This window comes from Triticum aestivum, chromosome 2D (assembly GCF_018294505.1).
Source record: "Triticum aestivum cultivar Chinese Spring chromosome 2D, IWGSC CS RefSeq v2.1, whole genome shotgun sequence".
Taxonomy (NCBI): domain Eukaryota; kingdom Viridiplantae; phylum Streptophyta; class Magnoliopsida; order Poales; family Poaceae; genus Triticum; species Triticum aestivum.
In genome coordinates this window covers 653552207-653624295 of record NC_057799.1, presented here as the reverse complement: position 1 = coordinate 653624295, position 72089 = coordinate 653552207, and the positions used below count along the sequence as shown (strand labels likewise).

Below are 72089 nucleotides of genomic sequence, written 5' to 3'. Positions count from 1 at the left end.
TTTGGTATGATTTGATTAGAACTAACCCAGTCTGACGCTGTTTTCAGTAGAACTACCGTGGTGTTGTTTTTGTGCAGAAATAAATGTGCTCGGAATGCGCTGAAAATCAACGGAGAATTTTTCTAGAGAATATAAAAAATACTGGAACAAAGAGTTACTAGAGGGGAGTCTCGTGGGCCCCACGAGGGTGGAGGGCGCCCCCCTAGGGCGCGCCCCTGTGCCTCGCGGACTCTCCGTGTGGCCCCCTGTCTTGTTCTCGATGCCAATCTCTCCTATAAATACCCAAACCTCCAGAACATAACCTAGATCGGAGGTTCCGCCGCCGCAAGCCTCTGTAGCCACGAGAAATCAATCTAGGCCCTCTCTGGCACCCTGGCGGAGGAGGCCATCATCACCGGAGGCTATGGGGGAGGATCCCGGAGGGGCCATCATCGCCATGGAGGCCAAGGACCAGAGGGAGAACCTCTCCCCATCCAGGGGGAGGCCATGGAGGAGGAAGCACAAGGGGGAGAACCTCTCCTCCTCTCTCTCGGTGGCGCCGGAGTGCCATCGGGAGGGGAATCATCGCCGCGGTGATCGTCTTCATCAACATCACCATCATCATCATCCTCATCATCTCTTTTACACGGTCCACTCTCCCGCACCCCGCTGTAAGCCCTACTTGAACATGGTGCTTTATGCCAGATATTATGATCCAGTGATGTGTTGCCCTCCTATGATGTTTCGAGTAGATATCCTTTGTCTTTGGGTTGATTGATGATCTAGATTGGTATGAGCTGTATGTTTTATTTTGGTGCTGTCCTATTGTGCCCTCCGTGTCGCGCAAGCATGAGGGATTCCCGCTGTAGGGTGTTGCAATACGTTCATGATTCGCTTATAGTGGGTTGCTTGAGTGACAGAAGTATACACCCGAGTAAGGGGGTTGTTGCATATGGGATAAAGGGGACTTGATGCTTTAATGCTATGGTTGGGCTTTACCTTAATGATCTTTAGTAGTTCCAGATGCTTGCTAAAGTTCCAATCGTAAGTGCATATGATCCAAGAAGAGAAAGTATGTTAGCTTATGCCTCTCCCTCATATGAAGTTACAATAGTGATTAACGGTCATGGTAACAATTGCCTAGGACAATTCCGGACACCGACCCATCATCATTCCACACACTCGCTATTTATAATACTTAAGTAATATATTCTAACTCTATGATAATAGCACCTACTTTTATATTTTAGCTCTCCGATATCATGCAAAGTTATCCTCTTCATACCCACAACGTAGTTTTATTTCTCGTTTCTAGTTGGAAGCAAACGTTCGGTGTACTAGAGTCGTATCAGTGGCAGATAGGACATGAGAGAATATTGATCTTTCCTTTAGCTCCTTGTGGGTTCGACACTCCATACTTATCACTTCCACCTTTGGGAATTGCTACGATGATTCCCTGCACTTGGGGATTATCAAGATCAAAGTTTTCAGGTTTGGGAGCAATAACACGGGAGAGAGAGAGAGAGAGAGAGAGAGAGAGAGAGAGAGAGAGAGAGAGAGAAAGAGAGAGAGTGCTAGGAAAAATTTTCTGGAGGTGAGTGACGAAGTAGGCTGAAGGAAAAAGCGAGTGGGTCCCTATGGGGCCCACAAGCCACCAGGGCGCACCCTAGGGGGTCGCGCCCTGGCGCCTCGTGGGTACCTGGGGCATCCCCATGAGGTGTTCTCAGTTCCAAAAATTCTTAAATATTAAATGAAAATTCGTGTTAAAATTTCACGTCATTCTGAGTACTTTCATTTTTGGGCCATTTTTTATTGAACGGGTAATTCAGAAAACAGGATAATCATGGCATTTCATTTCACTTAACTAAAATTAACAGCGAACAAAAGGTAGGTACAGAAAGTTGTGCTTACTATATTCATTGACGAGAGGCCCCTCAAAAGTAATCAATTAATAAGGTTGATCAAGTCTTATTAAGAAACTACTTCCGAGTAACATGAAACCAAATAATCTTCGTGTAACATCATGTTACCTCAACAGGGATATGCATGTCCCCAACAATATGAATTTCATATTTCTTCTTGGCAGTAGGAAGAGGGTGTTGAAAACTCCCAATTATTGTCGGAGCCTTTTCAATAACATTAATACCATTCACTTGAAATTGTTTCTTTGGAAAGTGCACCGTATGTTCAGTACCGTTGACATGAAAAGTGACTTTGCTTTTGTTGCAAGCAATAACAGCCCCTGTAGTATTCAGAAAGGGTCTACCTAGGATAATTGACATTTTGTCGTCCTCGGGCATATCAAGTATAACAAAGTCTGTTAAGATAGTAACATTTGCAACTACAATGGGCACATCCTCACAAATACCGATAGGTATGACAGTTGATTTGTCAGCCATTTGCAATGACATTTCAGTAGGTGTGAGCTTATTCAAATCAAGTTTTTTATATAAAGAGAAAGACATAACACTAACATCGGCTCCTAAATCACATAAAGCAGTTTTAACATAATTCCTTTTAACGGAGCATGGTATAGTTGCTATTCCTGGATCTCCTAGTTTCTTAGGTACGCTATAAGAGTAATTTGCAAGCCTGGTGGAGATTTCAGCTTCAGGTATCTTTCTTTTATTAGTGACATGATCTTTCATATATTTAGCATAAGGGGCCATCTTCAAAATATCAGTTAAACGAGTACGCAAAAGGCTGGCTAAGCATTTCAGCAAAATTTTCAAATTCTTCATCATCATTACTCTTAGATGGTTTAGGTGGAAAGGGCATGGGTTTCTAAATCCATGGTTCTCTTTCTTTACCATGTTTCCTAGCAACAAAGCCTCTTTTATCATAACGTTTATTTTTAGGAGATGGGTTATCAAGATCAATAGCAGGTTTCTATTTCAACAGCATTATCCGTTTCTTTAACTTTTCTGGTTGAGCATTAACATGTACATCATCATTATCATTGTCATTATCATTATCACTAGGTGAATGTTCATTACCAGATTGTGTCCCAGCATCAGAAATAGAAACATTATTTTCAGAAGGTTTTTCTACCTCACCTTCACTAGACGTATGCAAAGTCCTATCATTTTTCTTTTTCTTTTTCTTTCTGACAGGACTAGGTGCATCTACGTTAGTTCTTTGTGAGTCTTGTTCAATTCTCTTAGGGTGTCCCTTAGCATAAAGTGGGTGCTGAGTCATTGTACCTCCTCTAGTCATTACCCTAGCAGCATGATCTTTCATATTGTTATTCATTTCATTGAGCAAATCATGTTGATATTTAGCAACTTGTACCAACTGGGTTTGTACCATAGAAGCATGCTTACCTACACCCTTAACATCATTAGTGATTCTAAACAGCAAGTCACTCAAGCGATAAATCAGGTAGGCGTTATGTTTCCACTATTTCATAACATAAGTATTGAAATGATCTTGCTTACTAATGTGTTTGTCAAATGCCTACAAGCATTGACTAGGAGGTTTATTGTAAGGAATATCACTTTAATCAAATTTTAAAAGAGAATTTACCTCTATTACCTATGTAAGTGTGGCAAGACCGTGTATTTCTTCAATAGGTGGTAAGTTCTTAACATCTTCAACTTTAATACCTTTTTCTCTCATAGATTTCTTTTCCTCTTGTATATATTCAGGACTAAGAAACAGAATACCTCTCTTCCTCGGAGTTGATTTGGGTGGTGGTTCAGCGAGTGTCTAATCATTATCATTCTTCAATACTTTATTCAATAGTTCTCCAGCTTCTTCAACAGTTCGTTCCCTGAAAATACAACCAGCACAACTATTTAGTACATTATAAAAGATATCAATAATTTCATTCTTATTGAGCGGATGATCAGGCAAAGCATGAAGTAATTGGAGAAGCCTCCCCCAAGCTTGAGGGAGATTCTCTTCTTTAACTTGCACAAAGTTAAATATTTCCTGTAATGCGGCTTGTTTCTTATGAGCAGGAAAATATTTTTTAGAGCAGTAATATATCATATCCAGGGGACTATGCACACAACCATGATCAAGAGTATTAAACCATGTCTTAGCATCACTAGTTAACGAGAAAGGAAAAAACATAAGGATATAGTAATAACGATTTTTTTCCTCATGAGCAAACAGGGTGGCTGTATCATTTAATTTAGTAAGATGTGCCCCAATAGCTTTAGATTCATAGCCATGAAAAAGATTAGATTCAACCAAAGCAATTAACTTAGGATCAACAGATAATTCATAATCCTTGTCGGTAACAATGATAGGTGAAGTAGCAAACTTAGATCATACTTCATTCTAGCATTCAGAGATTTTTCTTTCAACTTACATAGTAATTTCTTAAGATCATCTCTACCATTCCAAGCAAAAAAATCTCAAGATATCTCTCCATCCATAACATAACCCTCATGTATATTAGGAAATTCATATCTAGGTGTTTCATAATCCTCAGTTTCAATAAATTCATCAGTTTCAGCATTCTCAGTTTCTTTAGCCTTAGCCAGTTGTTCATAAAACAATTCACCTAGTGGCTCAGTTTTATCAAGCATAGTACTAGCATCATCAATGACATAATTCATTACAGAAGTAATATCATCAATAACTTGTGACATATCGGATTGCAAAATAGGTGGTGGTGTTGCAAGTCTACTTAAAAGAGAAGGTGAATCAAGTGCAGAGGTAGATGACAGTTCCTTACCCCCCCCTCATCTTAGAGGGAATGATCTTGGTTCTATCATCCTTGAAATCCCTCATAGTGATAATCAGATATAAATCCCAAGTAACTCAGCAAATAGAGCTATGCTTCCCGGCAACGGCGCCAGAAAAGGTCTTGATAACCCACAAGTATAAGGGGTCGCAACATTTTTTGAGGGTAGATTATTCAACCCAAATTTATTGATTCGACACAAGGGGAACCAAAGAATATTTTGAGGTATTAGCAGTTGAGTTGTCAATTGAACCACACCTAGAGACTAAATATCTGCAACAAGTGATCAGTAGCACAATGGTGTGATAGTTTTGATAGTAGTGCTAACAAAAGCAGTAGTAACAGTAACAATTTTTAGAGATAGTAACAGTAGCAACAACAGTAGTAACTTAGCAATGATCAATATGTGAAAAGCTCGTAAGCATTGGATCGGTGATGTATAACTATGTTGGATGACATTCATCATGTCACAGTTGTAACCTAGGGCCACACAGAACTAGCTCCTATTCATCAATCTAATGTAGGCATGTATTCCGTTATAGTCATACGTGCTTATGGAAAAGAACTTACATGACATCTTTTGTCCTACCCTCCCGTGGTTGCGGGTTCCTATTGGAAACTAAGGGATATTAAGGCCTCCTTTTAATAGAGAACCGGAACAAAGCATCCGCACTTAGTGAATACATCAACTCCTTATTACGGTAATCACCGGAAAGAATCCCTATTATTGTCACCTTGGGGTATGCGGATCATGACACATAATAGGTGCATACAACTTGCAAGATTGGATCAAGAACACAATATATTCATGAAAACATAAACGGTTCAGATCTAAAATCATGGCACTCGGGTCCTAGTGACAAGCATTAAGGATAGCAAAGTCATAGGAACATAAATCTCATAACATAGTGGATACTACGGATCAAGCCCTAACAAAACTAACTCAATTAGATGATAAATCTCATCCAACCGATCACAGCACGTCGAGCAAGCCTACGAAGGAATTAATCTCTATCCCAGTGGTGAGTATCATGAAATTGGCGATGAAGAATGATTGGTGATGACGATGGCAACGAATCCCCCTCTTCGGAGGCCCAAACAAACTCCCGATCTGCCCTCCCGATGAAGAACCAGAGGTGGCAGCGGCTTCGTATTGTAAAATGTGATGAAACTTCCTCCCCTATTTTTTCTCCATGAATATGAATTTATATTGTTGAGAATAGAGTCAGCGGAGCCTCGTGGGCCCCACAAGCCACCAGGGCACACACTAGGGGGGTCGCGGCCTGGTGCCTCGTGGGCGGCAGATGGCCCCTCTCCGGTAGATCTTGGTTCCAGTACATTTTATATGTTCCATAAGAAATGTCCAAAATGTTTCGTCCAATTCCGAGAACTTTTGTTTCTGCACAAAAACAACACCATGGTAGTTCTGCTGAAAATAGTGCCAGTCCAGATTAGTTTCATTCAAATAATGCAAATTAGAGTCCAAAACAAGAGCAAAAGTGTTTCGAAAAGTGGATGCGACGGAGACGTATCACACACCCACATAGTATTCAGTTTTAGCTTTCATACACTTATAGCGCTTAGTGTATCCGTTGCATGGCAATCCCTACTCTTTGCATTGACATAAATTGATGGGCATCTCCATAGCCCATTGATTAGCCACATCGATGTGAGACTATATTTGTTTTTTGTCTTCCCCTCATTGATCCCTACCAACGCATTCTATTCCACCCATAGTGCTATATCAACAGCTCACACATGTATTGTGTGGGGGTTGAATAGGTGAAGCACGTTAAAAAGTATGATCCAATTTCTCGGCTGACATCAGGGTTGTAGATGATTAATACTTTGTGTTAAGAAGATGGATCAAGACAAGATTATATGATTTCTTAGGGATAACTTTCCTTAGCATTTTTATTTTGAAAGGTATTATTGCTTGTTGTTATGCCTGAGTATTGATGTCTGTATATCAAATTATAGACTATTGCTTTGAATCACTCGTGTCTTAATATTCATGCCATGATTATATTACATGATCAAGATTATGCTAGGTAGAATTCCACATCAAAAATTATCTTTTTTATCAATTACCTACTCGAGGAAGAGTAGGAATTAAGCTTGGGGATCCTTATACATCTCCGTCGTATCTATAATTTATGATTGTTTTATGCCAATATTCTACAACTTTGACATACTTTTGGCAACATTTTATATTATTTTTGGGACTAACATATTGATCCAGTGCCCAGTGCCAGTTCTTGTTTTTTCATTTTTTTTCTTTTGCAGAATACCTTTATCAAACGAAGTCCGAACACGATAAAAATCTACGGAGATTTATTTTGTAATATATGTGATTTTCGGGAAGAAGAATCAATGATGGACGGTGCTTGAGGCGGCCACAAGGCAACAGGGCGCGACCAGGTGGTGGCCCGCCGTGTTGTCTTGTGACTCCCTCATAAGTCGGTTGGAGCCTTTCCTTTTCCGAAAAAGGTAATTTACCGAGAAAAATCCCTACAAAAGTTCAGCCCAATCGGACTACAGATCTCCAGGAATATAAGGAACGGTTTTTGGCCAAAAAACTGGAACGAGAAACAGAAGAGAACAAAGAGAGATATTGAATCTCGGAGGGGCTCCTACCCTCTGGGAGACACGATCGCCATGGACTAGAGGGGAAACTTTCCTCCATCTAGGGGGGGGGGGGAGATCAAGGAAGAAGAAGGAGGAGGGCTCTCCCCCCAATCTCCCAGTGCGCCAGATTGCCACCAAGGCAACCATCGTGACACCGATCTACACCAACAACTTCCCCGCCGTCAACACCAGCTCTCTCCCCCTCTATGCAGCGGTGTAACCTTTCTATTCCCGCTATAATCCCTACTTAAACATGGTGCTTCATGATATATATTATTACCCAATGGTGCGTGGCTATCATATGATGTTTGAGTAGATCCGTTTGTCCTATGAGTTGCTTCACGATCGTGATTCGTTTGAGTTGTATGTCTTATTTTTGTGATGTCCTATGGTGCCTTGGATGCGGCGCACACATGGGGAAATCCAGTTTTAGGTTGTTGCAATACATTCATGATTCACATATATTGGTGACGAGATTGAAGAAAGTTTATACCCGAGTAAGGGGGTTGTTGTCTATCGGAGTAAAGAGGGCTTGTTACTTAATGCTATGGTTTGGTTTTACCTTAATGATCTTTAGTAGTTGCGGATGCTTGCTAGATTTCGAATCATAAGTGTATATGATCCAAGTACGGAAAGTATCTTATCTCATGCCTTTCCCTCATATAAAATTGCAATAATGATTACCAGTCTAGTTATTAATTGCCTAGGGACAAATCCTTCTCTTGTATTACAAAAAGCTCTCTACTAAACAACTAAATTTATTATCTTGCAAATTACTCGTACATTTATTCTTGCTAAGTACTTCTAGTTTTATTATTGCAAACTTATCCTTACAAGTAGTTTTATTCTTGTTCTAGGAAAAGGGGACGTTAAGTCTGCGTAGAGTTGTATCGGTGGTCGATAGTACTTGAAGAGAATATAAATTCTACCTTTAGGTCCTTGTTGGGTACGACACTCTTACTTTGATGAAAGGCTACAATTGATCCCCCATACTTGTGGGTTATCAGTTGCACATGGCGCACCAGTCAGGAAGCTTCTCATGCTTCACATTATAAATATGCTACTTTGAGTCCCATATAATTGAGAGCACATTCTTCAAGGGCTTGAAAACATTGATCTTAATCCGTACACATTTTCTGTATCAGGCGTCGCAGGAACCCTTAATGCCCTCTCGTGAGCCAAAAGTTTGATCAGGGTCATGTAGGGATGTTGGCATCTCCCAGTGATCAACCTGAAAAGAGGCAGAGGTCGGATCAAGGTAGGGAAGATAAACCTCGACGGTGGTGACAGATGGCCCGATAGAACCTGCAACCCTACCGAGAGGGGAAACGTTTATGGCAGTTGTACTACTACAGTCAAAACTCGTACATTACCACAGTGCTTCTGGGCTGGCCCAATCAGGCACACCCTAAGCGAAGGGCGTGCATTTGCCAAGATTTTTTATACACGGTCTGGGCGGACGAAAATCTGCGCTACAGTGCAAGTTGAGGCCAGGCCCAAAAAACTAAGTGGACAAACGCACAAAATTTAAGTACCACCTTGCATATAAATAACATATGAAGACGGTGGATGGACAAACAAAAAATCAAAGAAACACACCTCCCTTTATTATTATGTATAGATTCAAGTCACATATACGTCGCCCCTTTTGCCAAGTGTGTGCAACTTTCGTTTGTATTCCGATGCAAGTTTGTACACTACTTGGTCTGGGATGTAGCAACAACACATCCAACTTTGCTTAGGCTGGAAACTACAACTATTAATTACTTGCACCTAGAGTACACAACCATGCACTCTAGAAACCTCTATCGCCTCTACATCTCTAAGCCTTGATATTTAAGAAAACTAAAATATATATACAAGCCCATACATATACTTTTAAATTCATCTAGATGGAATAAATTAATCTACAAAGACATGCAACTTTCTTCCTCTTTTGCTATATACAAACACTAAAGTGCTATCGAATGATTTTGAAGAGGGATTATATAAAAAAATTAATGTCCTTTTGTACAATGTATAGTTTATATTTAGGGATCCCATAGATTTATTATATGTTTATTTCATCATATATATGATAAAATTACATAGTTAAAATATTGTATCTTAATATTTATATATATTAATATGTGTTAAGTTTTGCTATCAATTAGAAAATAATTTTGCTGAACATAATAGAAAACTGTACCAGTTGAAACTATTCGTGGAGAAAATGAGTTTTAACAACAAAGGTAGAAATGTTTTGTATAAATTTAATCATCCATATTATGATATATCTTCAGATTTAATAATGGGTTGTAACCACAATGATATTATTATAATTATGATATATCTTCCCTCGTTAATGATATCCCACACACAGAAAAGAAAGTAGAACTAGATACGAGTAACACACCTTCATGTCATCATCAATATAATAAGTGACTGGAGTACCATCATGCTTAATTTCCGGTGTAATTTCCCCATTATGCACAAACTCATCTCTAGCGTTGCACTTTCTAGAGACCTTCTGCGAGTGAGGAGAAAGAGAGGTTGCCAAGTTGCTCTTTACTGGCTTTTATAGAAAGCCAGTTCTATGAAAGATGCTCTCGAATGAACTATTCACGATCGAATCCTTCTAGACTTGTAACCCAATAAGGAGGTATCACCCTTTCTTCGTACCCGTAGGGAAATACTGGTATGTCCGGAGCATGGGTAAGCTTAATAAGGTCAGGAATTTTCAAAACCATAACAAAAGGACACCATCTAAATTTTAGCATACCTCATATGATGACTGGACCAAACGCTCCACTCTTGCCCTAGCCAAGTTGTTGGCCGCTTCCTTTGCCTTCTATGCATTTAGTTTCAGATAATGTGAACTGTCAGGGATATACCCCGCGGTATGACCCGGCCGGAGTTATAACCCGGCTGGGGGCTTGGTAAACCGGCAGGTGATAAACCGGCTGACAGTTAAGACAGATGGCTAAGACAGACGGTAAACCGGCAGGAGTTAAGTCAGATGATAACCCGGCAGGAGTTAAGTCAGATGATAACCCGACAGGTGTTAAGTCAATCATAACCCGACAGACAATCATAAACCGGCAGACAATCATAAACCGGCACCAGTCATAACCTGGCAGACAGTGATAACTCGGTTGCCAGGGGTTATGAAGCCCGAGACGTTATGAAGCCCAAGACGTTCAGAAGCCCATGAAGAGAAGTCAGAATAGTTTAAGTCTTAATCCGAGTTGGACTCTACATGTAACCCGCCCCTTTGACATATATAAGGAGGGGCAGGGCACCCCAAGGGGGGAGAGAGGAAGAACCTTAGGGTTAGACATAACTGGGAGATCCAGACATAACTGGGAGAGCCAGTTTACGGCGAATCCCTCGTGATGATAATGAGACCTAGCCTCAAACAGCATGTAGGGTTGTTACCGGATGATGTTTCCTGGGGCCCGAAGCTGTCTAAACCCTTGTCTTGTGTTGCGTTTTTTCGATTCCGCTCAACCCCTCTCAAGCTACCACATAGATGTGTTGGCCTCACGACTAAGTCCTCATACTAGGACATCTGTCGTGCCAATTCCACGACATGAACCAAATATACAATGCAGATAAGCAGGTTTTACACACACACACACACACACACACACACTTGAAAGAATAGAAAATATGAATTAGGAACGAAGCTATATCTGGTAGCCTGGGATTCTTTTTTGACCCGACCCATTTCAAGCTACCATCCTCGCAAGTTACTAACTAGAACATAAAAAGATGCATTATGTTAGCATACATCTAAAGTGTGGAAATCTCGAAAAACAAGTGAGTGTAAGTATAGCTTGAGCAAAACGCTGATTCAACATGGTCTAAGTACCCCAACATACATACAAACACACATACATACAGAGAAAAACTAATCACCTTGAGAGAAGAAGGGTGATACGTCTGCAATGTATCTATAATTTTTTATTGTTTCATGCTATTATATAATCAATCTTGTGTGCTTTATATGAAATTTAATATCATTTTTGGGAACTAACCTATTAACACAGTGCCCAATGTTAGTATTTTTTCTGATTTTATTATTTCATGGAAAAACTATACCAAACAAAGTCCAAACACGATGGAACAGTGATTTTATCTAGACCAGGAGAGACGCTAGGAACCTCGGGAGGTGGCCAGAAGATGTACGAGTGGGCCACCAGCTCACACAGCGCATCCATAGCGGCGACACCTGAGCTTATCACTACTGCATGAATGCCTAGTTGTGGCAGGCGCCAAATGGCTAGGCGTGGCAGGCCAGACTCACAGGGGCACCCGCCTCTGACCTTCTGCCACTGCTATAATGCCATCAGTGGCGGGCGGGCGCCCGCCACTGTTAGAGCCTATTCAATGGCAGGTAGTTCTACTTGCCCACCATTGGTATATGTTATTAATTGTGGTGGGCGGTACATGTCACCCGCCACATCTACCTCTTCGGTCTCCAGCCACAGCCACTACTAGGAAAATGCTTACCAGTAGCGCTGGTTTTTTTTGCTACCAGTAGCACTGGCAGACGCGCTACTACTACGGCGCTACAGCTACTACGCTACAGCTATTTTTTAGCAGTAGCGCTTGTTTGTCCCAGCGCTACTAGTAACTGAAGATAGCAGTAGCGCTTTTTTGTAACCCACGCTACTACTATCCTAAGTACTAGTAGCGTGCACTTTTCCCCCATGCTACTACTAGCTAATTAGTACTAGTAGCGTGCACCTTTTTCCCCATGCTACTACTAGCTAATTAGGAATTAAAAAACTAAAAATTAGATGCCGTATTCATGGATGGAAATCAGAGACACATCCAGTGCAAAATAAACTTAGGTCACATAACCATCTCAACTGGAAGAGATCACAAGAATACATTTAACATCAAACGAATACAACCATAATCGAAACGTGCGTACCTTCCCTAGTGTTCACCACCAACCTAAACAAACCACTTCTCTAGATGTATCTACCAGGGCTCGGAGTTCAGACGCCGGTGGACCCGAATCCTCCCTCCCCCCGGACGGTGGCGTCGAGGCCCTCCACCTCAGAGACGAGATCACCTGGACAATCATCTGTGCGACGTGGCCGACGGGCTTCACGATGAAGTCCACCTCCGAGAGGTTGAAGAGCACGAGGACCACCGGGCCACGGTAGTCCGCATCGATCACCTGGGCGCCCACGTCTGGAAAGTGAAAACTTGTTAGTACGCGTCAGTATCCAAATCTAGCTTCAGTACACTCTTAAGATGATACATTTACTACTGAAGAGCTCAATATATGACAATACATGAATCTTAAGATGAATCTCAAACCTAGATCAATGTTAAGGAACTCATAATGCAATTAAAAAAAACTTATCTGCAGATTCATAATTTATGAAACCACAAGCTTTAGTTTTCATTATATATGGAGTTAATCTAGCCACAAAATTCCTGGTGAGTTTACTATTCTACATGGATAGCATCACGGAAGTCATCTTCGATAGTGCACATATAGCATCTGTAGTATAAATGAATTGCATGAAGTGAGTTTACATAACAAGTCAGACGTGATGTAGTTTGTAGACCACGGAAACTAAATAAAAGCACTTGACGCAACTTTGTCAACGTGGATACAACCTACAGACAATTTTTCTGGAACTCTGAGGTTGCAACTGTAAAGAACAAAAATATTTGCAAGGGCTTAAAATGATCAGTGGATCGCACAAGTACCATCTGGCAACTAATCGTGACGGGCAACAACTGTATTTAGCCTAAGAATTGTTCGACTTATAAACTACCATGAAACATTTACCCAATCATTTTCCCATCAGGATATCTGGAGACAACTTTGTCCTCAACACTTATTTGCTAATAATGGGAGAAGTGCAGAGAAGCAATTGCAAAAGGACAACTCGCAAGAACTTGTCTCATCTTCAAAGAATGGCGAGTCTCCTAAAAAGGATGACGCATGCAAGCCACTACATCAATGACTTAAATAACAGTGCATGCTATTTTCTACCAAGCAGATGGCCATGGGGATGGGGGTGCTTACCCAAGCTAGGAGCCATGGAAGCTTCAAATAGCTGTAGGTAGCACAATTCAGATAGCTAGTTGCGACCGATGGATGAACTATGTAACTGTTGTACATGGTCGTTTTGGAGACCAGGGCGCATGAGAACCTTGGAACTATGATGAAGCTGCATATCTGTTACTTGATGGCCAACCCCTGGGTTCAAGAAATTTCAGAATTAGAGGCTACAACTTGCACAGCTGAAACTGAAACACTTTCCTAAACACCGGCCGGCACTGTTGTGTGTCATACACCGTTAGTTGCATATGCTAATGTGCAAACTAGATGGAGGGAGAGGAAAGTGGTGTTACGATATCCTAAGTATCCCTGTTTTGTTTGCCCACATCCCGCGACGAGACAAGTTCAGTGCATGAATAATCCTTAGATTCTACTTCTCAAGACACGCACAGATATATTCAGGCATTAATGCATTATACAACAGGCAAAGAGGTAATGCAATCATTTTATTCCTCCTGAACCAATGAACTAAATAGAACAAGAAAACAACAACGACAACTTCCTTCAGATTCCTACCAGAACTTGCTCAATAAATACCACTAGTAACTAATCATCAGACACCAATCAAATCTTCGACGTTGTCGTTAAGTATATTCTTATTTGTTTTACTCCATAGCCATCTGCTTGGCATAAAATCTTATCAAACTGGATTGGGGGTGCTTACCCAAGCTAGGAGCCATGGAGGCAGAGGTTGTTAGCCCAGCACCACTCCGGAGCAGACGACGACGAGCTCGACCATGTGCGGGCCATGGTGATCGTCCTCCTCCATGGAGGAGGGTGGCTGCTGCACTGAATCAAAGAAATAAGTGGGGGCCCCGGGGAGAGAAGGAACAAGGTGAGAGGAGAGGGCATGAATCGGGGGAAGACGAGAGCTCACCGCACCGGAGTTGGAGGCAGCCGAAACCCTAATCGCGGGGAGGGGTCGCGCGCAAGCGCTTGCGGCCACCAGGAGCGGATCTGGCCGGAGGGAAGGAAGCACCGTCGCGAGGATATCTCGTGGGTGTGCTGCGCTCCGGCGAGGGCCGCCAGAAGTAGCGGGAATCGTCCGGCGTTGGTGACGGCGGCGAGGTTCTCGGGAGGCAGAGAGGCTGTTCGCTTCTTTTTTTTAGCAGTGGCAGAGGCTGTTCGCTGGGCGTTGTCTCCCTAATACAGAGGAGGTGGGCTGGGCTTAGTTATAGCGGATGTAGTGACCCGTGCTACCACTACATTGCTAGTGCTAGCGTGGCCTAGCAATCCCAAGCTGCTAATATATCTTGGCCTGGGGGGTCTGGTGTGGCACACTTACCAGTAGCTCGTTCGAGCGAAACCAACGCTGCTGCTAAGTTATAGCAGTAGCGCGTTTTGTATCAAGCGCTACTGGTACTTACCATTAGCGTGGGGGCCCAAATAGGTGCTACTGGTAAAGTTCTACCTATAAGTATTTTTCTAGTAGTGAGCCATTCCCGCACCCGATACACATTAGAGGATAAAAATAACCACAATACAACATACAACTAACGCAAGTGATCATAAACATTACATTTAGCATAGCAATAATCTAGGCTTCATACAAATAGATGTACGCATTAGTGTACAACAAGTCAACAACTCGTGTCGCATCATTAGTATGTTTCATTACATTTTTATTAGCAAAATAGAGCTCCTCATAGAAAAGTAAAAGCGATCATCATTCGAACACGCCGCAGTGGCATGGGGCGTGACAAATTTCCCAGCCTATATATCTAGAGAGAAAAAAACTGGCCTGGGACGCAGCCCACTTCATACCCCTGTTGCTGGGCCATTAGCCAGCCCAATAACAAAAAAGTGAACGAAAACAAGAAAGATAGAAGGGTCTGTGCTGCTGGTACGTAGCGTACGAGAGTCTTTTTTGACCAGAAGAGGAAGATGTTTTGACCTAGCATACGTAGCCCGTGTTAGGCTAGTTGATGAAGAGATATCTCTTGCTAGCCACCGTTTCCAAATCCTAATTTTTCTTGCTAGTTTTCTTTTGCGGGGAACTTCTCTTGCTAGTTGCCACTGTTTGATGCTTGATTGAAAAAAGATTATTAATTCTTAATGCTTTTCCCTTTTCATATTGTATTCCTTAGTTTTGTAGTTCTGCAGAGAACATAAATGTGGAATCGGTTTAGTAATTCACATTTTGCATTTGTTATTAAACCAGATAAGTTAAAAAAATGCTTGAATGCACCGATTTGCAATTCAAAATTTATACTTTTTTGGGAAATTTATAAAGTGAACACCAGATATAATAAAAATTACATCCCGGTTCATAGACTACCTAGCAACGACTACAAGCACAGAAGTGAGCCGCAGACGCGTCACCCCCTGCTTGACTTTTATATGCTTTGAAACTGTATTTTTCAGAGAGGGGGGGTGTTATTTTTTGACCCTTAGTTTTTGGCCTGGGGCGTCGGCCAATCATGGCTCCGCCACTGAGTACGTACACATACATACAAGACCTCGTGATAACAACAATACCATAATGACAATGAGGTGGATACAGATAATCAAATTCTTTACTCGTCCACTTGTCCACGCGGTCTTGCATACTTCATAGTTGATTTTCTCTTTGCAGACGTAATTGACATAATGATCCTCAATTTCTCTGCAGACGTAGTTGGCATCATGATCCTCAGCTTATTTTTCCGTCTTATATCCTTTGTAGCAGTTGTTTTTGAAACCATCCATTTGCTCCTTGCATATCTTCCATCATTCATAAATTCCAGGATTCCTCCCGGTGTACACCACATACCAGTTCCACTTCATCTACGTTAATAAATAAAGAAACCAACAAGTCAATTTTATAGTTATACAATCACATAGAGCAAAGTCGCATCATAATCTTCATAGCATCATAGATGGTACAAATCACCACGTTGCACAGCTTATTAGTAGTTTGGAAGTAAAACTTTAGCTCGATCATAGCAACCAAGAAATTAAGTTCACACGCATCGATCATATAGATCACATGAAAGCAGTGCACCCAAGCTTGCCGATATGAGCTAGATGATAATAGGAGAAGTAGGGGCATTACATTTTACCCAGTTTAAGGCCCTCTTGATGAGGTAAAAACCTACATCCTACTTCTAATATATTGATTGTGATAGGTTACATAGTACAATGTGATCTACCTTGATATCGTATGAAGATGTTCTAATCTCAGAAGGGCGTATTTGTGCCTCTAAGACCTAAACCCCACAGTTTATATAGACACCGAGGGTATCTAGGGTCAACACATGGTCGGTTACAATCTAGAGATAAACATGCCAACCATTTGAATGTGGTTGAAGTGTACGCCAAGCCTGCAAAAGATATTCATCTTGATTAGGTCGAATGCCATGGCCCTCAGGATCCGTCCATTGGTCTTTAAGGGTTCCTCGGCCCAACCCATAATCAGTGGACCGACGTGGCAAACACACCCTAGTATAGGACGCCAACAGTAGCCCCTGAACTGGTCTTGAAGCCGAGGACATCAGGAATCTTCAAAATAACTTCTCAAACTTGAGTCCTCAGCTTCGTAGGCGAGTTCCATACTTTACGTCCGCTTCGATTTCGAGTATATTCTCTGCATCGAGGTCTTCTTGGCCTTCCCGATTGCGATCATGTGCCCCGTTCGATAATCGAGCAAAGAGAGGTTATTCTTTGACAAGACTCCTTCCTTGGCGTCAGCTTAAGGAACCTGAGTTCCTATTCGAACTCGAGGCTCTGAAAAAAATCCGAGGTCTATCCCTTAATTGCGAAATTTACCTTCGCCAGTTTTGAGCGACCCTTGGGTGGTTTTTAGGGTCCCACAACCTCCTTATGGGTGTGAAAAGAAAAGGTGTACCGATGGGCCCATGTCCCTTGTTTAGCGGGAGCCTTAAATTATCTTTATCGATCTACGTTTGCTATTAAGGCGTAATACCTGGTGAACAGGTGGTTTTTACCACCGGAGACGCAAAATCACACGTTAATGTTAACGTGTTACTACAATTAATTACATACGATATAAATTCAGTTTATAATAAACAAATGTGGTTCGATTCAATATGACCGTTCTTCCAACATCATAATCTCAACGTTGTTTTAGGACTACTGTTTACGCATAACGAGTCATGACTAGGAACATTTTATTTAATCATTCCGCACGTGTATATGAGTTTTTCACTGAAGCACATATTCCAAGATTATAGCAGTGGTAGCATAGAATATAAAATCTTTAATTATGAATACAAAAATATAATAATACAATAGTATTGCCTCTAGGGCATATTCCAACACATCTTTAGTTTCCAATAAATAAACATAGAAAAAACTAGTCACATCATCAATGAACATCATGAAATACCTCTTTACACCTTTTGTCAACATACCATTTATCTCACATAGATGAGAATATATGAGTTCTAGAGGTGCCAAGTTTGTCTCCTCGCCAAGCGTGTGAGGCTTTTGAGGTTGCTTTGATTGCACACAACTATAACATTTAGAACCTTTGACAATAGTGAAATTAGGAATTAAAGTCGTACAGGAAAGCCAACCAAAGTTAGTGTGACATAAACAAGAGTACAAACACTTGTATCATCATTAACACTAGCAATTTAGCTTATTAGACTCTAAAGCTACCTTAAACCATCTTGACATAGAAGGGGAGCCGCTAACTAGATTCATATTCATAGTAGAGACATGTTGCACATTCCTTAGCTGCACAATCTTCCATGAAGTGAACTTCAGATCCACCATCCCAACACGATGAGCAAAAGCATGTGACCCATTCCCCATTGGGACGGAAGAATCCTGTGTGACCTAATAATTGAATAAGAAGCCGTCAACACACACGTGAATGTTAGCACCCGAATCAACCCCCCAAGAAGATGACTGAAATATTGAAAGAACAATAGGTAAGTTACCATCCCACCAGTATTGCTAGCAGCCACCAGGTTGACAATCTTGGAACATGTTTTCCCTCTGCGGTATGTATGATATGGGATTCCTTCGAAAAGTCTCCAAGCTTTCCACACGCGTAGCACTCTAGCTCTGTCCTTGTTCAGCTTCTTCTTCTTCTTCTTCTTCTTGAAGGTAACAGTATTGATGGCATTATCGAAAACATGCTTGTTCTCCCCTTTGTTCTTATTCTGTGGCTACCTATGGACCATATTGGTGGTAGGCTGAACCTCACCTCCTTTCTCAGTAGTGTCTTCTTCCCAAGCTTTCTCTTCAACATCAAGAGATGCAATCTGATTTTCAACTGATATCTCCTGTTGTCGGTGCTAAACCGGCGGATCTCGGGTAGGGGGGCGAGTTGGTAGTCTTAGCACGATGGGAACTTGAACATAATTTTACCCAGGGCCAGGCCCTCTCTGAGGGGTAATACCCTACTTCTGCTCTTCTTTATATTTTGTGGATGGAGTAAAAAGTATAGTGAGATCTACCTTGCGATCGCATGAATGAGTTCTAACCTCTAAGAACATTGCCTTTACAGAATCAACCCCTTGGCTAATATAGGCACCAGCGGGTATCTAAGCTAACAAATATGTTGATTATTCAAATACGCCTTGAAGTGTACACAAAGTCTTCAGAGGCTTCCGTCTTGAGTACGCCGAGGGCCATGGCATCATGGTCTGTAGTTACTGGCGGGTCCTTGACCCGTCCAATGATTGGCAGACCGACATGGTGTTCACCCCCCAACCGAGGACACCGTCAATTGCCCTTGAACTGGTCTTCAAGCCGAGGTCATTGTCTCCTTCTTCGGGATAGATTCAGTATTGAGGTCTTCGGCTTCGTAGATAAGTAAACAACCTAGCTAATAGATACTTCCTTTTAGATTGCCCACGCACGCAACCTAGTTGCCACCTAAACCTAGCCACCACCAGCGCTATAGTTTCTGTGTGCCCCATTGGTGTCATCATTGGTCTGCTTTGTCCTTTGGGTCCTTAGGCCATGGAGGCGCAGTGGATTTCGGCCTTTGCCGATGGCACGGCTTCGTCTTTTTATGTTTTTAATTTTTTATGGGGTTTGTGTCCTACTCAGAGAGATAAAGGGCGGCTGGTCTTTCAAGATGGAATAAGGTTATCCATGTCCAACACCTGTTTCAGTAATGCTTCTAGAATCATTGGGGGCATGTGGAGGTTTGTCTCCAGTGGATTGCGTCATAGTCGGCGTTTGTCTTTGATGGATCAGGACTTCGTTCGTGAGTGATCGTCTGTCTACAGTTTAGGTCCTTCAGATCTACGCTTCTCTTCATCAGCAGTGGTTGTTGTTCTAGCGCGCTGCTCTTCAAGGGCCTTACCATGACAACTTCCAAACCGTATACTACAAAAATGGTTTCCCTTCCTCGGTGAGGGAGGGTGATGGGTGCGACGCGCCTTCGGCTTGCTCCAGCGTTTGTAGTCATCGCTAGGTGGTCTACGGACCAAGATGTAAATTTACCTCTGGTGTACTTCGTACTACCTTGATAGTTGATGAATAGATCGGAATTTTTTCCCACAAAAGAATATACAGTACAGAACACAAAGTTATGCAATATTAGTAAGGCACTTTGCAATGCTCCACCTTGTATTGATTCTAACGTGGAAAATAATTAAGAGGAGAGAGTTGAGTATGGTGAGCACATAAATAAACAATGCTAATCATTTGAACCTAGAAAAAACAATTAAGTAAAAGAAGCTTGCATGGATGCAAGAGTTAGGCACCTAAATGAAGGGGGTTTAGCTACAAGTTAGGCACCTAAGCTTTGGGGTTGTAGTTGCTAAACTTTTTAATATGCGCTTCATCTAAGCACCTATGCATTGAAAGAGTCCTAACAGGTAAATCTTGTGTCTTGTGTTTGGCAACACCAATCCGATCAGTGTACGTCTTGATCAATCATCATGTATTGACTACTCCCTCCGTTTTTAAATATTTATCCCTTTAGAGATTTCAAATGGAAAAACTATAAATGACGACATTTCTCCACCGATTTTCAGCACACAAGATCTATAAATGACGACATTTGTCGCCTCTATCCGGCACCGTAGTAGGACCGATGAAGTCCACCACCGTGGCGGCCATCCTGGCCATAGTTGTGGCAGCAGCGCTCGCCACGGCCGTGAACGCAGCGCGACATGCGCAAACTGCCTCTGCTGCAGCCAATACGGGTACTGCTGCAGCCACGATGCCTACTGCGGCGCCGGCTGCCAGAGCCAGTGCAGCGGCTGCGGTCCCAGCGGCCAGGGCGTGTCCTCCATCCTGTTCAGGGACCTCTTCGAGCGGCTCCTCCTCCACCGCAACGACAGGGCATGCCTAGCTCGTGGGTTCTACACATATGACGCCTTCCTTTCCGCCGCCGCCGCATACCCGTTCTTCGGCACCACCGGGAGCACGGAGATGCGGAAGCGGAAGGTGGCGGCCTTCCTCGGGCAGACCTCCCACGAGAACACCGGTGGGTGGGCCACGGCACCAGACGGCCCCTACTCCTGGGGCTACTGCTTCAAGCAAGAGAAAGGGGATGGCACACCGAAAAGCTACTGCGAGCCAAAGCCAGAGTGGCCGTGCGCGTCGGGCAAGAAGTACTACGGCCGCGGCCCGATCGAGCTCACCTGGAACTACAACTACGACCAGGCAGGGCGGGCTATCGGGGTGGACCTGCTGAACAACCCGGACCTGGTGGCGACAGACGCGACGGTGTAGTTCAAGACCGCATTGTGGTTCCGGATGACGGCGCAAGCAAACAAGCCGGCGTCGCACGCTGTGATCACGGGCCAGTGGACGCCGTCGGCGGCTGACAACGCCGCCACCAACATCATCAACGGTGGGATCGAGTGCGGAAAGGGGCAGAATCCCGAGGTGGTTGACCGGATCGGGTTCTACAAGCGCTATTGTGACGTCCTTGGCGTCGGCTACAGTAGCAACCTCGACTGCTACAACGAGAGGTCATTCAAAGACGGGCTCTCGGCAGAGCTTGCGTCACAGTAAAAACGACTGGTAACATGAACCTGTTATGTACCTAGTAAGAGTTTGGGTTCTTGATCTATGCATGTGTAAGTGTGATCACCAATAAATATATCTCGAGGTGTAATCTGTGGATATATATACGGTTCAAGAAAAAGTTCCCATTGTTAAGTCATGGGACACACGCGGACCAAACTTGATTGCAGCTGTACCAGGAGTACCAAGATAAAGATAGATTGTGGAGAGCACCTAAGCTCACTCGGTTATTTCTCAAGCGTCTCCTACGGTCCTACCAAAAGTGAAATAGGAGTAAAAACTAAAAAATAGTATCCGCACAAAATCCAATGGCTATAACATCGATAGCAAGCCAGTAAATTGTGCTGAGGGTGGCAAAAGGACATAATGCGACACTTAGTTGTAGAGCTCGTGCATTTGGTCGCGATTGACATGTGTCTATTTTACTTCTTGAAGTTCATATCTGAGCTTATTTGCAGACCCTCAACGTTAATTATTTGGTCGGTATTATCTTTCTAAGGTTCCAACTTGTTTGAATTTACTATATTGACCTCTCAAATCATTTGCATCGATCAATCCATTTGCCACGTTAGCCGTTGGCCTCCCATGGGGCTCGAAAAATCGCCGCTCGGGGGTGACTTGGCGCTAAAAATCGGCTTGGGGGCGATTGGGTTCCCAGCCGCCGCCCACAGGGTCGCCCCTAGACGCCCTTTCTAAAACTTTTTTGAAAAATAAATCGGCTAAAATTCGGCAAACATGACAAAGATTCGGCAAACAGGACATAAACTTCGGCGTTCTGCATTTTATTACATAGAAAACATGAAATTTACTAAAAAAATAAAGAGCCGCGACTCACTACTAGGAAAAACCTTATACACAGAATCTTACCAGCAGCGCGCTTTAAAATACGGAGCTACTGCTATTTAGTAGCAGCGCGTGCCACAAAAACGCGCTGTTGAAAGGAACATAGCAGTAGCGCGTCCTTTGTAAACCGCGCTACTGCTATAATTGTCATGACCTCGCCGTTAAGCTAGTTATAGCAATAGCGTTGTATTACATAGCGCGCTACTGCTATTGATGTTAGCAGCAGCACCTTTCGATGCAACTCGCTACTGCTAAGTTCAGTCCACAAGTTTAGTCCCACCTCGCTCCACGAACAGGGTGTTTACCAACTTAAATATGTTACTTCTCAAGTTATCACAACCTCTTGGTCTTCATTGAACTCTATGTGTAAAATTTATGGCCGCAATATGAGTCTTCTCCGGTTCCTACCGGGAGAGGACTCATATTGACAATTTAAATTGTACACACAAAAACCATTGATGGCCAATGTATTTTTGCATGCTTACACTTAGCAGTAGTGATTTTTTATAGTAAGGCGCTACTGCTAGGGTGTTTAGCAGCGGTGCGTTACCAAGATACGTGCTACTTCTAAAGCCATCCTATCACTAGGCCGCCCCTCACTCTCCTCTCTCTGCTCCAACTCACTCTCCCCCGCACCGGCCCTGTCGTCTGCCGTCGCCGCATTTTCGCCCCCTCCCTCCTCCATCCCGCCGTCGCCCCCTCCATCCTCCATCCCGCCGGCGGCCGTCGCCCCCTCCCTCCTCCATCCTGCCGCCGGCCGTCGGCCCCTCCCTCCTCCATCCCGCCGGTCATCGCCCCCTCCCTCCTCCACCCCGCTGCCTTCGCCCCCCCCCCCGCCGTCACCGCCACCGAGGTAGCTCCTCCTACCCCCCTCCCCATCCTTCCCACCTGTTCCCTCCATCCTCCCACTCCTCCCTCCCTCCTTCCTACCCCTCCTCCCTCCCTCCTTCCTACCCCTCCTCCCTCCACTCTCTCTGTTCTTGTAGAATGTAGGTAGTTTAAATGTAGATTTTAGAATGTATACATTGTAGAATGTAGGTTCTGTAATAGAATAATTTTTAAGCCTATTTTAGGTGTTTTGAATAGAATAGGAAATTTTAGGTCTTTTGATTAGAAATTTTAGTAATGGAAATTTTTAGTTGGTACAATTTAAAAAAAATGTTCTGTACTTGTTATAGTCTGAACTTAGAGCATATTTTTAGGGTTTAGTAAAAGAAATAGTAATAGTGAATGATGATGTAGATGTTTTAGGTATAGAACATTTTGAATAGATGATGATGTAGATTTTTTTAGTACAATTAGTTTATTTAGTGTTGCTCAAGAATTGCTCATATGATGTAGATATAAACATGTATATCTAGTGTTGCTCAAATAGGATATGTGTTTGCCCAAGTGACCATGTTTGCAGTTTAGCTCCGAGTGGCCTATGTTTTGCCGGAGTGTTGATTAATTTCCGTTCTGGCAAATTTCAGGTGCTCAATATGTCCTTTTTTAGCAAAGGTCATGCCGGATTTTTCCTCTGAAATGGATCCTTAATCCTTTTCTAATATTGCTTTAGGAAAATGGCGACACCACCACCACCACCACCATGTCGACTGTGCAAGTCAAGATGCGCCAGCAGCCTTGCAACTGGCACGTTGTTCGGCATCTACTTCTAGCCTAGTTTTCTTCCTGCGGCGTAACAAAATATATGAAACTTGTAACAACTATTTTGTTTTTAGTGTTATTGGCATTAATGCATTGTGTATATATCATTGTGTATACACAGATCATTCCATGCATTGCGAGGTTGGAATTCAGCAAGCTGACCGGAGACATTGTGACCTTTGAAGCTCCTGGGGGCCCCTACACTATGGAGGTCGAGAAAGGACGAAATATGTCACAGATCGAAGGATATGGATGGAACTGTTTCATCTCCCACATGGGTATCACTAGTGGTGAGTTGATCAGCCTCTCCTTTAGAGCAGAAAGACCCAAGCTAGCCGTCATTTATCTCAACACAGATGAATATGATGAGGGCCCACTTGATGAAGCCATATATACTCGAAGAATAAGGCTGAGCGAGCACGAGGTGTGCAACCTATATATGGGACATAATTCCGCCACGTGCTGACTTTGTTGGGGTGCCATTCGTGACCTGCCTGACAAGTACCATGGTTGATCGGCATGTTATGGTATGTTATACTTAGTGTACAATCCGATTACATGCTTACTTAGTAGAATTCAACCTTGGTAGAAATGTAGTACAGTTTTTGATAGTGTAGAAACCTATACTTAGTAGAAATATATTTGCAAGAGTATGTGCAAGGCTACTTATTAATTGATATGTTTTTCTTATTCAGAAATTGCCAAAGAGCCTATCTGTGAGTTGTGGTATCAAGACTGATGAAGAAGGCTCAGCTGGAATACGCGTTACCACCAGGGGCTCCGTCACCACCTGTGCGTACGGCGTGGACACGGACGGTCGCACACACTTTAGCTCGGTTGGGTGGAAGAGCTTCCTCGTTGGCAAGAATCTTCGTGTTGGACTGGCCATCCTAATTACTATCAGGAACACCCACCGCCATGGCTTGAGGATGATGGTCGTCGTCGATATCATCTAGAACTACATATGTGTGTGGCTGTATGACTACCCCTAGTAGACTGCTATATGCTGTATGACTACCTAGTACTTCTCATCATATATGCTCCTGTATGAACCATATATGTGTGTGAGGATGCATATTGACTATATATGAGTACCTATAATGCTTAATGATATTGTATGACTACTGTATGACTATATGGTATTGTGGTTAATGGTATTGTTATTTGGTATATGTGAAATTGCAGTTTATTGAAATGGGGTACTGTTCTAGATCAATAGGAAGCAGGGAAAAATGTTAAAAGATACAGCAGTAGCGCGGGCAAAGAAAAGCGCTACAACCACTTATTAGTAGCGCATGTTGGAAAACCGCTACTAATACAGTCAATACTAGTAGCACGGGTACATAAAGCGCTACCACTATCTGTTAGCTGTAGCGCCTTATTAGTAGCGTGGCCACCCGCGCTACTGATGGCGTTAAAACCCGCGCTACTACTAGGGTTTTCCCTAGTAGTGACTACAGGCCGAAGAACTCGCTGAACGCGACGAAGTCGGCGCCGTCGCCGCCATCGTCCTTCTCCTTCTTCAAGCTGTTGGACCCCTGCCCAGGGTCGCCCAGGCGGACAGGGTTGGCTGGTGGCGGCGCGTCGTCGTCGCTGTCTTCAAGCACGACGACACCCCTGGCTTCGTCTCCAGCCGCGCCCAATCTTCCCGCGCCCACTTCATGGCCGTGAAGTCGTCGAGCCTTGGCTTCATCTTCACGTCGGCGAGCCCCGGCTCCGTCTTCACGGGGTGAGCCCCGGCTCCGTCTTCGGCTTAATGAGGCGGAGAGGAGCCGAGGAGGAGGCACGCCCGCCCTCATTGATGACGATGCCAGCGCTGCGGGTGCGCCGGCCGAGCGGCGTTTCCGCGGGCTCGGCCTTGACGCTGAAGAGTGCCAGCGACCTGGAGGAGTGGGAGGAGGATCGGGAGGAGGAGGAAGAGGAGCCGGTCCTCCTCGGCATCCATTGGCCGCCACTCCGGCGGGGGACAGAGGCGGCCCGGTACGTCAGCGGCGGATCGTTGCCGCCCTCGAGGTACTCGAGGACGGCGTGGAGCGTGCGGCCGGGGGCGCCCCACCACAGGCGGCGGCCGTCGTTGTTTTTGCTCCCCTGCACCACCAGCACGTTGTTGGTGGAGGCCAGCCGCTCCGCCTATCGGCGTTCGAAGTACGTCGCCCACGCCTCGTGGTTGCCGGCATCGTACTCCGGGAGGGCCCGCTACTCCTCCGACAGAGGCGTGGAAGTTGTCGGGGCTCGTTACGTTAGGCAGCGGGGGGACTGGGACACCTCCGGTGCTGAGTCTCCACCACCCCGGCGCGTGCATGTCGGGAGGCGCATGTCGAGATGGGCTTCCCACTTGTGCAGAGAGCGGCGGCCGAAGCCGTTGGCTGTCGCCCCATTGTCGGGGAACCTATCGCCCATCGTCTTCGGTGGCTGTGAACTTGGTGGGAGAGGAAAGAGTGCTCGTCAGCGGCGGCTGTGCACGGGGAGAGAGAGGGCTGCGGGTGGGGTGTGTCCACCGGAGAGGGAGGTGCTGATTTATTTAGCGGCAGGGGGGCGGCGCCGTGTGTACGTGTGGCGGGGGGCGCGTCGCCTCACTGCGCCGCCCGTGAGGAATCAATGGAAGGCTGACCAGCGGCGGCCTTGGCATTGATTCCCCACGGGAAACCGAGGCGATGTGAGGACGACGAGGCGCGGAGGTCGCTGACTCGGCGGGCCCGCCTTTCTTTCGCGCCAAAAATGATTACCCCGGTGCCCCCGGGCGCCCCCAGCGCGCCGGGTTTGGCCTGGGTCCGCCGGCGCTAGTTTCGGGCCTAACGGCGAAAAATGGGCTCCTAGGGGCGCGACTGGGCCGTTTTTTGGACGCCGACGCTGAAAAGGGGCCTGGGGGGCCGGTTGGGGGCGCGGCTAGAGATGCTCTTAGATCCACCACGCCCGAGAGCCCCTAGTTCTGGGCTATTGATTTAGAGCTCCACCACTGAACTATTGTCGGTCATCGTCAGAGTGGATGTCCACGTCCAATAAGTACGACAGGGTGAACGAATTACTGTTGAGCAATTGATAGAAAAGCACATAGTTATGACGGTATCTAAGGCAATGATCATGAATATAGGCATCACATCCGAGACAAGTAGACCGGCCCCTGCCTGCATCTACTACGATTACTCCACACATCGACCGTTATCCAGCATGCATCTAGTGTATTAAGTTAACAAGAACGGAGTAACGCCTTAAGCAAGATGACATGATGTAGAGTGATGGATCCAAGCAATATGAAATAAACCCCACTTTATTATCCTTAGTGGCAACAATACAATATGTGTCATGTCCCTTTCTGTCACTGAGATTGAGCACCGCAAGATTGAACCCACTACAAAGCACCTCTCTCATTGCAAGAAAAATCAATCTTTGCCCAAACCAAATCAATAGATTGGAGAGAAATAGGAAGCTATCTAAATCATGCATAAAAGAGTTCAGAGAACACTCAATTAATATTCATAGATAATCTAATCATAAACCCACAATTCATCGGATCTCAACAAACACACCGCAAAAGATTACATCGAATAGATCTCCGAAGAGAACTTTGTATTGAAGATCAAAGAGAGAGAAGAAGCCATCTAGGTACTAGCTATGCACCCCTAGGTCTGTGTTAAACTACTCACAACTCATTGGAAGGGCAGCAAGGTTGATGAAGAAGCCCTCCGTGATCGAAACACCCTCCGGCAATAACCAAGAAAGCTATAGATGGGATCTCGGAGCTCTTGAACTTGCGGTGGCGGAACTGTATTTTTGCCCGCTCCTCGGACTAATGGGAGTATTTGGGTATTTATAGTGCCGAGATTAGGGTTTGGGGGTCCACCAGGAGCTGGCAAGCCTGGGGAGCGCCCCCGCCCATGGCGCGCCGGGTGAGCTTGCCTCCATCCGGTGCATCTCCCGACTTCCTTCTCAAGTCTATTGCGTGTCTTCTGGACCAAGAAAAATCGTCAAAAAGTTTCGTAGCGATTGGACTCCGTTTGGTAACGATTCCCTGTCAAAAACAAAAAACACGGAAAAAACAGTATCTAGCACTGGGCTCTGGGTTAATAAGTTAGTCCCAAAAATTGATAGAAAATAGCATAAATATGCATATAAACCATCTAAGATTGATAATATATTAGCATGGCACAATAAAAAATTATAGATACGTTGGAGACGTGTCAAGCATCCTCAAGCTTGATTCCTGCTCGTCCTCGAGTAGGTAAATGATAAAAAAGATTTTTTTGATGCGGAATGCTACCCAACATGTTTATCGTATGATGTTTCTTTATGTGGCATGAATATTTAGATCCGTATGATTCAAAAAAAACTCTATATTGACATAAAAACAATGACACTTCAAGCATATATAACAAGCAATTATGTCGTACAAATATAATGGCTAAAGAACGTTATACCTACAAAATCATATAGTCTTGTTATGCTACCTCTTCTTAACACAAGTTTAAATCATGTACTACCGTGGTGTTAGCCAAGCAATTGGTTCATACTTTTTTAACGCACTTTAGCTTTTTCAACTCTTCACACAATACGTGAGCGTGAGCCATGGATATAGCACTATAGGTGGAATAGAAGGTGGTAGTACACAAAAGAAGGGAGAAAGTCTCACATCAACTCGACAAATCTATGGTCTGTGGAGATGCCCATCAATTGATATCGATGCAAGTTAGTAGGGATTGCCAGGCAATGGATGCACTAGAGCTATAAGTGTATGAAAGCTCAAAAGAAAACTAAGTGGGTGTGCATCCAACTTGCTTGCTCATGAAGACCTCGGGCATTTGAGGAAGCCCATCATTGGAATATACAAGCCAGGTTCTATAATGAAAAATTCCCACTAGTAATATATGAAAGTAGTATCATAGGAGACTCTCTATATGAAGATCATGGTGCTACTTTGAAGCACACGTGTGGAAAAAGGATAGTAACATTGTCCCATCTCTCTTTTCTCTCATTTTTTAGTGGGCTCTTTGGCCTCTTTTTTCTTGGGCTCAGTTGGCCTCTCTTTTTCTTGGGCTCATTTGGCCTCTTTTTTTAATACCTCACATGGGACAATGCTCTAATAATGAACATCACACTTTTATTTAATTACAACTCAAAATTACAACTTGATACTAGAACAAAATCATGACACTATATGAATTCCTCTGGCAGTGTACCAGGATGTGCAATGATCTAAACATATCATGTATGAATATGATGAATGGTGGCCTTGCCACAACAGCATGTAGGCTATGTGATCATGCAAAGAAATATGACAATAATGATGTATGTCATGATACAACGGAACAGTGGAAGTTGCATGGAAATATATCTCGGAACGGCAATGGAAATGCCATAATAGGTAGGTGTGGTGGCTGTTTTGAGGAATGGTATAAGGTAGGTGTTTGGTACCGGTGAAAGTTGCGCGGTACTAGAGAGGCTAGCAAAGGTGGAAGGGTGAGAGTGCGTATAATCCATGGACTGAACATTAGTCATAAATAACTCACATACTTTTTGCAAAAAGTTTATTAGCCCTCGAAGCAAAGTATTACTACGCATGCTCCTAGGGGAGAGGTTGGTAGGAGTTAACCATCGCGCTCCCGACCTCCACGGAAAGGAAGACAATCAAGGATAAATTGTGCTCCAACTTCATCACATAACTAGAAGACCATACGTGCATGCTACGGGGATCACAAACCTTAAGACAAGTATTTTTACTAAACCACAATTTACTCATTAGCATGACTCTAATATCACCACCTTAATGTTGCAAAACTAATGCAAGGAATCAAACTTCTCAAACATTTAGTGATATACATGAAAGTTTTTATTGTATCCCTCTTTAATACCTATCATGTTAGGACCAAATTCATAGCCCAAAGAAATTGCCATACTATTTTTAAGACTCTAAAAATGATATAAGTGAAGCACTAGAGCAATTGCCTAGCTCAAAAGATATAAGTGAAGCATAAAGAGTATTCTAACAAATCCACGATAAGTGTGTATCTCTATCAAAAAGATGTGTCCAGCAAGGATGATTGTATAAAACTAAAAATCAAACAAAGCAAAGACTCCTATAATACACGACGTTCCAAGCAAAACACATATCACGTGGTGAAAAAAAATATAGCCTCAAGTAAATTATCGATGGATCGTAGACTAAAGAGAGGATGCCTTTCGGGGCATCCCCAAGCTTAGACGCTTGGTTGTCCTTGAATATTACCTTGGGGTTCCTTTGGCATCCCCAAGCTTAGGCTCTTGTCACTCCTTATTCCTTACTCCATCAAAACTTCACCCAAAATTTGAAAACTTCACTACAGAAAACTCGTGAGATCCGTTAGTGAAAGAGAAAGCAAACCACCACTTAGATACTGTCCCAAACCTATTCCAATTTTATATTTGCATAATACCTACTATATTCCAACCTCACCATAGTTTATACCCCCCCATACAAGCCATAGATTCATCAAAGTATGTAAACAATGCATCAAAAACATAATCTGTGAAAAACATAACAGTTTGTAGCAATCTGGACTACCTCGATGCTTCCTGGACTCTAAAAATTCTGAAAATAGGAAAAATTGAACATTTTGTATACCAATCCAGTGCAAAAAGAATTAGACCAATCTCACTTTCCAGCGACATTTAACGGTTCATGCGCTGAGCGCAAAAGTTTCTGTTTTTTACTGGATCAAATTAATTTCTCTTCCACATAGTTCCCAAGGTCTAAGTTGGCACAAACATTAATTAAAAGCACTCAAACTCCATCATAACAGAAGGTTAATGATGTATTTATTATCAAACAGAAAGAAAAATTATTGGGTTGTCTCACAACAAGCTATTTCTTTATAGCCATTAGGATAGGTTTTGAGATTTCAATGATGCTCGCATGATAGATAATAATTGAAACACAAGGAGAGCATCATATAGCATGTAAAAGCACATTTAAGTCTAACATACTTCCTATGCATAGGCATTATATAAGCAAACAAATTGTAAGGCAACCAAAAACTAGCATATGCAAGGAACAAGAATAAAACCTTGGCGATTTAAGCATCAAGAGAGGTAATTTAGTAACATGAAGATTTCCACAACCATATTTTCCTCACTCATAATAATTGCATGTAGGAACACACTCAAATTCAATAATATAGCTATCACATAACATATTCTCTAAATGATCCACATGCATGCAAAGTTGACACTCTTCCAAAATAGTGGGATTATCACTAACTAAAGTCGTGACCTTTCCAAACCCACTTTTGCCAAAAATTTCATAAGATTGAACATTCTCCAAATATGTGGGATCTAAAGTTGACACTCTTCCAAACCAACTTTGAATATTATTGCAAACACTATAATCAATATCATATTCATCATGAGTCTTATATAAATTTTCAAAATCATAAGAAGCATCACCCCAATCATGACCATTACAATAAGTAGTGGACATAGAGAAAATAGCATCCCCAAGCTTGGGGTTTTGCATATTATTAACACAATTGACATTAATAGGATTTATAATAACATCATTTCAATCATGCTTTTGATCGTGAATCACTTCATATTTAGATTCACGTATCTCAAGCAAAAATTCATAAAGATAATCTAGTGCACTCAACTCACTAGCAATTGGGTCATCATAATTGGATCTTTTAAAGAGATTAGCAAGAGCATGTGGATCCATAAACCTTTCGTTCTTCTTGATTTTTCTTTCTGATTTGGAATAAGCACACAATTATGGCAAGCAAGCAAACTAACAGACCAAGTAAGACATAAAGGCAAACAAAAAAGGCAAATGAAAAAGGCAAACGAAAAAGGCAAATGTTTTTGTAAAAGTGTTTCATAAGTGGGGGAGAGGAAAACGAGAGGCAAGGCGAATAATGTAAATGGAAGAGATGATAGTTTATGAGGAGTACTTGGTAGGCTTGATGTAGATCTCCTCGGCAACGGCACCCGAAATCGGCAAGTTCACGGGAGAGATCTTGTCTTGACTTGTTGTGAATCCTCCCCAGCAACGGCGCCAGAAATACTTCTTGCTACTTCGTGAGCCTGCGTTGGTTTTTCCCTTGAAGAGGAAAGGGTGATGTAGCAAAATAGAGTATGTATTTCCCTCAGTTGTTGAGAACCAAGGTATCAATCCAGTAGGAGAAACAAGCAAGCTTCCAATAGGTGTACCTACACAAACAAACAAATACTTGCACCCAACGCAATAAAGGGGTTGTCAATCCCTTCACAGTTATTTGCAAGGATGAGATCTGATAGAGATAGGTATAAAACATAAACTCAAAGTAAAACAAAAGTAAATATATTGCAGCAAAGTATTTTTGTATTTTTGGTTTTGTAGATTTGAAATAATAATATGATGGAAAATAGACCCGGGGGCGGTAGTTTTCACTAGAGGCTTCCCTCTTATAGAAGGTATACAGTGGGTGAACGAATTACTGTTGAGCAATTGATAGAAAAGCGCATAGTTATGACGATATCAAAGCAATGATCATGAATATAGGTGTCACGTCCGAGACAAGTAGACCTACTGTTCCCTGTATCTAGTACTATTACTCCACACATCGACCGCTATCCAACATGTATCTAGTGTATTAAGTTAACAAGAACGGAGTAAGACCTTAAGAAAGATGACATGATGTAGAGGGATAAATCCAAGCAATATGAAAGAAACCTCACCTTGTTATCCTTAGTGGCAACAATACAATACGTGTCATGTCCCTTTCTCTCACTTGGATTGAGAACCACAAGATTGAACCCACTAAAAAGCACCTCTCCCATTGCAAGAAAAATAAATCTAGTTGGCCAAACCAAATCAATAGATCAGAGAGAAATAAAAGCTATCTTAATCATGCATAAAAGAGTTCAGAGAAGACTCAAATAATATTCATAGATCATCAAATCATAAACCCACAATTCATCGGATCTCAACAAACACACCGCAAAAGATTACATCGAATATATCACCGAAGAGAACTTTGTAATGAAGATCAAAGAGAGAGAAGAAGCCATCTAGCTACTAGCTATGGCCCCGTAGGTCTGTGGTAAACTACTCACAACTCATCGGAAGGGTAGCAAGGTTGATGAAGAAGCCCTCCGTGATCGAAACCCCCTCTGGCAGAGTACCGGGAAGGCTATAGATGGGATCTCGAATCTCTGGAACTAGTGGCGGCGGAACTATAATTTTTCCCTCTCCTCGGACTAATGGGATTATTTGGGTATTTATAGTGCCAAGATTAGGGTTAGTGGGTCCACCAGGAGCTGGCAAGCCTGAGGGGCACCCCCCCCAAGGCCGTCTGGGGTGAGCTTGCTGCCATCTGTTGCATCTCCCGACTTCCTTCTCAAGTCTATTGCGTGTCTTCTGGTCCAAGAAAAATCGTCAAAAAGTTTCATAGCGATTGCAATCCGTTTTGTAATGATTCCCTGCCAAAAACAAAAACATGGAAAAAACAGTATCTGGCACTGGGCTTTGGGTTAATAACTTAGTCCCAAAAATTGATATAAAATAGCATAAATATACATATAAGACATCCAAGATTGATAATATAATAGCATGGAACAATAAAAAATTATAGGTACGTTGGAGACGTATCAAGAAAGCACTGATTGTCAAATTTAGTCTATTTAATCACTTTCCTGACTAGGAGCAGGCGGATCCGGAGACTGGCTCGACAGGACCAGGTGGAAAGATAGATAGGGACCAAAGGGATACATTCGGTCATGGAGCAAAGTAACGAACTCGCCCGGCGCATGATACAAGTCTCTTTGATGCGCGAGCCGAGGCAAACGCCCTACACACGATGTGGAAGACGTAGTTAGGCCTTTAGCATGTTGTTTGTGGAATAGGATGGTCTCAAATACCTCTCTTGTGCTGTTGTCAGGCCGGTGGAAGGTCACTGGCTTTTTTTACAGAAGTGAGGCCCCGACTAACACGGTGACCTCCATCCCTAGCCGGTTATGGTATGGACGAAAGGGAAGTGCATAGTACATACACACACTTGCGTTCGTTGTCGGTGACCAAGATCTCTTTCATTATCTTTCTCATGGCTATGGCTTTGCCTACCCGAACACTTGTCGTCATGTGCTTTGTCCCGTTGGCACTTGTGTGGCGCTTTTATGAGCTCCCACGTTGGACTTACTCGGATGTGAAGGGGCTTATTAGGGCGCATCCATCACATGCAGAGTCGACGCCTCTACTTGGTGGAAGAAACGCCATGCCCCAACATGAACGCACGGGGCTGCATACGCAGGATGAAGGCAGTGGGTGGCAGGGGAGGTTGCCCTGGGCATGTCCTCGGCCCATGAATTGGGGCCCCCAGACAGGCATGTTCCGCACTTTATTTGACCGTTGTCATGCGCCAAATTAAATTGTGATAACCACACCTCTCAGGGTAAACCGAGTTCCGATGGTTCAACTCATTTTTCGTAGGGGTGCAGTCAAACTTAATCGTTTATAGGCAATTCCTGAAAAACATCATTAAAATTGATCTCCTAAGTTCTTGGTTGCATATGTTTTTGCATTTGTGGATTATTGTAAAATATGTTATTCGTGGGCTGTTTCTTTTTTCGGCTCCAGTTCGGCTCAGTTGCGCGGTATTTGACCTATGACGCATAGAAGGGCATGTGCAACAACATTCGTAAATATACAAAGCAGATACAAACTCAATATGAATATAACCACTTTCAAACCATTCATGAAACACATAATTCGAATAGTTTACCTGAATTTTCGGTTGTACTAGGTACTTCGCTTCTTGGTTGTAGTTGGTGTCTTCAAATAGTTCACTTAACTTCCATTTTATGTTTGAAATAGTTCACTTAACTTTCGGGCTGCAGTTGATCTTTGCGCCAATGGTGCAACGGGTCATCTAGGTACTTCATAGTCCACTAGAAACCACTATTAAGATAGATATTGGATGAATGATACGCTTTAAAGAAGTCTAAACCATACTGATATTTAAGTATACAGAGACACATGTATATACACATAAATAAGTACAAATACACTTCATGATTTACGCAATCATGAAAATTCAATTCAAACAATTTTTACTATAATGTGAAATTTAAATGTTGCTGTTTTTTTATCAATAATATACATCACAACTATATTAAAAATAATAGTAATTATTATTTAACAATGTTGTTATGTGGATAATTATACCAACTAAGTAATCGAAAAGGATATTAACTAAGAGTCTAGTATAATGAAAATAAATTGAAACAAGTATAAAAGTTTTGTATAAATATATTTGTATATTCACTAACTCGTGCAACTTTTGCTTTGTTAACTTGAACTCAACCTGGATGTCCTTATGATGTCCAACTATGTCTTGGCAGCACTCCCGAGCCATCTTATTGTAACTTTGGATCTACTTTTTCAGTTCCACATAGATATCCGGTCTCGCAACCTTTAATGCTTGTGCAATTTCTATGTCTTTAATCATGAGCCTGAGCAAAAGCGCCGCTTTGTAAGAGTAATTCCAGTGGCGAGCAAGACCATCAAAGACCTATCCAACTTGTTCACAATGTACTTTTTTCTGGTTGTGATGGTTTCATTCGTCCATCTTTGAAGAGGTCAAACCTCGGACACTCACAAAAAAAACAAAGAAATAGAAGTGCAAGACTACCACAGTTTTAGCGTCACGATGGTTGTTACGGTAAACAGGATCATCATGAGCAACATCACGATCATCATCGGTAGCACCATGATGATCATCAAGAGCAGCAACATCTTGATCACGAACAGTAGCAACATCTTGATCATCATCAGCAGTATTAATAAGTTGCTCATAAACCACATAGAGAGCAAGAAAAATCCTAAATCCATAAAGAGAAACCAAGCAGTCACCTGTAAAGAAAAACCAAACAATCAAGATTCATGTGGATGCACAATTCTATAAATGTAAAAATAAAGAACCATTGTACTTATGGGACACTATATCTAGCTTGGTACCGAGTCCTTTTAAAGTTGAAAATCCCTTTTAGATCTTTAAGAAAGCCAGGTTCATCACAGAAATAACACCAGTACACCGTAGCCACCTTGTAAAGACTGTCAAACAACTTACAAGAAAGAAGATATCCAGTTGCAATCTGCCGCAAGAACTCTAGGAAGTTCCCATTGCCATCTCTGATGCGTATGATGTGATATAGATGATGTCCAAATGAGAAACATGTTAAAAACACTTAGCTTATACTATATATCTTCATTATTTTCTGGACAGGACAGATGCCTACTTGGTTTGGAACACAATATCATAACATGAAAGAGGAAAAACATGGAGACATACATACAATGAGGATATTGAAAAGAAAGCAAAACAAGGGAGAAGGTACAACTCACTTTCATCCCATCAAAACACACTGGAGTGACAACAGTACCATTGAACTTTTCCATTACCACATGTTCCCTTAAACTTGACAACCTAAGTGGAGACAAAGACGATGTATATTGGTCAATCTGCCCGTACAGATTTTCTAGCTCCTCTATTGTAGGCATTGAACTTAGCCGGTCATGGATGACATTGGATGGTTTAGTAACTCATAGAGGAGCTTGACGACTAATCGGATTTGTGTGTTCATATTTGTAGCCATATGGGAATGTTGGGATGTCCTAAAAGTACATCCCAACTACGTTCAGGAACAAAACAAGAGAACTACTTATTTCAGAAACAAGAACTACAAAAAGTATAGAACACATACATGGCGAGTTCTCTGGATCATGGCCTCGACTTTTGCAATGACATGTTCCCTTTATTTTTTCTTGCATTTCTCCGCCTGATCTCGAAAACGCTGTCAATCAGAGGTAAAATATTTTTTCTTAACCTAACACTAATAACAAAACAAACAGTTAAACTCGAGATTGCTTTTGGTTACCTCAGAATTGCTTTTGCCTACTGTCATTTTGCACTTGCACCCAACCAATATTCAAACTACTCACAAACAAGTTACATGGTAAGCATAGGTTATAGAATTCATCCCTTCAGTAACATATTCAATTAGTACCTAACTAGTATGTTATGAAATGCAAAGTTAGTAGGAGTAATTTAAGCATACAATATTCTTGCATATAAGAAAGTAGCTGCTAGGAAAGAAAATATGTCACCTTCAAAATCTAATTTCGTTTGCTTCAGGGTAAATAGGGACAGGGCTGCTGATCTACTTCCTTTTGCTGAATTGTAAATTCTTTCCAAGGGAAGGGAAGGAAACAGGCTAGGTCAAGAACAAAATCTCTGGGATTTGAAAGAAGATTCGTCAAAAATACAATGATGCAAACCAACAGATAGGATAACTTACCTTGTGCTTGAGGCTGACCCGGGGAGCTTCATGGGAAGGCAAATGAGGCATGAGCTCGAACCCAATGCAGGAGACCAAGTAACCATACAAATCAGTACTCCAATTTCCAAAATAACAGTGTATTAGAAACAGATCTTGCACCCAATACTATGCAATTATTACAAGTGACGTTATGACTACAACTTACAGAAAACATGAAAACAGTTATTACAGTGATCTTACAGTGCTTACAGCCAGTTGGGGGAAACCAGTCAGTTATCTCCAAAAAAACACTTTAGATACAAAACTTCCTGTAAAAATAAGCACGTGAAGTCAACAAAAATCCGATGATAAAGCAAAATCAGCAATTTGAAGCTGCCACATACATAAAAACTGAAATCAATCCCCAGGGATGGTTTTTTTTCTGCACTTCCAGCAAAATCGAACAACCAAAGGAGACAAACCATTCACTGCCTATATAACAACAAAAGGGGATCTAGCACAACAACCATCCACTAACCAATTCAAGGGTGCAGATTAAACATTAGCTACTCCTAACTAGTGTGTTTTGAAAAAGATTTAAAAATTTGCACACCCAAAGTTAGCAGGAGTGATTTAAGCATACAAGTAGCTGCTAACTGAAGAAAATATGTCACCATGAAATTCTGTCTTCAGATTTTTTGTGGTAAACAGAGAGGGGGGTTGCTGAGCTACTTCAACTTGCTGAAATGGGGATTTGTTCCTAGGGAAGGGAATGAAACAGGCTAGGTCAGTAATAAACTCCCTGGGAATCAAAAGAAGATCCATCCAAATCACAAAGATGCAGATCAGCGGATAGGGGAACTCACCCTGTTGCTCTCATCTGGAGGAGCTTGGGTGGCGCTGCAGAGCTCCAATGCAGGACGAGCAGCCTGGTGGTTCCACGGGGATACAAAGGAGGCGTTGTAAAATTCCAGCCCTAATGTAGGGGACAACAGAAGAGAATCACCCAGAAACACAAATCCCCATAATGCAGATCAAAAGCAAGGGGGAGCTCACCTACTGCTTGGCGTTGAGCGAACGCGGCGGAGCCGCTCCCACCGTCGGCGTCGAGGGGATGACACCAATCTCGAGGACCTCCTCTAGCGGAAATGATGGCGGCTTGCTCCTGCGGGTTGGTGGGAGGCAAGTAGCTAGGTCACTGTTTCGCGTGGTGAATGGAGAATGGACCGGGCCGGGATGGAAGATGCGTGGACTCATCCCACGTACCTGGGCTATCTTTCGCAGGCGGGCCGGAACCGATTCGGTCCAGCAGCATGAAGGCAGGCACCTTTGCGTGAGTTTCTAATTGTTTCTTTCTCTTCTTCTCATAAAACAACTAATTGTTTCTTTCTCATTTTTCATTTCATGCAAGCAAAGAATGTATCGGGACGCTTCGTTTATGGTCATCTCTACAAGGTGTGGAGAATCGCGACCTCTTTACGAGGGCCTGTACACGATTGGAGGCTATGGTGAGGGGTACTTTTACCCAACATGAGTGCCAGCATGATCTCAGAATTGGCCTCCATACGTCTTAGGCGTTATACAGACACTAGATGTTTCTTAGTATTCAGCCTTTTTTGGTTTTTGTTCTATGTGTGGACTTCTTTTGGCTGTGTGCACCTTAGTATGCAGAGGCCGGGTGTAATGCTTACACCTTTTAAGTAATAAAGTGCCCCTTATCGAAAAAAATAGCCCAGACACCCCTGGAAAGCGCCAGCAGGCAAAAATCATGTTAGCAGTACTCGCTCTCCCCAATCATTTTTTCCGAAAAGGCGGCATCAGAAAGCATTTTTCCCCAGCCGTGATGAACATGACAGCGAAAAGGAAAATTCAGGTTGCCTTCAGCAGTTCAGCCAAACTACTACTACATAATACCTCTAGATAGATGTCGAGCTGCTGTCAGAGGCAGCGCCCTCTGGATCCAGAGCTCCACTCGCCTAGCTGAAACTGGAAAACAGATTTAATCTCAGGTCAGAAGATGAGGAGGAGGAGAACAATCCACATTTCTGCAGTAGTAGGAGTACAAGTTACTAAATCCGTTGCTTCTCCCGCATGAGTTCAGACACATCTTTCTTATGGGATATGGGATAGCTTGACACTCAGCTCACACAACGGAGGTTATCTCTTGGGTTTGCTTAGCTCTAAGCTTGATGGAAGTGTCACTCCCATCCATTCATCCAGGAACAAAAAAGAAGTAGAAGTATGTCAAATACTTTAACCCAAAAAGCAAAGGTCAATCTCATGAATATTACTGGAAGAATACAGAAACTGGATCATTAAAAAAGGGGACGCACCTTTGCTTTTAAACTAAAGATCATGTCATTGGTTGGTTCATCAACCCTCTCTTCCCTTCTTACCTTGAGCCGCCTAACAGCAGCGTTAAGTGAAATGTTGACCAGTTGGACAAAATGAGGAAGGACCTCAAAACACGATATTTTTTGAAACTCATACATATGATTAGTTTTAGCACAACAGTAAATATCACTGGTAACTCAACACCTCCGATAATCCTGCATCAGAGAGGCCTTGGGTTAAGGCTACTAATGATGCAACTCATTAGTCTGTCGTCTGTCGGATGTCACATTGGATTAGTGAGTGGAGTCTTTGGCATGTGAGGGAGGACGCAAAACTGGAGCTCCAATGGGGCGCAAAACGGCTGGATCTAGTCGCCAGCGAAATCTTCCAAGCACGGCGGGAGTGCGCATCCTGGATCCCAAGACTGGGCGATGGTTGAACTGTTGCCACAAAGGGGGTTGAGGGGGGAATTATGGAGTAAAAATGTGTTTGGAACGAGCTTTGGTCATGTTTCGATGGATGTTCTGTTGCCTATCCCTCTTTACTTGTATTCGCAGGTTTGAGGGTGTGTGTGTGTTTTGGGGTTGTTGCTTCATCTGTCTCCTTTTAAACTTAGGTGGTGTTTGAGTTTTGGCTGTATGATATGACTATTTGGTTTCTTTAATAAAATCGGGGGAAAGGTCCCTTTCATTCAAAAAAATTTAGTCTGTCGGACGGAAACATTTGTGTCCATGTCAAACCTATGCCTAGAAGTAGTCAACATGAAAATAATAATATAGGAAGGTTTATTAAGGAAAACATAGGTACCTTCTTCAGATGAGCCTCGAGTTTATCCCTTTGCTTCTCCAACTCAGAAGTCTCAGCAGTCAACTACTCTGTAAGTGACACATTAAAATGTAAGGAACATCAGCAGAATATACAACAAAGCAATAGTCACCAAACATTTATTTTAATGTATGTGTGACATATGTGAATTTGCATGCAAAGTACTTATGATCCAGAAATATAGGTAGACATCCTAATAGCCTTATAAACAAAGCTTGGGCTCCACAAGTAGCTCGAGCTCGGTTAGAACTAACCTCAAGTTAAGTTTGGTTCAAGCACAAAGTGAGCTGGGCTCAACCTCATCTCAGTTAGCTGGAGCTGACCTCACAAAACTGTCTTCACTTCTTATATGCATGACCTAACTGATCTTTTTCGAGCTTAGCTAAACCTCATATCAGTTTGCTCGAGCTGAGCTCAAGCCTAACTCTAGTCTCGAACCACATCACGACTGTCTCGAGCTTGACTCACTGGCAACCCTACATCTCATGAACATTGTGCGCATGCATAATGGTTTCATTACAGCAGGTGTTAGATGCAGTTTTCATGAAACAAGACACATGTCCAAAGGTGCATGGCTAAAACCAGCTGCTAAATGAAAATCATGATGAGAGACCTATGTTCCAATATATGATTTCTTATAGTACAAGGAGTACAAACATTTCTAGTGCCACCGTATGGGCTAGGGTTCCTACTTTTTCAACTGAACCCACTTCATCTTCCTTTTTGGCATGAAAGTTAAGAGCCTCCTCTTTCTGGCGTCTGCAGTATGCACAATAACCTTTGAAAGGTCACCTCGAAGTTCTTGTACAACCAATGGATTTGTTAAAGAAAATAGTACCACAATGAAATCCAGAAAAAGAATGCAACCATAGCAGGGAGCAACATGAGAGATACTTCATGGTCTACCGAGTTTTTGAATTCACCCAGAAAAAACATAAACTCGAAGGGTTGATGGATGAAGGAAAATGAGTTCGCAAAGGTGGATGATATGAAGTAAACCAAATGGCAACAAAAGATTCATAGACAAATTGTATGGAAGCTACACCTGTGATCCAAAATATGCTTTTGAGGGTGAATTGACAAGGGAGGATGCTAAGACCTTTAATTTTTCAACCACAAAAATTTACCACAATGTATTTGTTATTGCAATCCATGACTTTTTCAACAAGTGAACACATATAAGAAGCGTTCATGTTGAGTGTCTATCATGTCAAGATCAGAAGTTTGAACTGAACAAAAAGGTACATAGAAGCTGACTCCACCATGATCTCAAGCACAATGGTGACTGGTCACTTGTACACACAAAATATGCGTGAAACCTTAGCCCAAAAATCAACTTCTATGGCCGTTGCGTCCAAGTGTCTAACAAGGGTAGTAGTGCATAGGATACAACTATTCAATGGGAGATTTAAGGACCATACTAAAACATATCCCATGAATAAACAGTTCAATTATTTCAGCGACAAATTCTACAAATGAAGTTCCAGGAACAGAAAATAAGTAGAAGTATGTATGCATAAAATTTGCAGCCCATAGCACTGAAATATATTCCTATAGTGATCTAAAGTAATATGTGCAAGGTATTATTCAATCATTTTGCAAGAAGTTTCAAAATATGAAAATTTCCAGCTGAAGAGCCTGAAACGACTGCTTCCTCATCGCGGGCTGGAACCAACTCATGCTATATATATGTAATATATCAGCCACAATGCCCAAAATCTGTTTAGCAACAATGTAATCAAAGAAAAAGATGCTTGATAGTTTCAGCCTGCGGACATAAAACAGAAGAAGTGCTAGGAACTACCTGACACTTAGCTAGATTATCTCTAGTCAAGCTCTTGTGAATGATAAGCCACAAGAAAATATATATGCTAGGGGGAAATTTAATCTTTCAAATACAATCTTTAAATGCATCATGAATTCCTCCAAAGTTAATTAGTTTGTAGAAAGATCAAACAGTGTTGACACCTGAGTTTTCAAGCACCCAAATGAGTTTATCTTTACCAGAAGAAAGTGTTGTATCTTCACACATCTTCACACATCTTCTAAATGAAATTTTCTTATACAGAGCATCATCACACATCTTCTAAATGAAAGTTTCAGGTTTTTGCCATCCTACACCTGCGCAACAATGTTATCTTTTTGCTGGCAGATGCCAAATAGCTCTCAGAATATTGCCTTAAGAGATACATCCCCAGCCCAATGATCATGCCAAAAAACAATATTCACCCCATTTCCTCATTCCCATTTATAAAAAACTGCGACATCAAAAGCCCAACAAATATTCTTCCAAAAGGGGAACTCACACCTAGTTTACCGCAAAGGATGTTAGGTTTGTTAGTGCCATATTTATAGCACGTGATATTTTTCCAATCACTATTTTTACCATCATAAAACCTTTTGCTCCAAGCTACCAACATTACCATATTAAAATCTCCAAGGTTGGGAACCCCCATCCCACCAAACTCTAATCTCATAGAAATAAGCCCCCACTTAGCCAAATGTTATTCATGTTCATTACCCACACCCTCAATGGCACACTTAGGAAACCTCACCATGGACATCAAATATGTAGGAATTAATGTTAGCAATGAAAGTGGCAACTAGAATCAATTTTCCCCTTTATGATAAATTCCTTCCAAGCCAACCAGAAATGTTTTAAATAATTCTATCACTGATGGCTTGCAAATCATCTCTCCTCATTTTTTATAATGCAGGGGAACCCCTAAATACTTAAAATGGAAAGAGCCCATCTTACAACAGAAAAGTTGTGCATTATAGTCAGCAGTTCCTCATCCACATGGATGGTATGCATGTCTGTTTGATGCAAAATTATTTTAAGACCAGATAGCTTTCCAAAACATGACAAAATCACTTTCAGGTTCCTAGCTGGATCCACATATTTCCCTACGAATAGTATGGAGTCATCTGCACGCAAGGATCACATGTGGGAGGAGACCAGAAATCGAGTTTCTTCATATAGCTTTTAGTAACATTTTAGTAAAAAAACATCAGCCACAAGGTTAAACAACAGGGGGAAAGAGGGTCCCCTTGTTTGAGGCCTTTGCCACCAACAAAGTGTGATCCATTAGTATCATTAAGTCTAACAGAGAAAGAACTTTTAAAAAGAGGGCTACAAATCCAACCAATTCATTTTTTTGAAATCCTCTGGAGGGAAGCATTTCTACAAGGAAATCTCAGCTCATTTTGTCATAGGATTTTTCATTGTCAATCTTAAGAATAAGCCCACTGGTCCCTATTCTATGGATGCCATGAATCACTTCATGAGCCATAACAACACATTTCAAAATAAATCTTCCTTTAATGAAGTGATTATGAGAAATTAGTCTTGTGACATAAAGGAGATTCCCTGGTGGTCATAGCTTTAGTAAAAATCTTGATAGCACGGTTACTATGACTGATTGGTCTAAATTTCCTCATCTCATCAGCACCAGGTTCTTTAGAGATTAAAGTAAGGATAGCAACACTAATTCTGTGAATGTCAGGTCCCCCCATCTCAAAATCCCTAACCATCCACGTAAAGTATTTTTTTATCACATCCGAAAAATATTTGGTAGAAAAGAAAAGAGAGTCCATCAGGCCAGGTGCACCATTTGCATATGGGCCCATAATGGCTTTTTTAATTTCATTCTTAGTATTTTTTCGCGAATACGCAAAGATTGCGTATCATTCCATTGATAGGTAGAAAGAGAGTTTACATGCAAGTGTGCTACTCTTGCGGCCGTACACATCTAGTTGGCGGCATCAAGACAGCCAGCGAGCAGAAGATGAGAGGTTGCTCAGCCTCAGGGAGATAGATCAGGTTACATGCAAATTTCTGTCTAGCCCTTTGGTGCCGGCCTTGGCCCAGTGCGCGGCCTCCTGCTTAATGGTCGCCGTGAGAAGGGTATGGGATGGAATCTCGCTGCCAAAGAGTACGGCGTTCCGGTGCTTCCAAGTGCTCCAGGCCGTGAGGATGATAAGATATTTCACGCCTCTAAGCAAGCAGGTCGGGGTGGTGGTAGCCGTGTTTTCCCACCAGTTGAAAAAACCGACGGCTCCGTCTGATGGTGTGATGGGCTGGCGGCACCAGGCAAGCACCTGATGCCAGGATATGCGCGCTAGCACGCATCCAACGAGAGGTGATCAATGGTTTCGTCTGCTTGGCCGCATAGCTTGCAGATGGGGTCGTGCGGTAGACCATGGCACGCGCGCCGATCAGCCGTCCAGCACAGATTAAGAGCAGCATGCCAGAGGAAGATTTTGGCATTGGAGGGTTCCCAGGTCCTCCAGATGAGGTGCCAGAAAGGTGCGGTGGTGGAACCATAGAAGAGGCCACGGTAGCAGGAACTCGCCGTGTAGATACTGTTCGAAGTTCATTTCCAAGATAGCTTGTCGGGGTTAGGTGATAGAGACATGCCATGAAGCTTTTGCCATAGCTCGACGTACTCAACTGTGGTCACAGGGTTGAGCGTGCCATGGATGTCCGAGATCCAAGTGTTATTGGTCAGTGCTTCACTAACGAGGCGGCTCTTTCGTCGTCGGCGCGGAATGAGGGAGAGCAGCGCAGGGGGCAGCTCCGCAATGGATTGGCCGTTCAGCCAATGGTCGGTCCAGAAATGGCATGTGTTGCCGTCGCCAAGGGTCCAGCTGGTGGATGCACGGAAGAACTTGGATGCCTCGCGGTCATGCGGGAGGTGCAGGTGTTTCAACGGGCGCTCCTGGTTAGTCCCCTGGAGCCAGAGCCAAAGGGACCGCAGTGCCACGCCGGTGCGCTGGAGATCACGGATGGCTAGACCGCCATAGGCAAGAGGCCGGCAGACGCGGGCCCAGGAGACAGGGCAACAACCACCATTGGCGTCGTGTCGTCCTAACCAGAGGAAGTCATAGATAAGCTTGGTGATCCGCTTGAGGATGGGGATCGCCATCGCAAGGAGGATGTGGACCGGCATGGCGGTAAGAACGTGGCGGACAAGGGCCAGCTGCTCGCCTCGGGAGAGCAAGGAGGCCTTCCAGGTAGCCAACTTCTTGACAATCTTGTCGACAAGGGGGAGCAGGGCTGATACTGGTGTCTTTCGGATAGACAGAGGCATCCCAAGGTACTTGATAGGAAAGCTCGACAAGGGGTAGGAGAGGGAGGCCGTGACGGTAGCCAGCTCGCCGTCGGAGCAGTGAATTGGAGAAGCAGAGCACTTTTGAAAGTTTGTGCGGAGGCGGAGGCGTGACCGAAGAAATCGAGGAGGGCCCGGATTGCGCCCAGCTCTTGGGCGTCAGCATGGCAGAACACGACGACGTCGTCCGCAAAGAGCGAGACGCTGGCAGGGGCGTGTCCCGCGGTCAGTCTCTTGATGATCTTCATGCACGGCGTGTTGTAGGAGGGTGTTTAGCTGGTCGATGACGAGGACGAAGAGCATTGGGGATACGGGGTCCCCCTGGCGCAGGCCCTGAGCGTGGGCTACCGGAGGGCCGGGGTTGCCAATTATGAGGACCCTAGTGGAGGCGGTCTAGAGCATGATGGAGATCCACTCGCACAAGCGTCGCCCAAAGCCAAGGTGCTGCAGGACTTGGAGGAGGAATGGCCAGGAAATAGTGTCGAATGCCTTGGCGATGTCAAGCTTCAGGAGAAGGCGGGGGAGCTTGAGGTTATGCAGCAACCGCACCGTTTGCTGCACAAGGAGGAAGTTGTCGTGGATGCTCCGGCCGGCGATGAATGCGCTCTGGTTGGAGGTGATCAGCTCGCCGAGGCGGGGGGCAAGTGGTAGGGAGAGTACTTTGGCAAAGAGCTTGGCGATGACGTGGATGAGGCTGATCGGTCCGAAATCCGACAAGGCTGAGGCATCGGGGGTCTTGGGGATGAGGGTGAGGAGTGCCTCGTTAAGCTTGCCAAAGCTCATGCCGTTCATGGAGTGGAGCTTGTCGAAGGCTGCGCAATGATGGGCCAACACGCACGTACACCAAACTAACAAAATGCAACTAGACAGCTGTAAGAGACTTGGTCAACAAATAAGGTATCGTGTTGACATACGTGACAATGTAGAGTAGCCCCACAACATACACCCACATACAGCCTCTGCTCTTTGGCCGGAATTGTAGTTAGTGGTTGATTATTAGTGTCCCGCATACAGCCTCCTACGCTACATCAGAATCATTGATCGATCGCTCCCATCCCATTACATATCTAGCAAGACATATTTCAGATTTCTCAGGCTAAAACTACAAGATTTTGCAAGCTGTTTTGTTTGTCAGAGTTACTAGGGTTTAACTTATGCATGAACAGTCCCGCTTCTACACAACACAGAGTTGCACAATATTATACTATCCCTTCGTCTCGTAATATAAGAGAGTTATATTATGGTGCGAAGGGAGTATATTTTTTGTTGCAACAAGTTAGTCTCATATTATCCATTTCTTTGCAGGCATATCCCTCTGAGTCGAACGTGGTTGATCCGTCCATTTCGCCTGTTTATGAGAGAAGACGTGGTCACATGGTAGTTTTTTTTTGAATTTTCAGAGGGGGGGGGGGGGGGGTTTCCCCACCTGAATCTTTTATATATGTATAGACCCAAAGTCCAGATGATACAACATTCACACATACAAGTCGAGGTAGAGGGAGAGGGGACGGGGGAGCGAAACCCAGAAAGAAGAGCTCAGTCGGTGCTGGTAAGACAAGCCAGCCAAACATCTACCGCGTGCTTCAGGGAGCGGGGAAGTCGCACGCGCCAAAGCACCGCGTCATCTCTGCTAGACCTGAGCAGCCTGGATAGCGACGAGGGCATCCCTTGGAAGACCACCGCATTTCGGTGCTTCCTGAGTTGCCAGCAGCATAGCAACAGGAATGTCGGGCCCGACCCAGCGGGCACCTGAGGCGGGGGGGGGGGGGGGGGGGGGGGGGGGGGGGTTGAGCAAGTGTAGCTCGCGAACAGAGGTGGTCACATGGTAGTAATTGTAGAAGGTTATGCAACTCACGATATATTGATCGGGTGCAATATGCACGTATATATAAGTACAAAGGATAGCCACGTCCTCAACTATACATGAAAGGAGGAGGGCTTGTTGTACAAGAAATACACATATGTATCTACATCTCAACACCCGAGGAGTCGTTTTGATGGCACCCGAAGAACTCCTGCTGCAGGAAGACGATCCGTTGGAGCTTGTTGTCGGTGAAGAGGCCGACGATCTTGTTCCACACCGTGCATGCATCATCCTTGTTGCGAACGACGGTGTGGAAGATGTCCTTGGACACGGTGAGGAAGAGCCACCTGATGATGGTGGCGTCGATCGCTAGCCAGTCGGCGTCACGGTTCAGGACGAAGAGGTTGGCTGTGCCGTCGATGTGGTCCTGCAGGTTATACTCACGAAAGAGGAGATTGAAGTATGTCTTCCAAGCATAAAAATTCGCCTCTTTGTGGGAGAGGATGACCGGAACGCGACGTTCGATGGGAACATCACGGATGTAGGCATGATCGGGAAGAGTGGCGGCGGTGGAGCCGGCGGAAGAGTCAAAGGGATTCGGCGGCTTCACGACCGGAGGAGTAGAGTCGGCGGACCGGTCGGAGAGGTTGGATCCCGACATGGCAGGAGCTAGGGTTAGGGGCGGCCGGGGCGGGTTAGGGTTTGTAGTGGCTAGGGGTGGGAGAGGCGCGAGGTGATCGTGGGGGTGGGAGCGGAAGCAGTGGGGAAGGTGGCACGGCGGCGGCGAGTAGTCGGCGGCGCGGGCGTGCGAGGGAACTAGCGGCGGCGGCTGGGAAGCGACGGCGACGCGGCTAGGGTAAAGAATCGGAGGAAGGCTGATACCATGTAGAAGGTTATGCAACTCACGATATATTGATCGGGTGCAATATGCACGTATATATAAGTATAAAGGGTAGCCACGTCCTCAACTATACATGGAAGGAAGAGGGCTTGTTGTACAAGAAATACACATATGTATCTACATCTCAACAGTAATGAAGAAGATAAGCGAAACCTGTGACGTGCCACGCAGCAGAATTCAAACGAGTGACTACAATGGCGTTGCACGCACCTTTCTGCCGGACCATTCTCCACCGATTTTCCACACACACATTCATCTAGTTTTAAGGCACACCACGACTTTTCTCCACAAAAGGTCTATAAATGGCGGCACTTGGCGCCATAATCTACCAGGCACCACCAAGATCGATCATGAAGCCATACATGCCCACGGTACTGAGAGCCCCGAGGGTGGTGGCCATCCTGGCCGTGGTCCTGGCGACGGCGCTCGCCCCTGCCGTGAACGCCCAGCAGTGCGGCTTGCAAGCTGGTGGCGCGACGTGCGCAAACTGTCTCTGCTGCAGCAAATTTGGGTACTGCGCGGCTGCGGCGACCCTACTGCGGCGCGGGCTGCCAGAGCCAGCGCAGCGGCTGCGGCGGTAGCCCCACTCCCCCGGCGATCACGGCGTGTCGTCCATCCTATCTAGGGACCTCTTCGAGTGGCTCCTCCTCCACCGCAACGACCACCAAGAGGCCTGCGGTTTCTACACCTTCCACACTGCCGCCGCGGCGTTCTTGTCATTCGGCATCACGGGGAGCACGGAGACGCGGAAGCCGGAGGTGGCGGCCTTCCTCGGGCAGACCTCCCACGAGACCACTGGCGGGTGCCCCGCGGCGCCCGACGGACCGTACGCCAGGGGCTACTGCTTCAAGCAAGAGCAGGGCTCGCCGGGAAGCTACTGCGACCCAAAGCCGGAGTGGCCGTGCGCGTCGGGCAAGAAGTACTACTACGGTCGCGGACCCATCCAGCTCTCATGGAACTACAACTATAGCCCCGCAGGGCGTGCCATCGGGGTGGACCTGTTCAACAACCCAGACCTGGTGGCCACGGACGCAACGGTGTCGTTTAAGACGGCGTTGTGGTTTTGGATGACGGCCCAGGCGAACAAGCCGTCGTCCCATGACATGATCACAGGCCAATGGACCCCATCGGGCACGAACAACGCCGCCAGCCATGTGCCTGGGTACGGCGTCATCACCAACATCATCAACGGCGGGCTCGAGTGCGGTAGGGGGCAGGATGACCGTGTTGCTAACCGAATCGGGTTCTACAAGCGCTACTGCGATGTCCTCGGTGTTGGCTACGGTAACAACCTCGACTGCTACAACCAGAGGCCCTTCAACAGTGGGCTCACGGTGGGGCTTGCGTCACGGTGGTCCTCCATGCATGAATGTATGAACGTGATCACCGATCAATAAGGTTGAGAAGTACGGTATGAGTAAATAAATGGATGAATAAATTTCTCATTGTTGTGTGAGTATAAATGGATAAATAAATTTCACATTGTTGTTTGAGTATCTCTCAACTCGATGTAGAGGTTAAAAATGTTGCCATCTTTATTAAAAACATGTCCTTTTGTGTTTGTTGTTGTTGATACGGGACATAGTTGACCCAAAGTTGATTGCCGGCATAATACATTTTTATGCGGGAAAAACTTCCAACCTATTCATCTTCAATAATTGTAGTACAACGAACACTAGAAATAATAAAAATTACATCTAGATTCGTAGACCATGTAGCAACAACTACAAGCACTGAAGCGAGCAGAAGGGCGCCGCTCTAATCACCCCTCCCTCGCTGGAACCGGGCAAACTTTATTGTAGTAGACAGCCGGGAAGTAATCGTGCTAAGGCCCCATAGAACCAACGTACCCGAACAACAACCACCGTCGACGAAGAGTGTAGATCAGAAGAATCCAACCTGAATGTAGAGGAATGGGATGCAAACCACAATGTATTGATTGGGTGCATATGCACATGTATATATAGTACATGGGGCAAGTCATATCCTCGACTATACACAAGGAGGAAGACTTGGAGTACAAGAATACATATGGTAAATACATATCTCAACACACCCCCGCAGTCGAAGCGACACCGTTGCTGACGCAGAGACTGGACCAGAACTTCTCAAAAGACGTCGTTGGTAAGCCCTTGGTCATGATATCTGCAAATTGTTGGGAGGTGGGAACGTGTAGATCACGAACATGGCCAAGGGCCACCTGATCCCGAACAAAATGAATATACAGCTCAATGTGCTTGGTGCGACGATGATGAACCGGATTGGTGGAGAGGTAGACGGCGGAGACGTTGTCGCAGTAGACTACTGTGGCCTTATCAACAGGACACGAGAGCTCGTGAAGAAGCTGACGAAGCCAGGAACACTCAGCAACAACGTTGGCCACAACGCGATACTCAGCCTCGGCGCTGGACCGAGAGACCGTGGGCTGCCGTTTGGACGCCCATGACACCAAGGACGGTCCAAGGAAGATGCAGTAGCCCGAAGTGGATCGGCGAGTGTCTGGGCAGCCAACCCAGTCAACGTCGGAGTAGGCAACCATATCAGTGGTGGTGGAGGCGCGCAGAGTGAGACCGAGATCCATAGCACCACGAATGTAGCGGAGAATCCGCTTGACAGCATTCCAGTGAACATCTCGAGGAGCATGCATATGAAGGCAGACCTGCTGAACAGCATACTGAAGCTCTGGTCGAGTGAGGGTGAGGTACTGCAGAGCACCAACGATGGACCGGTAGAAAGCAGCATCCGGGGCAGGAGAACCATCAGTAGCGGAGAGCTTGGCCTTCGTGTCGACAGGTGTGGCCGCGGGTTTGCAATTAAGCATTCCAGCACGGTCAAGGAGCTCATAGGCATACTTCCGTTGATAAAGAAAGAAACCATCAGGACGACGCACCACCTCAACACCGAGGAAGTAGTGTAACGGACCCAAGTCCTTGATGGCAAACTCAGCACGGAGATGATTAGTGAGCCGGCGTAGGAGCTCAGAAGTGCATGCTGTCACGATGATGTCGTCAACATAGAGGAGCAAATACGCCGTGTCGGTGCCCTGGTGATAGACAAATAGCGAAGCATCGGAGCGTGTAGAGCGGAAGCCTAGTTGATGAAGAAACGCTGCGATGCGCTGGTACCAGGCACGAGGAGCCTGCTTTAGCCCATATAATGAGCGTGAGAGCACGCACACATGATCGGGACACGCCGAATCAACAAACCCAGTGGGCTGCTGACAGAAGACCTGCTCCTCGAGATGACCATGGAGGAAGGCATTGGAGACATCCATCTGATGAACCGGCCATGCGCGAGAGACCGCAAGCTATAAAACAGTGCGGATCATCCCGGGCTTAACAACTGGAGCGAAGGTGTCGGTGAAGTCCACGCCGGCGCGTTGCCGGAAGCCACGAACAACCCAACGTGCCTTATAGCGGTCAAGTGTGCCATCGGGACGAAGCTTGTGCTTGAAGACCCACTTCCCGGTGATCACGTTGGTGTGCCGGGGTCGGGGAACAAGCTGCCAAGTCCAGTTCCGCTGCAAAGCGTCGAACTCCTCCTGCATCGCGGCCATCCATAGGGGATCGCGAAGAGCGGCCCGAACCGAGGACGGCAGCGGAGAAGGCGCGGACGTCGAGGCGATGCAGACGTAGTCATCCTCATGGTAACGCGAGCTCGGGCGGAATACGCCGGTACGCAAGCGCGTGACGGGACCGGTCGCGGGTGGGGGTGCACCCCCGAGAGAGGCCGACCCATCCGAGAGGGCCGGTGCAGCAGGAGACGGCGGCGAGGCCACCGCTGCGTCCACGGCGGCCGCGGGAGAGGCGGACCGAGCCGGAGACGGGGCCGCGGTGGATGGCGGAGAAGCCGCAGCGTCAGGCGTCCGAGGCGACGTCGGTGCAGCACCAGGGGAGGCCAGCCCAGCATGCGGTGAAGGAGACTGAGGCGGCGTCGATGCGGCTCCAGGCGAGGCCGACCCATCATGCCGAGACGATGGGGGCGTCAAGCCGGAGGGAGGAGCTACGGACGTCTCCGATCCAGAGGAGAGCGCCGCGGGCGGGGGCGCCGGAGCACCCATGGCCGGCAGCGGGCGACGGCGCGGAGGGGAACCCGCCGCGGCAGAGGAAGACGGGGCCACCTATTCCTGTGCAAAGGGAAAAACAAGCTCGTCAAAGTACACGTGCCGGGAGGTGATGACACGGTGAGACACTGTCAGGACCCCGATTCTAAATCACACCGATCTAGGATGTAACACCTCATATCACTTTGCGGCCTCACGCACGGTATTCCCACGGGTGCCGCCTTACCATGCCCGGGACCATTTGCGCCTTTTGGCACACGTATATGACAGTGTCGCTAGCATCCATATGACAGAGAACCCGGGCTGACATGGCTAGTCGTGCACCCAAAGTGGCACTAACTTACAGGGACAGACATACATGACCCAGCAACGAACGTGTCGGTCATCAGCGAGTGAATCCGGGCTGTAGCAACTGGGCTAGCAGGACTCCGGAGAATCCGGTCTGTAGCAGGCTAACAGGACTCCGGTAGACATCGCGTGACATTTCCCCGAAGGGACAGACACATGAACGAAGAAGGACACATGCCGGCCAGCCTAAGTGTTCCGGAGCAGTAGCAAGCTACCAGGGCTCAGTGGAAGCACTAGGAGACATTTCCCGGTAAGAGAGACTACTAAGGATAAACAACTAGGTAGTCAGATCCCACACATAGCAATACACATTACACGTACGCATAACATGCAAGTATGTGCTGTACAACTTGGCATCACAAGATAACTCAACAACTCATATAGATAAAGCTAAAGGCTCAGAAGAGCCATCATAGCATTTATTACAAGCAGGGGTCACATGACCCAACATTCAGAGCAGACAAGCAACAAGCGAAAGCATTACATGTCTGAGTACAGACATCTACAAATGAAAAAGGCTGAAGAGCCTGACTAACTACAACATCCTATCAAGATCGTAGCTGAGGTACAAACTACTTGTCGAAGTCCACGAGAACACTAGTAAGACCGAAGTCTCCGATGAAAAAATAAATAAATAAAGCAACATGAGTACAATGGTACTCATCAAGACTTACATCAGTTCCTATCATACATGCATTTGTATCAAGAGGGTAATGTGGGATTTAGTTGCAGCAAGCCAGCTTTGACTCAGTGACAATCCTGTTCTACGACTACGAGAAACTTCTTTGAGGTCAGATGGCGCACACGAGTCCACTAGTCACCACACAATACCATACTATGGATTCATCCCCGTCTCCCTACGAGAAGGCCATCCATAGCACTCACACTTGTCTTGAGCATTTTAGAGTATCCACTTCAAGTTGTCTATGTACCACGTAAGCATCCAAGAAGTCCATAACCGCGGACCCGGCTATTCGAATAGATCATGATTACCCTGCAGGGGTGTACTTCTTCACACACGCTCTCGCCACTTACCGCCATGTACACGTCATGTATCTCGGCAACCTTCAAGCGGAAGCCTGGCGAGGGTGTCGGCCACGACATAACTAACCACACAAGACTCTAGCCCAGGTTTATCGCCTATTCGGGTTCCATCCGCAAGGAGATCCGGCCGGGGTGTCACTCATGGCCCCAAACGATGTGTGCAAGGTTCCCGAGCCCACCATCCGGGTGCCACTCGGTACACCAGGCCACGTGTGCCTAGTCTATCCCAAGCCCACCCTACTGGGTGCCAGTTGGTAGAAAAATAGCACCACCTACAAACACCAGAAACTAGTTGCGACTCCTGGACAGAGATCAAGTTGGTTCATAAGTCGAGAGGGGTCGAGTTACCGGAACTCAATGTGTGGTAGTATTGAGTCATTGGACAACATACATAGAACCTACCATGTACTCCTACATGGCCTCTCACCGCTACCTTTACCAAATCGTGTTCACACACTTCACTCTCAGCACCAGAACATATTGTAACACTCCAATTCATTCCCGATGAATCAGACCTGACACAACCCTAAGCAATAGCAGGCATGGCATGGTAGGAACACAACATGGCTCAATCAACTCCTACACATGCTACTGGGTTTCAACTATTTACTGTGGCAATGACAGGTCATGCAGAGGAATGGGTTCAACTAACGCAGCACAAAGTAGCAGTTGAATCGTTGTTGTCCTAATGTAATAACTGAGAGCAGGAGCGATAGAGTAGGATTATATCGGAATGAACAAGGGGGTTTGCTTGCCTGGTAGATCAACAGAGCAGGCACTGCTTGACAGACAGGTACTCTCGAGCACTCTCCGGAGCAGGACCTATCGAGAAGGAACGGTGTCGACAATCAAAACACAAGCACATGCAACAATATGATGCATGATCTTGGCATGTAGATGTGATGCTGTTTGAGCTAATGCAGCTAGCAATCATTTGGTTGAGGTTCATTTGAACCAAGAGTTCAAATGCAACTCCAAATTAACTCTTTATAAATGCCATAATGTGTTTTCTCATATACAGCATGTATAAGTTGGTTTGTCATGCATGAAACTTGTACAGATGGATAGATTGAATTTTTCTGATAATTTTTCATATATAAATTATTTCAATCTGAGCTATGGTTGAATTTCTATGATTTTTTGAAGTTTAAACAATATTCTGGAATTTCTTGAGTTAAAATAATTCCAGAAATCATTTATTACGTCAACTTGAGGTCAGCACTATGTCAGCAGTCAACCTGGGTCAAACCTGACGTGTGGGGGCCACACATCAGTGACACAGTGGTTAAGCCCGGGTCAAACCCGCACTGACCAGGGTTTGACTTGGCCCTGGGGCCCATGGTCAGCGGCTGGTGGGGTGGTTTAGGCTGCGGGATTAGGTGCTAATGACAGCCACGTCGGCCTCGCCGGAGTTCGGCCGGCGACGACCTCGAGCCGCGGTGATTCGTCGCCGGAGTCGCTGTACCGGCGTCCAAACGTCACAGGGAGAGGAGCTACGGGGAGCTGGCGGAGTGCCGCATCCAACGGTGCAAAGGGTTTCGCCGGAGGTGGCCCAGAACGACGGCGGCGATGACGAGTGCGGCAGCCGGAGTTCGGCCATCGGGGTTTTGATGTTGCGGGGCATGGGGGAGGCTGCGAGCGGGTCCGCTCGACTCGCCAGAGTGCACTAAGTGCAACGGCGAGCTCGGCTGTGAGCTGCAGCGGCTGTGGCCACGACGGCGAGGAGCTGCGACGGCGATGGCTTCGGCCATGGTGCACATGACGGCTACGACGCGGGAACGAGGGGGAGAAGAGAGGGGAAACGGGGAGATGCTCACGGCGATCACGCGGAGCAGCACAGCGGGCTCGGGGGAGACCTGGAGTCGGCGGGGCGGCGAAGACGATCTCCGGTGACCGGAGATGAAGACGGCGGTGATGGCGGCTCTCCAGGGCGTCCGGCGCCGTGCGTCTTGACGAGGAGGCATAGCCCACAGCGGCGGGGCACGTGGGCACGACGGCGAGGCGAGAGGGAGGTTGTGGCTGCGTCGGCGTGCAGCGGCGCTTTTCGGTGCGTTCGGGCGTCGCGAGAGAGAGCGAGAGAGAGAAGGGGAGAGGTGCAGGAGAGAGGGAGTGAGGCAAGGGGGAGCTGGGCGCTTCTAGCGAGGCCAGGTCGAAGAGGGGAGAGGGCAGGCAGGCAGCTGCCGTGGCGCGCATGCGCGCGGCGTGCGGCGACCACGCGCCCTGTCCCTCTGGCGCAAGGAGGGGGACGACTAGCGCGGCCAGCTGGGCTGCTAGGCCAGGCCAGGCTGCACAGTGCTGGGCCTGTGGGCTGCAGGTAGGCGCCAGGTAAGTTTTTCCATTTCATTTTCTGCTTTTGTTTTTGCCTCTGATAATTTTTGTAGGGACTAGTTGGATTAATCCAAAGCCCCACACCAAAAATTAGAGATATTGGACATATATTAAATATATAACTAATATATATCCAATGCAAATATTTATGCATTAATTCCAAATGCCCAAAATAAATAATTATGAGCACCTAAAAATATTGGTTTGATTTTTATCTCTGCCCAATATTTTCAGAGAGCAACATGAACATTTTCTTGGACCTTTTTGGAGCATTTTTTATCTGGGTCATTTCCAGAAATGATTCTGAGGGTTTCACAAATCCCCATTTCAAATTTAAATGGAATTTAAACATCATGCACACATGACTAGCTAGTTTAGGTCATACCAAAACTAGGGATGTGACAACTCGCCCCCACTTGAAAGAATCTCGTCCCGAGATTTAGGGGTCGACGGAAAGAAAGCGGTACTCCAGTCGAAGACGATCTTCTCGCTCCCAAGTAGCTTCTTTCTCGGAATGATGAGACCACTGAACCTTGAGAAACTTGATGTTTTGACGTCGAGTGACACGCTCTGCTTGATCAAGAATGTGAACCGGGTACTCTCGGTATGTGAGGTTATCTTGGAGATCAAGCGTTTCGTGGTCCACTCCGCGGATGTGATCCGAGAAGCAACGCCTGAGTTGAGAGACGTGGAAGACATCATGCACTCTGGAAAGATGTGGGGGTAGTTCCAACTGGTAGGCAACCTATCCTCGTTTAGCGAGAATGTGAAAAGGACCAATGTAACAAGGAGCCAACTTGCCCTTGATACCGAAACGATGGGTACCCTTCGAAGGAGTAACCCAAAGGTAAGCTTTGTCGCCAATTTCATAAGTCATATCCTTATGATGACGATCATACTGGCTCTTTTGACGAGACTGGGCTGTTTTCAAATTCCCACGAATGATGCGAACTTGCTCTTCTGCCTCCTGGATCATGTCCGGTCCAAAGAATTGTCTTTCACCGGTTTCTGACCAGTTCAAAGGTGTTCGACACCTTCGTCCATAGAGAATCTCGAAAGGAGCTTTCTTGAGACTGGATTGATAGCTATTGTTATAAGCAAATTCGGCAAAAGGAAGAAATTTCTCCCAATCCATACTGAATGAGATAACGCAAGCTCTAAGCATGTCTTCGAGAATTTGGTTGACCCTTTCCACCTGACCACTCGACTGAGGGTGGAAAGCGGTACTGAAGGAAAGATGGGTTCCCATGGCAGTTTGGAAACTCTCCCAGAAATGAGAAGTGAAAAGACTACCACGGTCTGAATTGATCTGTAGTGGAACACCATGAAGTGATACTATTCGAGAAATGCATAAGTCAGCGAGCTGACTAGAAGTGATACTCTCTCGAACAGGTAGGAAGTGCGCCACTTTGGAGAGACGATCAATGACTACGAAGATAGCATTATTCCCTCTCTTGGTCCTGGGAAAGCCGGTGATGAAGTCCATACCAACTTTATCCCATTTCCACTCAGGAATGGCTAAAGGCTGAAGGGTGCCCGCAGGCCTTTGATGCTCTGCCTTAACACGACGACAAACGTCACTGTTAGCAATAAACTGAGCGATTTCTCTCTTCATCCTAGTCCACCAGAACCTCTGGCGTAGGTCCTGATACATCTTGGTACTACCGGGGTGAATCATGAGAGGAGATTCATGCGCCTCCTTAAGAATCAGTTGTCGAAGATGCCGCTTCTTGGGGACCACCAGGCGGTTCCCAAAGAAAACAACACCTCGATCATCTATAGAGAAACTACCAGCAACACCCTTGGCAATGTTTCTCTTGATCCGGGTAATCCCCGTATCATGCTTCTGGGCTTCTATGATATGATCCACAAGAGTAGGTTTCGCCACCAAGGTAGAAAGGAATTCGTGAGGAGCAATGTGAAGGTTAAGCTTATAGAATTCCTCATGGAGAAGTGGTTGACCCTGCTGCAACATGAGATTGTTGCAATAGGATTTACGGCTTAGCGCATCAGCCATGACATTAGCTTTGCCTGGAGTGTTGGTAATCCCTAAGTCGTAATCTGAGATCAACTCCAACCAACGTCTTTGTCTAAGGTTCAGATCTGGTTGTGTGAAGATATAATTGAGACTCTGGTGATCGGTGTAGATCTCGTAATGTTTACCAAGAAGGTAATGTCGCCAGGTCTTTAGTGCATAGACTACGGCTGCAAGCTCTAGATCATGTGTAGGATAATTCTCCTCATGTGGATGCAACTGTCGAGATGCATAGGCAATCACATGACGATCTTGCATAAGAATGCAACCTAGTCCCTGTTGTGAGGCATCGCAGTAGATAACAAAGTCCTTAGTGAAATCCGGTGGCACAAGTATGGGAGCAGAAGTCAGGCGTTTTTTCAGTTCCTGAAAACTGTACTCACACTGTGGGGACCACTCGAACTTTTTATCCTTCTTGAGAAGTTCCGTGAGAGGTTTGGTCACTTTGGAGAAGTTTTCAACAAAGCAGTGACAATAACTTGCTAGACCAAGGAAACTCCTAACTTGTTTAACGGTTTCAGGTGGATTAACAATCGAGAACGGCCTTCACTCTCTCAGGATTGACAACAATGCCCTTACCAGAGATTACGTGGCCTAGGTAGGTCACTTCTGGCAACCAAAATTCACACTTGGAGAACTTGGCATAAAGACGGCGTTCTCTGAGTTTTTCTAACACAAGTCTAAGATGTTCGGCATGCTCTTCCTCGTTGTTCGAGTAAATAAGGATATCATCGAGGTAAACCATGACGAACTTATCTAAGTACTCCATGAAGATCGAGTTCATCAAGCGGGAGAAGGTAGCTGGAGCGTTGGTTAGACCGAAGGACATGACGGTGTACTCGTACTGGCCATAACGAGTGACAAAGGTTGTCTTGGGGATGTCCCCATTTCTGATCTTGATTTGATGATAGCCTAACCTCAAATCCATCTTAGAAAAGACTGAGGATCAAGCGAGCTGATCATACAGGTCGTTGATCCTGGGGAGCGGATATTTGTTCTTTATCGTGACCAAATTAACGGGCCGATAATCTACAACCATCCGGTCCGTACCATCGTTCTTCTTGACGTAGAGGACGGGGCAAGCCCAAGGAGAAGACCTAGGACGGATGAAACCCTTTTGCAAGGACTCATCAAGTTGTTTCTTAAGCTCGGCTAGTTCTAAGGGTGCCATCTTGTAAGGTCTCCTAGAAATTGGGGCGGTTCCTGGGATAAGATCTATGAGGAACCCTACATCTCTGTCTGGTGGGACACCTGGCAGTTCCTCTGGAAAGATGTTCGGAAAGTCACGGACTACCGGGATATCTTCAAGGTCTGGAAGAGGGCTGGCATTAAGAGAATAGAGTTGGCGCTTTGCAACTCTGGTGGAGACAGTGACTACCTTGCCAGATGGGTGTGTAAGCTGAGCAGACCTAGTGTAACAATCAATCTTGGCATGATGAGCTGTCATCCAGTCCATACCCAAGATGATGTTAATATCTGAGGACTTGAGGGCTACAAGTGATGCAAGGAATACAAGTCTGTCAACAAGGATTTCATTACCATAGCTTATTCTGGTGGTTTGCCATCTAGAACCTGGGGTTTGAATTTCAAGTGGAGTTGGCATATCACAAAATGACATGTCGTGCAAACGAGCATAGCCTTCAGAAATGAAGGAGTGAGATGCTCCAGTATCGAACAGAACCGATGCTGGGTGATAGTTGACAAGGAGTGTACCAAGAACGACAATCGGATCATCATGAGCGTTTTTGGCTGAGACGTGATGCACACGTCCACGTTTGGTGCGAGCTGGCCTGGCACTGATCGTCTTGCTTGATGGCTTAACACATCAAACATGCTTCTCGGGCTGGGGTGGAGCATAACTAGTCTGAGAGCAGTCACGTGCATAGTGTCCTGGCTTCCTGCATGTGAAGCAAGCCCCTGAGGTTGGACGTGGACCCGCACTGACAAGCGGTCTACCAGTAGGCCTGGGTGGAACATACGACTGAGCTGGGGGAGGCACCACATAAGATGGTCTCGGTGCATATCCGGAAGGAAGAACGGAGTTTGGAACCCAAATCTGGCGTTTCTGAGAACCAGAACCGGAAGAAAATCCCAAATCACGGGTGTGCTTACGAGACTCCTCGTAAGTGAGCTGAGCTGTCTCTGCATTGATGGCCTTATTCACAAGGGCCTGGAATGTATCGCAATGATGCAGGTGGAGATCACGATGCAACTTGGGGTTGAGACCCTTCCGGAACCTAGCCTGCTTCTTGGCGTCCGTGGACACTTCTTCTGTAGCATAGCGGACGAGGTTCTCAAACTCTCTACTGTAAGCATCAACAAGGAGAAACTACAGAACTCTTCTCTCTTGCGATCAATGAGGGCCTGGGGAATGTGATGCTCGTGAAAAGCCTCAGTGAAATCCCTCCAGGTAGGAATCTGGCCAGCTGGAAGCATAGCCTCATAGTTCTGCCACCAAAGACTAGCAGGACCTTCCAGATGGTATGTGGCATAGGTGACCTTGTCATTTTCAGCTACGTTCGCGGAACGCAGCTTATGAGTGATGCTACGGAGCCAGTCATCTGCATCGAGTGGCTCAATGGAGTGATGAAAGGTAAGTGGGTGCAAGCGAATGAAGTCATGAATGGTTGCAGACCCTTTGATATGATGTGCGGTGTTCTCCTCGATACGTTCCAACAAGCGATTAGACTCATGCTTGTTTCTCTCCATCTCTAACATGAACTCTGCCAACGGAGGTTGGTCGGGAGGATCCTCATCCCTACCATCTACACGGTTCTGGCTACGAGCAACAAATCTTTGCTTAACTGATGACATGCTGAGAAACGAAACCAAGGACGGAATCAACATCAACTATAGGCTATAGAATGTAGGACAAGGAAATTAGTAACTCTCGAACTCCTAGGGCAATTCCGGCAGCATAGCGGCAGTAAATGCTCAGAATGAGACATCCTGCTAAAATTGGGTAGTAACATACTCAACATCACCACTCAAGGTTCTGACATCATACTAAACAGGCTACACCGGCGGTACTCGAAACTGGGATATGACTCTGATCAACCAATCCTATGGGACTACAGAGTAGTAACACGTAATCCTGATAGACGGAAGAGAAAGCCTAGTTCATTAACCCCGTAGGAAAGGTAGGATGACTCAGATCAGAAGACCATGAGGTATAAGGAGTAAAAGAGCCTTACGTTCCTTCCCACAATCAATTCCCTTACATAACTAAAGAATTTCTAGACTCAACTTTGACCAGTTTGGCTTGGTAATCCTACAGGCAGCCAGGCTCGGATACCAAAGCTGTCAGGACCCCGATTCTAAATCACACCGATCTAGCATGTAACACCTCATATCACTTTGCGGCCCCACGCATGGTATTCCCACGGGTGTCGCCTTACCATGCCCGGGACCATTTGCGCCTTTTGGCACTCGTATATGACAATGTCGCTACCATCCATATGACAGAGAACCCGGGCTGACATGGCTAGTCGTTAACCAAAAGTGGCACTAACTTACAGGGACAGGCATACATGGCCCAGCAACGAACGTATCGGTCATCAGCGAGTGAATCCGGGCTGTAGCAACTGGGCTAGCAGGACTCCGGAGAATAGGGGCTGTAGCAGGCTAACAGGACTCCGGTAGACACCGCGTGACATTTCCCCGAAGGGACAGACACAGGAACGAAGAAGGACACATGCCGGCCATCCTAAGTGTTCCGGAGCAGTAGCAAGCTACCAGGGCTCAGTGGAAGCACTAGGAGACATTTCCCAGTAAGAGAGGCTACTAAGGATAAACAACTAGGTAGTCAGATCCCACACATAGCAATACACATTACACATACGCATAACATGCAAGTATGTGCTGTACAACATGGCATCACAACATAACTCAACAACTCATATAGATAAAGGCTCAGAAGAGCCATCATAGCATTTATTACAATTAGGGGTCACATGTCCCAACATTCAGAGTAGACAAGCAACAAGCGGAAGCATTACATGTCTGAGTACCGACATCTACAAATGAAAAAGGCTGAAGAGCTTGACAAACTACAACATCCTATCAAGATCGTAGCTGAGGTACAAGCTACTTGTCGAAGTCCACGAGAACACTAGTAAGACCGAAGTCTCCGCTGAAAAAAAACATAAATAAAGCAACATGAGTACAAAGGTACTCAGCAAGACTTACATCAGATCCTATCATACATGCATTTTAGGAAGAGGGTAATGTGGGGTTTAGTTGCAGCAAGCCAGCTTTGACTCAGTGGCTATCCTGTTCTACGACTACGAGAAACTTCTTTGAGGTGAGATGGCGCACACGAGTCCACTAACCACCATGTACACGTCATGTATCTCGACAACCTTCAAGCGGAAGCCTGGCGAGGGTGTCGGCCACGACCTAACTAACCACACAAGACTCTAGCCCAGGTTTATCGCCTATTCGGGTTCCATCCGCAAGGAGATCCGGCCGGGGTGTCACTCACGTCCCCAAACTATGTGTGCAGGGTTCCCGAGCCCACCATCCGGGTGCCACTCGGTACACCAGGCCACGTGTGCCTAGTCTGTCCCAAGCCCACCCTGCTGGGTGCCAGTTGGTAGAAAAATAGCACTACCTACAAACACCAGAAACTAGTTGCGACTCCTGGACAGAGATCAAGTTGGTTCATAAGTCGAGAGGGGTCGAGTTATCGGAACCCAATGTGTGGTAGTATCGAGTCATTGGACAACATACATAGAACTGAGTGCTTAAGGACGGTTCCAGTGAGACAACCCACCATGTACTCCTACATGGCCTCTCACCGCTACCTTTACCAAATCGTGTTCACACACTTCACTCTTAGCACCAGAACATATCGTAACACTCCAATTCATTCCCAATGAATCAGACCTGACACAACTCTAAGCAATAGCAGGCATGGCATGGTAGGAACACAACATGGCTCAATCAACTCCTACACATGCTAGTGGGTTTCAACTATTTACTGTGGCAATGATAGGTCATGCAGAGGAATGGGTTCAACTACCGCAACACAGAGTAGCAGTTGAATCGTTGTTGTCCTAATGCAATAACTGAGAGCAGGAGCGATAGAGTAGGATTGTATCGGAATGAACAAGGGGGTTTGCTTGCCTGGTAGATCAACAGAGGAGGCACTGCTTGACAGACAGGTACTCTCGAGCACTCTCCGGAGCAGGACCTATCGAGAAGGAACGGTGTCGACAATCAAAACACAAGCACATGCAACAATATGATGCATGATCATGGCATGTAGATGTGATGCTGTTTGAGCTAATGCAGCTAGCAATCATTTGGTTGAGGTTCATTTTAGCATGTATAAGTTGGTTTGTTATGCATGAAACTGGTACAGATGGATAGATTGAATTTTTCTGATAATTTTTCATATATAAATTATTTCAATCTGAGCTACGGTTGAATTTCTATGGTTTTTTGAAGTTTAAACTATATTCTAGAATTTCCCGAGTTGAAATACTTCCAGAAATCATTTATTGCGTCAGCTTGAGGTCAGCACTGCGTCAGCAGTCAACCTGGGTCAAACCTGACATGTGGGGGCCACACGTCAGTGACACAGTGGTTAAGCTCGGGTCAAACCCGCACTAACCAGGATTTGACTTGGCCCTGGGCCCACGGTCAGCGGCTGGTCGGGTGGTTTAGGCTGCGGGATTAGGCGCTAGTGACAGCCACGTCGGCCTCGCCGGAGTTCGGCCGGCGACGACCTCGAGCCGCGGCGGTTCTTCGCCAGAGTCATTGTTCCGGCGTCCAAACGACACAAGGAGAGGAGCTACGGGGAGCTGGTGGAGTGCCGCATCCAACGGTGCAAAGGGTTTTGACGGAGGTGGCCCAGAACAACGGCGGCGACGACGAGTGCAGCGGCCGGAGTTCGGCCATCGGGGTTTTGATGTTGCGGGGCACGGGGGAGGCTGTGAACGGGTCCGCTGGACTCGCCAGAGTGCACTGAGTGCAACGGCGAGCTCGGCTGCGAGCTGCGGCGGATGTGGCCACGGGGGCGAGGAGCTGCGGCGGCGATGGCTTCGGCCATGGTGGACACGACGGCTACGACGCGGGAACGAGGGGGAGAAGAGAGGGGAAACGGGGAGATGCTCACGGCGATCACGCGGAGCAGCACAGCTGGCTCGGGGGAGACCTGGAGTCGGCGGGGCGGCGAAGACGATCTTCGGCGACCGTAGATGAAGACGGTGGCGATGGCGGCTCTCCAGGGCGTCCGGCGCCGTGCGTCTCGACGAGGAGGCATAGCCCACAACAGCGGGGCACGTGGGCACGACGGCGAGGCGAGAGGGAGGCTGTGGCCGTGTCGGCGTGCGGTGGCGCTTTCCGGTGTGTTCAGGCGTCGCGGGAGAGAGCGAGAGAGAGGAGGGGAGAGGCGCAGGAGAGAGGGAGTGAGGCCAGGGGGAGCTAGGCGCTTCTGGCGAGGCCAGGTCGAAGAGGGGACACTAGTAGAAAAGGGGGCAAAGGTCCAGGCCGGGTCAGCCCATTAGTCCCGGTTCAGTCCAGAACTGGGACCCATGGGGGCATTGGACCCGGTTCGTGAGCCCCGGGGGCCGGCCGGGCCAAGTGGGCCATTGGTCCCGGTTCGTCTGGACCTTTTGGTCCCGGTTGGTGGGACGAACCGGGACCAATGGGCCTCGCTCCTGGCCCACCACCATTGGTCCCGGTTGGTGGCTTGAACCGGGACCAAAGTCTGCCCTTTAGTCCCGGTTCATGCCACCAACTGGGACCAATGATATGCCTAATTAATTTGTTCATATTGTGTTAGATTTTTTTTCTGTTAATATAATTTTTATGATTTTTTTCTGTTGTAATTTAGATGTCAATTTTTTTTATATTGTGTAAGTAATTTAGATGTCAAATTTTTATGATTTTTCTCCGTTCATAGAATTTTTATTATTTTTTCTGTTGTAATTTTGTTCATAGAATTTTAATGATTTTCCTGTTCATAGTATTTTCTTTGTCAATTTATTGTGTATGTATAGGAAAATTGTGAATGATATAAGTCATTTATGAATATGTTCATGTTTAGAATAGAGGAAAAAGGAAAAAATAAGAAGAGAAAGTGTTTAATATAATTAGTTAGAAAAATAATAGAACTATAGTTAAACTAGTTTATTTTATTTATAGTAAGTGCTTCATATATAGTCCCGGTTCATGCCACCAACCGGGACCAATGATATGCCTATATATACCAGGCCAAAATGAAGGAGAGGCGCAATGCTCACCTGCATGTTGCTTAGCTTCAGGACAACGTGCAGGTGAGCACTGCGCTTCTCCCTTCATCGTCTCTACACTCAGGGCTTATAAACCGCTGCGAGTGCCTCTCACTTGGCGAGGTGGGACTAAAAAACAGCTACAGAAAGAATCAACTAAAAATTCTTTTACCGGTTCTTGCCACGAACCGGTACTAAAAGGTGCTCGTGGGGCCCCAGCCTTAAAACCTGTACCAAATAAAATGCCATTCTAACGGCCTTAGAACTGGTACTAAAGGAATCAACTAAAAAGCTTTTATAAACCTCTAGTATTATTGAAACTAAAATTATGTAGAATTTTGTTACAAACTTTAAAAGCAAAAAGAATTATCATAAAAGAAAATAAATAGGTAATTAGAATTTTGTTACAAACTTTAATAGCAAAAAGAATTATCGTAAAAGAAAATAAATAACTAATTAGAAACAAAAAGAAAGCAAAAAAATGGGAAAAAATAAAAAAGAGCCACCTACAGGGCCACCACGGCCTGCATACGACTAGAAACCCATTACTAGGGCCAGGATGCAGGCCCGCAGTAGGCCCAATAGGCCCACAAGCACAGAGAGTGATTTTAGGCCCGTAACCCTGCAGTAGAGAGGAGCTCGAAGTGGTTGGTTCGGCAGGGCTTATAAACCACTCCGAGCCCCTCTCGGCTAGCGAGGTGGGACTAAACATAGCACCGCACCGCGCCAGTTCCAGCACACGACCTTTGGTCCCGGTTGGTGGCACCAACCGGGACTAAAGGGTGCATTGGTCCCGGTTGGTGGCACCAACCAGGACCAATGCCTCTTTTTTGTCCCGGTTTGTGACACCAACCGGGACCAAAGGTCTCTGTTTCCCGCCCTTTGGGCTGCTGAAAAGAGGCCTTTGGTCCCGGTTGGTGGCACCAACCGGGACTATAGGGGGGCATTAGTCCCGGTTTGTGCCACGAACCGGGACCAATGCCTTTGCTATATAAGTAGCACTTAGGAAAATTTTAGAACCGCCCATCCCAACTTCGATCTCTCCTCCTCCTCTCCCCCGACGGCGGCGAATCCATCCACGACGCCGGCAGGCTGCCCGAGCCAGCCCTCGCCACGCCCTCGTCCCGCGCCGCCCCGGCCCACGCCGCCCCGACGCCGTCCCGCACCGCCCCGACCCGTGCCGCCCCGACGCCGTCGCCGCCCCGCCCCGGCCCGCGCCGCACCTCACCGTCGACCGTCGCCGCGCTGCCCCGCCCCGCGCCGCACCTTGCTGTCGCCGTCGCCGTCGCTGTTGCCGTCGCCGTGAGCAACTAATTTAATTTGACGTTAGTAGTAGTTAATTTAGATGTGTAGTTAATTTTGTTAGATTTTTTTGTAGTTCATAGATTTTTTTGTTAGATGTGTAGTTCATAGATTTTTCTGTTTAGATTTTTTTTCATATTGTGTAATTAATTTGTTCATATTGTGTTAGATTTTTTTCTGTTAATAGATTTTCTTGGTGATATTATTGTTGAATATGCATGTTTGTATGTTCATATATATGCAAAGATCGAATATGTCAAATTTTTATGGTTTTTTTCTGCTCATAGAATTTTTATGATTTTTTTCTGTTGTAATTTTGTTCATAGAATTTTAATGATTTTTTTGTTCATAGTATTTTCTTTGTCAATTTATTGTGTATGCATAGGAAAATTGTGAATGATATAAGTCATTTATGAATATGTTCATATTTAGAATAGAGGAAAAAGGTAAAAAATAAGAAGAGAAAGTGTTTAATATAATTAGTTAGAAAAATAATAGAACTATAGTTAAACTAGTTTATTTTTAGTAAGTACTACTTTATTTTATTTATAGTAAGTGCTTCGTATATAGTTGAACTAGCTAGTTGATTTAATAAACTACTTTATTTTACTATATATAGAAGTAGTTTGTTTTTAGTAAGTACTACTTTATTTATTTATAGTAAGTGCTTAGTAGTTGAACTAGTTGATTTAATTAATAAAACTACTTTATTTAACTATATATAGAAGTAGTTCCCGCATCGACGTCTGCGATGCCTATCCCGCATCCTCATCGTCGTCGACTCGGCGGTGGAGGCCTGCTTGATCAGGGCCATGTTCGGGACTGGGCTCCGCCGGGCTGGTATTGGGAGGTGCTACCTTCCGGGGGACGTAGGTTGGTGAGGAGGCAGCCCGTTGTTGACCCGATCCTTGTTTGGTGGCGGTCGCGTGGGCCAGTGACGGTGCCGAGCCTTCCGGACACCGCGGAGGTGGTACGTCACCGTCTCAGTGAGGAGGACGAGCACGTCCATCGCTACATGGTTGCATTGAAGGGCAGGTTCGACAATACCTGGCAGATTCTTCAGGGATCTCACTGGAGCTATGATCCTGTGATGGTTCCTTATCTTTGGGTGTCCATCGCCCGCAACGATACCCGTCGGGCGCTACGGTTCTAGCTGTATTAGTGATGCTATATTAGTGATAATATTCGATGATGTACGAACACAAGAGATGATGTACTTTTGCTTATAATTGAATGCATGCTAATTTGAATACGACTTTATTTTATGATTTGGTTTTCCTTATTTTATGATTTGGTTTTGCTTATTGAATGCTCATATTGGAAAAGTTCTCCTTCATTCCCATGTGTTAGACAATTTGGTGTAATAACGCACTCGGGAATGAAAGGAGGAGCTACGTACCATCACCGATAGTCAACCCGTGATTAATAATAATGATCTAATTTAGGTTTTTTAGTACATATATTTAATTGTACAAGTTTAATATTTGAATTATGAACATAGGCCGGAAATGTCGTACTCGAACGACGAAAACCGCCCGGGGGAGTGCGACTGGTGCCACGACGACCGAGGTATGTGCGACAGGTTCATTGAGCTGGACGAAGATCGGCGCTTCAGCATTAAGCTCGAGGAGACCTTCGATGTTCATACGGTACGCAGCGACGACAATAGTTTTTTTCATAATTAAGCACGACTTCAACTATTTTAACGTGTTTTTTCATCTTTTCCAATTCGACTAGCTTATCCCATGCTATGCAAGACGCTATGTCTTGGAGAGGATGGGTTTTGAAGACCATGAAAGTATGGAAACCAAAAAAATTCTCCTAAGGACCCATCATGGTGTGGATTTTAAAGTAAAGTTGTACAATGCTGAGAGTGTAACCCATTTTGGTTGCAAAAATTGGGAAGCACTTTGCAAGATGTATGGTTTTGATGAGGGTATGCTTGTCACCATGGATCTTGGTGATCCTACAATCGAGCAAGACAATATGGAGATTTGGGTCCTTGTGGATACACCTCCAATTCTTCCCCCATGTGAGCTTAACATAGTTATTAAGTAATTTATATTGTTTATTTCAAAATAGTTGACAGCTTATTTACATTGACAGCTTATTTTGATTCTTCAAAGAATGTGCGGAAGATGGTAGACAAAACCCACTACACCGATGGCTCCGAATTAACTTATAAGGAGAAAAATAATCTGATCGTATTTTGTACTGATGTTGAGAATTACAATGTCTACAATCCAACTCCTCAACATTATGGTCAATACGTGCCACTAGTGCACGTGTTGAACTACGGTAACTACCATGGAGATACCCTGGTAAGATTTTTTACTATTACGACATCCGTGCATCTTTTTGCATACTTCTAAAACTAGTACATCATTGCTAACTACGAAGTTATTACTATGTTTTTCAACAGATAATCCCGAATGATTGTGTGCCTCATCTGATGTATACGCACGGTAGTCTTCATGTTTTGAACATACAACTAGGTCTTCCTACGAATCTCAACTGTCCATACCGGGTTTCTAAAAGAAGTGGAGACATGACAATCAAAGAATGGAAAAAATGTATGGACAGTCGTAAGGAGCTTCTTGGAAGCAAAAGGCAGCGAAGCACAAGAATTGGAGACAGGATGATCTCCATTCTTCATAATGGAGAGTCAGGGTCTATATTGTTTTATGCTATTTTACCTTAAGGGTGTTTAGGTCCTACCAGATACTGATGATCATGTGCTAAGAACAATTATGTAGGGTTGGGTTCGATGACTATGAGGATGATGATCGTATGACTTATTATTAATAACGAGTAGAAGTTGTATGATGCATGATTAGTAGGACTTGTTATTATATCTGATGATGTATGATGCGAGCATGCATGAGTTATTATATCAGCGGGTGAAATGAACATAGCAGTAGCGTTGGTAAACCAAGGACGAAGATATAAGAGAGGACACTTCTCTCTGTTAGCTAGCTAATAACAACATAAAAATAACCCCCAAAACCCCTAAACCAGCCACTTTTTTTAAAAAAAAAGAAAAACATCAGCTCCAGCCAGCTGCCGACGCGTGGAAGCCTTTTGGTCCCGGTTTATGTCACCAACCGGGACCAAAGGCCCCCCTGCCTGGGCTGCCCGCAGTGGCTACGTGGATGCCCATCTGTCCAGGTTCCTGTAAGAACCGGGACTAAAGGGTGGAGGTATTAGTAACGACCCATTAGTCCCGGTTCAAGAACCGGGACTAAAGGCCCTTACGAACCGGGACAAATGCCCTGTTTTCTACTAGTGGGAGAGGGCAAGCAGGCAGCTGCCGTGGCGCGCATGCGCGCGGTGTGCGGCGACCACGCGCCCTGTCCCTCTGGTGCGAGGAGGGGGACGACTGGCGCGACCAGCTTGCTGGGCCGGCCTGCTAGGCTGCTGGGCCAGGCCAAGCTGCACAGTGCTGGGCCTGTGGGCTGCAGGTAGGCGCCAGGTAAGTTTTTCCATTTCTTTTTCTGATTTTGTTTTCTATTTCTGTAATTTTTGTTTCTGATTTAGTAAAATACTAAATCAATTTGTTTGCCTCTGATAATTTTTGTAGGGACTAGTTGGATTAATCCAAAGCCCCACACCAAAAATCAGAGATATTGGACATATATTAAATATATAACTAATATATATCCAATGCAAATATTTATGCATTAATTCCAAATGCCCAAAATAAATAATTATGAGCTCCTAAAAATATTGGTTTGATTTTTATCTCTGCCCAATATTTTCAGAGAGCGACATGAACATTTTCTTGGACCTTTTTGGAGCAATTTTTATCTAGGTCATTTCCAGAAATGATTCTGAGGGTTTCACAAATCCCCATTTCAAATTTAAATGGAATTTAAACATGATGCACACATGACTAGCTAGTTTAGGTCATACCAGAACTAGAGATGTGACAGACATGGGGTCATAGTAGCGATAACCCTTAGTGTTGGCCGGGTAACCATGAAAGACACATGGAACGGAACGAGGAGCGAGTTTATGAGGTGTGGTGGCGGTGGTGTTAGGGTAGCAACGACAACTGAAAATCCGTAGGCCATCAGAGGAGGGAGGAGTGCCGTAAAGAAGATGATGAGGCACATAATTCCAGCGCGGGCGGCATGGTCGAAGATTAGTGAGAAGGGTGGCGGTGGCGAGGGCATCGAGCAAGAACTGGGAGGGCATGTAGGCATGAAAAAGGAGGGTACGCACACACTCATTGAGGATGCGTAGGATGCGCCATTCTGATGAGAGGTGTATGGACACGTGAGACAGAACACAGTGCCATGGGAAGAAAGGAGATTACGAATGGTGAGGTTGTCAAATTCTTTTCCGTTGTCGCTCTGAAGAGCGAGTATGGGCCACCCAAACTGTGTGGAAACATAAGCATAGAATGCAATGAGGGCAGCGGGAACATCGGATTTCCTACGAAGAGGAAACGTCCACACAAAGTGAGAGTAATCATCCAATATAACAAGATAGTAGAGATAACCCGAGTTGCTAGGTACTGGAGAGGTCCATACATCACTGTGAATTAACTCAAACGGAAAATAAGCAACTGTGGAGGACGAACTAAAAGGTAGGCGAAAATGTTTGCCTAACCAGTAGGCTTCACATGAGTGAGCGGCCGTGTTATTACATGAAAAAGAAAATCCTCGCATTATTTGACGAAGTGAAGAAGTGCTAGGATGACCAAGACGGGCATGCCAAATATCGACGCCGGCAGAAAGGGCTCGAGGACCACCCGAAGATGACGGCGACTAAACTGGATAGAGATTGTCGGGACTATCACATCAGCGAAGAATCATCCTGCTGCGAGCGTCCTTAACAGAAAAACCAACTTCGTCAAATTCCACAGTTACCGAATTATCACGAGAAAGATTACGAACAAAAACTAAATTCTGAATGAGCTCAGGAGAAACAATCACATTGTTAAGAGAGAGAGGTCGAGAGTTAGAGGGAAACTAGCAGAACCGACATGCGATATAGGAAGACCAACACCATTGCCGATAATGATGCGGGAAGGAGTGGAAGTGGGATAGGTTACCCAGGTGAGCAGACATATGGTCAGTGGCGCCGGAGTCCATGAACCAGTCGCCTCCACCATCGGAGTAGGGTGGCGGCTTCTGAAGTGCCGCTAGAAGCGCCGGGTCCCACGCGCCAGGGGAGGGTTGCGGGGCATCGGCCCCGCCATAGCCGGCGATGCTGTACGCGCCGTAGCCCTTGGGCGGGGCAGGGGGCGCCATAAGCACCGAGAGCGCCCTGCTACTGTGCGGCCAGGAGGGCCTGGTGAGAGGTTGGACGAGGGCCAAGGATCCCCGAGGCGGGGGGTCGCGGCACCGGCATGCTATACGCATGTACGACCCCCGTCCAGGGGTTGTAGACAGTGGCCCAAGGGGGCAGGGGCAGCTGTCTGCCGTTGCGGGGCTGGGAAGATTGGCCCCCACCACCACCACCTTGGCGTTGTCCGCCTCCTCCTTGGCGTTGGCCGCCGCGTCCGTGGCGACGATTCCCGCCGTTGCCCCCGGTGCGGGCCGGCTGAGGCGGCTGCGGTGCCGGGGGGGAGGGGGGCAGCAGGTGAGGCGCGGCAACCGGAGGGCGTGGCGCCGAGGGTGGTGTACATGCGCTGTTGGAGAGGCCGGCGGCGAGGGCGGTGTGGACGGCACGGGCGCGGAGA

General features: G+C 45.5%; 2 pseudogenes; both read left to right on the top strand.

The window, feature by feature from the left end:
• Positions 1-20333: 20333 nt before the first annotated feature.
• LOC123056205 (26 kDa endochitinase 2-like) lies at positions 20334-21305 on the top strand (annotated as a pseudogene).
• Positions 21306-48326: 27021 nt separating this feature from the next.
• On the top strand, positions 48327-49439 carry LOC123056204 (26 kDa endochitinase 1-like; annotated as a pseudogene).
• The last annotated feature ends 22650 nt before the right edge of the window (positions 49440-72089 follow it).